This window comes from Lolium perenne, chromosome 6 (assembly GCF_019359855.2).
Source record: "Lolium perenne isolate Kyuss_39 chromosome 6, Kyuss_2.0, whole genome shotgun sequence".
NCBI classification, from domain to species: domain Eukaryota; kingdom Viridiplantae; phylum Streptophyta; class Magnoliopsida; order Poales; family Poaceae; genus Lolium; species Lolium perenne.
In genome coordinates, this window is record NC_067249.2 from 132,266,068 (window position 1) to 132,338,156 (window position 72,089).

Here is a 72,089-nt window from a genome sequence, read left to right on the forward strand (position 1 = left end):
CGGTACTGGAGTTATTATCGACGAAGGCTTAAGTAGGCGGAGGAGATAGGTCAGGGGGCGCCACGAGGGCCCCACACAACAGGCCGGCGCGGCCAAGGCCTGGGCCGCGCCGCCCTAGCGTGTGGGCGCCTCGTCGCACCACTTCGTTTCCTCCCCGGACTTCTGGAAGCTTCGTGGAAAAATAAGATCCTGGGCGTTGATTTCGTCCAATTCCGAGAATATTTCCTTACTAGGATTTCTGAAACCAAAAACAGCAGAAACAAAGAATCGCTCTTCGGCATCTCGTTAATAGGTTAGTGCCGGAAAATGCATAAATATGACATAAAGTATGCATAAAACATGTAGGTATCATCAATAAAGTGGCATGGAACATAAGAAATTATCGATACGTTGGAGACGTATCAAGTATTTTTAGATAACCTTTCTAACATTTGATCAATAAAAGGTAAAGGGTAATGATCTTTCTTAGTAACCTTATTAACTCTTCGATAATCAATGCACGTTCTATACCCTACAACTACTCTTTGAGGGATGAGCTCATCATTATCATTAGGTACAACAGTCATTCCTCCTTTCTTAGGAACACAATGCACAGGACTAACCCATCTACTATCAGCAATAGGATATATAATACCAGCTTCAAGAAGTTTTAATACCTCATTTCTTACCACATCCTTCATCTTAGGAATTAGACGACGCTGATGTTCAACAACAGGCTTTGCATCATCTTCCATATTAATGGCATGTTGGCAAATAGAGGGAGAAATCCCCTTCAGTCATCAAGAGTGTAGCCAATAGCTCCTCGGTGTTTCTTCAATATTTCCAATAACCTTTCTTCCTCAATCTCTGAAAGCTTAGAACTAATAATAACAGGATATATTTTCTTATCATCAATATGAGCATATTTAAGATTATCAGGCAATGGTTTTAAATCAAAAACAGGATCTTCCTTTGGTGGTGGTGTTGTACCTAGATCTTCTACCGGTAAATCAAGCTTAAGAATAGGTTGACGAAGGAAAATTTCATCAAGCTCATTTCTTTCTTCCCTAAATACTTCACTCTCACTATTCTCCAAATGTTGCTGCAAAGGATTATTAGAAGCAAGAGCAATAGATGCACACTGTTCAACTGTAAAATCATTATTAGGCGAATCAGCTTTATAAGGAGTTTCGGCAAATTTAGAGAAATTAAACTTATAAGACTCACCAGCAAATTTAGTCAAAATTTTCTCTTTCTTGCAATCTATAACAGCTCCACAAGTATTTAGAAAAGGTCTACCAAAAATGATAGGACAATACTTACTAGCAGCAGAACCAAGTACCAAAAAGTCAGCAGGATATTTAATCTTACCACATAGAACTTCCACATCTCGAACAATACCAATTGGAGAGATAGTTTCTCTATTAGCTAGCCGAATAACCACATCAATATCTTCAAGTTCGCAAGAACCAATTTCATGCATAATCTCCGTATAAAGCTCATAAGGAATAGCACTAATACTTGCACCAATATCGCATAAACCATAATAGCAATGATCACCAATTCTAACAGATAGCATAGGAACACTAGTTTTTCTAGACTTATTAGGATGTGAAACAATATTAGAAGCATCTTCACAGAAAATAATATGACCATCTTCCACATTTTCAGTCACAAGATCTTTAACTATTGCAACAACAGGTTCAACTTTTATTTGCTCTTCAGGTTCTATAGGTTTCTTTTCACTTTTATTAACAGCACTATTTATAACAGAGTACTCCTTCATTTTAGCAGGGAAAGGAGTTTTTTCAATATAAGCTTCAGGAATAACATGATCAACAGTTTCAATTACAACACATTTATTTATAGATGAATCAATTTTATCTTTATACGGTTCATGATACTTATCAAAGTTCTTCTTAGGCAATTCATAATGAGAGGCAAAAGCTTTATAAAGATTTGCAACGACTTGAGAATCAAGACCATAAGTAGCACTAATATTACGAAATTTATTAGTATCCATGAAAGCTTCAATGCATTTATAATCATAATCCATACCTGACTCTCTATCTTTGTCGTTCTCCCATCCTTCAGTATTCTCCTGGATTCGATCAAGAAGGTCCCTTTTAAACTCTTCTTTGTTGCGTGTAAATGATCCAAAACAAGAAGTATCCAGCAAGGTCTTGTCTTGAAAAGAAAGTCTTGCATAGAAATTATCAATGATAATATTACCAGGAAGCTCATGAATGGGGCATTTGAGCATTAAAGACTTCAATCTCCCCCACGCTTGGGCAATACTCTCTCCATCATGAGGCCAAAAATTATATATGCGGTTCCGGTCCTTGTGAATTTCACTTGAAGGATAGAATTTAGAATAAAATCGGGGCACAATATCATTCCATTCAAGAGAATCCCCATTATTCAGTAATTTATACCAATGCGCCGCTTTACCAGACAGCGATATAGAGAATAGTTTCTTCCTCACTTCATCCATAGCAATACCTGCACACTTGAATAAACCGCATAATTCATGTAAGAACAGTAAATGATCTCCAGGATGGACAGTTACATCCCCTGTATAATGGTTATCCACAACACGTTCAATAATTTTCATAGGTATTTTGTATGGAACTTCTTCTTCACCTGGCGCCTCATCCACTACCTTTGCAGTAGTAGTAGATTTTCCAAATAAAAATTCAAGAGAAGATCTCTCCATAATGAATTATAGCAGCATGCAGGAATAAAATCAGCACTAACAGTAAAAGTTTCCCTTACCAATAGCGCTTCACTCCCCGGCAACGGCGCCAGAAAATATTCTTGATGACCCACAAGTATAGGGGGTGTATCGTAGTATTTTCGATAAGTAAGAATGTCGATCCCAACGAGGAGCAGAAGGTGTTGACAAGCAGTTTCGATGAAGGATTCACTGTAAATGCTCACAGACAAGTATTCAGGGGGTTTTGATGTAGCAGATGAATAAAGTACGAGTAAGTAAAGTGCAAGAGTAACAATTGCAGCGAGTGGCCCAATCCTTTCTAGCACAAAGGACAAGCCGGTTTGTTTACTTATAATGACAAAACGTTCTTGAGGACACACGGGAATTTAGTCTAGTGCTTTTGCTTCATATAAGCTGATTAATCTTCATTGTTTTGATAAGTGTTGTGTGGGTGAACCTATGCTAATGCACCGCCCTTCCTAGGACTAATACATACTTGTGATTATACCCCTTGCAAGCATCTGCAACTACAAGAAAGTAATTAAGATAAATCTAACCACAGCCTTAAACTCTGAGATCCTGCTATCCCTCCTGCATCGATATACCAATGGGGGTTCAGGTTTCTGTCACTCCGGCAACCCCGCAATTGGCAAACGAGTACAAGATGTATTCCCCTAGGCCCATAAAGGTGAAGTATCATGTAGTCGACGTTCACATGACACCACTAGAAGAATAACACCACAACTTAAATATCATAACATTGAATATTACTCAACCATAATTCACTACTAACATTTAGACTTCACCCATGTCCTCAAGAACTAAACGAACTACTCACGGGACATCATATGGAACATGATCAGAGGTGATATGATGATGAATAACAATCTGAACATAAACCTTGGTTCAATGGTTTCACTCAATAGCATCAATAACAAGTAGAAATCCATACCGGGAGAGTTTCCCCTATCAAACAATCAAGATCCAACCCAAATTGTTACAGCGGTGACGATGTGCAGCGGTGGAGATGGCGGTGATGATGATGGAGATGATGATGATGGTGATGGAGATGATGTCCAGCTCGATGACGGTGACGATGGCGTCGATTTCCCCTTCCGGGAGGGAATTTCCCCGGCAGATTTCAGCCTGCCGGAGAGCTCTTTTCTCTCTGGTGTTTTCCGCCCCGCAGAGGCGGCTGTGACTCTTCGCGAATATCCTCCGGAGCTTAGGTTTTCAGGACGAAGAAGTATGCGAAGGAGAGGAGGCCAGAGGGGGCTGTGGGCCCCCTCCCCACAAGGCGGCGCGGCCAGGGTAGGGCCCGCGCCGGCCTATGAGGGGGGCCCATGGCGGCCCTCCTCGGCTCCTCCCTCTGGCTCTCGTCGTCTTCTGGAAAAATAGGATTTTTCATATAAATTCCGTCAATTGTTGATCTTCCGAAATATTGCATTCTGACGGCGCTTTTTCCAGCAGAATCCTGACTCCGGTGCGCGATCCTCCAATAATCATGAAACATGCAAAATAGATGAAATAACATAAGTATCACCTCTAAATATGAAATATATCAATGAATAACACCAAATTATGATATAAAATAGTGATGCAAAATGGACGTATCACTTTTCTAAAAAACTTGCATCTTAGGGGGAACAAGTTTCTCTCTCGACACCACTTAGGGTTAGGGTTTCGAGAGTGCGATAAACTTGAACCTATCTAAACTCAACTAGGGTTTTCGAGAAGAGAGGGGAACAATCTACCTCTCAACTTAAGTTGCATGATTGAATTCAAACAAGTTGAGTTTGAATTTTAAATTCAAACATTAATTATATATACCATAATTCAAATTTGAGATAATTAAATAGGTAATCAAGTATATAAAATAATAGCACACATATTTAAAACTCATTAAGGAAAACTTGAGCTTTATTGATAATCACATAAGATACATTGTCAATTTACAATATCCCAAATTGAATTATGAAGATTACAACACTTTACAGAAATTACAAGAAATGAAAAGGAAAATGAAAATTACAAAGATGTTCAAATAACTAAACTACTAGCTAGATTTCTTCATGAATTCTTGATCATCAAAGTAATGAAGATCATCTTAATCATCTTCTTTAGCCCTGCAAAAAGAAACAACAAAGGCAAACACATTGGTTATGCCAAGTGGCAAAGCCACTTGGCAGATTAGAGAAGAGATGGAATTTGATGGATAATACCACAACTCTGCCGAGCTGATCCATCCCAGCTCAAGTTCCAAGCCACACACACACATGCAACACACAAGGACTATTGCATGATCAACAACACACAAGGCCAGGGAGAGTCACCAAAGTGACCAGGTAGTGTTGTCGACCAAGGAAACAAGGTACTGGATAGTATAAAACCTTTTCACAGCCAGAAACCCTAGCAGCTCACCGCCAGGTCTCCAAAGGGTAAGCATAGCAAGAACAACAAGAACAGGAAGAACAACCAGAGCTGTTCAAACTCTCCTAAAAAACACCAGAATTAAATCAAGCACCACAAGCCAGCAGGAGGAGCATGGCAAGCTTCAAACATCAACCTGAAGCAAACCCTCTACCTCAACACACTTTCTAGGAGCTGGAGTGAGGTATACACAAATGATCCTGAGCAAACACCTATTTTGCTCATCAACAAGTATACACATGCATCACAGAAGCAAAGAAGGGTAGAACCCTGTTTGTATCATCATCTGGCTACTAAGCCATTTGGTGCAAGCAAACTGATGAATAGCTAGAAGGAAATCACCAATGGAACATTGGTGTGTCAGCATGGTGACACAACCAGAGAAATCCAACATGGATTTAATCCTATTTAGCCACCCAAAGTCACCAAACACCTAACAGCCTAGCTATACCATCAGAATATAGACATCTACATGTCTAATTTTATTTCAACATCAAAAGCTACTGGAGATCCAGTCAGATATCAACCAGATAGCATGAGAGAGCCACAACAAAGCCACAGATGGGGGAGCCACCCTTGAACAGCACACAAGGAGTTGTCAGGGCTACCTCAAACCCACAGAATCACACACCAGCCACTGCATCATAACCCAACAGGGTTCAGCATGAGCTAGGGTACCCAACCAGTGGTTGGCATCCCTCTAGCTCTACCAAATCCACTTATATGATCATTACTGCAAAGCAGTTCACATCATTTATCCACTAAAACAAATAAAGCAACACAGATAAATGATATACACAAGATAACCATGCACTAGAGCCTTGCATATGATCCCAAGGACCACTGCAAGCATCAGCAAATGCTTGAGCAAGCACATGCATACACCAGCACATGCCAGTGTGTCACACAGACACAAGGAAGAGCAACAGTGAGATACAAGCATAGAATAGCAGCCCTCACCAAGCTACTGATGATCATATGATCATCAGGAACTTGCCAGAGCATGTAAGAACATGCTAGAGCCAAGCCTAGCATCAATTCCTTGACCAGATAAGATAAATAGTCACTATTCATTACCAAATGCATCACAGATAATCAAATGGGTAATATACGTTTATATCCAGAAGCAAACCATCAAGAGGTGGAGCTGTATAGGCACAACTATGCTCAATAGAACATTTCCAGGATTCACAGCTCAATACACAACATTCCAGGGGCACTGGCTCTTGCAAATTGCAAGGATTACACACAGTCATCAAGCCAGGGGCCAAGATTATGAACACATAGGATATACTAGCAGCAGTAGCAATAACAGGAGCAAGCCAGTAAGCCATGAGCATCATTGGATGCTCATGTGTAATTACAAGAGTGCCACAGCAAGGATACAACATGAACAGAAGCAATTAGGAAGCACAGAACCTTGCACAGATAATCAAGTAGAGTAGCACATAGCAGCAACACACAGCAGCATACACACAACAATAGCAAGCATCACAGCAGCAACCAATAGAGCCATAGCAGCAACACGGCATGATCTCTCCATGAGAAGGAGCAGCCCAGCTCAAACTAGAAGAAGGAGGAGAAGAGCTGAGAGAGAAAGAGAGAGGCAGAGGAGCAATTATAGGCGTGGCGAACGAAGAACGCGGTCATGGCGGCCACGGTGGCACACGCCGGGGGCACGACGGCGCCAAGCCAAGCCAGGCCAGGCCACGGCATCGCCGCAGCGCCTAGCGCCACCATGACAACGCTCACGGCGGCGCCACAGCACCAGGAACACCGGCGCCCGGCGAATCGCCGTGGATCCGTGCGGTCGTGCGGGCTGATGAGTTGGGGACGAGCGGAGGAGGCGACGAGGGCCAGATCGACGTGGACCATTGGGTTCGCCGTCGAGAGGCGGTCCTTCTGCAACCAACCACGTCGCTGGAGCTAGCCGGAGACGGCCGGAATAATTCGGCGACGGCGGAGGCGACGCAAGTCACCAAAGCGTCGAGGAGAGAGTTAGGGTTAGTGGAGAGGAGCGTCTACGGCACGACTGGGTCGGTTGGACCGAGCCTAGTGGGCTGGTCCAACCTAACCAGCTCGGGCCACCTGACAGGTGGTACCCGAGGGTATTTTGGTCATTTCCAAAATAACCATATAACCAGTATTTTCCCAGAATTTTACAAAATAAATGTGATTCTAAAAAATACATAAAAATATGTAAACCACTCAGAATAAAATGCTCTTTCATAATAAAATATAAAATAGAATTTTTGAGACAAGTAAAATTGAACCATAATTAAAGGCAAAGAATAAATATTAAAAATAATCATTAAAAATAACACGCCATATTTTTAATAATAAAATAAGTCCATAAAATTCTTTTGGACTTTAAAAACACCTTGGCAACATTCCAAGGTAGTATTTTGCCTTAAATAGAGTATCCCTAAATTATTCTTAGTAATCACTTCCGACATGAAATAATAAAGCACTGGGAAGGGGAAGCAAACCCTAAAAGCTGAACCATGCATAATTGCTTCTTTAACCATTGCCCTTATCGGACAATGATGTTATTTTTCAGCAATAGAGGATCAGGGTCAATCCAAAGCATCCAACTGCATTACATCGCAGTTGCCAGGCAAGTTCATCGCTTACTCATGTCATTTGAGTATTTTTACCAAATTACTTGCAAAGTATACTTATCACTCCTGCATGAAAAGCAAAAGTACTACTTTCATAACTATGAATATGACTATGTGGTTGGCAATGGAACCATGGAATGTGTTGACATGGTGGAGGTTCCATTGCAATGGGTTTATATCCATCTAGGATTAAACAACAAATGTCATCCAGTGATTCTTGTGCCGTAATACCCGTGTTAACCATAAGATCTGGAGTGGAACGGAGTAGTCAATTGTGCTTCCACCTCTCGTTCATCAACGGATGCGCTTACCGTAGCAGTTGTATCTTGCGAGAACAACCGGAGGGTGGGGATCCCATTCTAATTCCCCACGGTAATGCGGTCTATGATGGGTTGCAACGAACGGCGAAGGACCATGGTTGCGACCTGGTAATAGTTGAGGTCGGATGGTATCCTATGGATACGCTGGCCGGCGAGAACCCAAGGTCGGAATTGCAGCAAAGGGTGGGTGTTTGAGGTAGCGGAGGAGTATGATTGGCTAGACCTTATACCGGGCCTCACACCAAAGGAAGTGTGGACGGGAAAGCTGCCCGGTTGGCACCAAGGTTAAGATCTCTTATGGGTAAAGCAACACACCTCTGCAGAGTGTAATGAATCGTGACCTGTCACTCCATGTTCTGGATTTGGAACTGCGAACGCTGCCGGAAAGGAACTCCATGAAGTTCTAGTAAACCGGTGAAGGCTGACGAACATAGTTCTTCTAAATAAAAGCAACCTCTTGAAGAAATGCTTATCAAAACCTGCATTGGTATTAGACTTTCTGGTCTGATATCGTAGCTAGTGCATTAAACACCTCTTTTTTATAATGAACTTGTTGAGTACGCTCGTACTCATACCACTCTTAAATCCCCTGATTAGATTGTCTGAATCGACTTGAGGAGGACACCGACAACCAAGAAGGAGCAGAAGACATCTGCTATGAAGAACCAGACCTCTCCGGAGGTGTAGAGGGTGTAGACTACCTTATAGTCTACGGAGCCGGGGACGGTTCCGAAGGAGAACAAGTCTAGGACCGTGGAGTAGTAGTAGTAACCGAGCAGTGCGAACGCGCTAGTATTTAGCTGCTCGTGTGGAATAAATGTATAACCTGCTAAGACTTCTATATTGTAAGTTAAGTCTGGTTCACCTGGAACCCAGGAGTATTCCTCTCTGGACCCAGGAGGAACTCCGTGATGATATGTACATATGGTTTGTAATAATAAATGAATGAGTTATGGACCAGCTATGTTATGTTGTACTACTCTGAGGGATGTAATATTTGCGGATTGGTACTTCGTGAACGTTATGTCAACGACTGGCATACTACAACATGCAGTGGTATGCAGGGTCACCACACGCCACAACCAGCTCTGTAATGGTTGTGGCCTTGGGCGCCGCCGATCTTTGTCGATCTCGTCGACACCGAAGACAAGGTGTAGCGGTCTATGGCGCGGACCCTATATATGGTTTATTTTTAAAGTATTTTTTGGTACTATGTAAATTATTTGTATTAATAAAAAATATTATGGAAAAAAATTCGTCGGGCTACTGGGGCAGACCCTTACCCAAACAAACAAATGTTCAAAAACGAACATTTTGGTGTCCGCGGCCGACCCAAGCAGAGAAAAACGGATAATTTTCGTGTTTGAAATGCACTGACCGCTCGAGATGCCCTAAGATCTCAAAGAACCACGCACAAGATCAACAACCATCGCGGATGAAGAAAGTGTAGATCATAAGGAACACATAACAAATCTAGCGAGATCCACCGGAGCCAAACCTCCACATGCCCTCTGGCAAAGCTAGACACATCATCGGGGATAAGAATATAGGAGGTTGACATGTGGGCCCTACATCCACCTCAGCTTCTACTCCATGTGTGCTGCCAACTCAGCGCTTACAAAGGAGCCCATGTGACAGATTTGTAATCAGAGACGTGTTAAACAATTGTTAGAGCGATTTGTAACGCCATGTCTGAGAATTGCTAGTTTTTTAAAACAATTATGAAAATCGGTACTAACCTGCTGACGAGGGATCACCTCGCAAATGCCTATGTATTGTAAACTTGGATTTTGGGAGAGAGCGACGATGGAGTTTCCGAGAGCGAGATTAGGCACACGACGTACCCAGCTTCGGGTCCCCTCGATGGAGGATCCCTACGTGCTGCTGGCAATCCAGTATATAATCACAGGTATGTTTACAGGGGGTCGCCTGCAGGTGTAGCTATGTTGTCTATATCTTCCTCCTTCTATCGGGTGCCATGGCTAGTTTATATATATGCAATCAACCTAGGGTTTTACAAGAGTCCTAGTCGACTACTTCTTCGAGTTGCCTTGTTGGGCCTTCTCCATATTGGGCCGAGCCGAACAAGGTATACTAATAATGGGTATCCGAAGGGTATACTCATGTCAGTAGCCCCCGAGTGTCTAGGGAAGTCGAAGACTTGCATAGAGACTCCAAGCATAATCATCTCCGAAGTCGAAGAAATACAAGGCGAGGCCATTGATCCGGAAATTCATCTTGTCAATGTCGTAGATCGTGTAGCGTAGATGATGTCGATGATTCTCGAAGTTATTTTTCTATCGGGTGCGTGGCCAGCGCTCCCGATGGGAGTAGCCCCCGAATCTATGGGCAAGTGCTTGCACTTGGGCATATAATCAAGTTGTACTACTCGATGAAGAACTTGACTATATTTTTGGGCGCATCCCCTCTTTTTATCGACTCCTGTTGGAGGACTTAATGAAATCCATGTGCTCCCGATGGGAGTAGGCTCTACTCGAGTCCCAGATTCGAGTTGAGTCTAAAAACCTTTATATATTTACAGAATCGAATGAAAATTCCGTGTTTTTTTCTCCTTTTCAAATTCTTTGAGACCAAAGAAACACTATATTTTCGTCGTCAAATATATTGTACAGGGATATTGGTAAATGCTGCTTGCTCATCTGACGGATCAGGTACCAGTTAATTGCTCTAGTGGCAAATCCGGATAAACCTACTTCAAACTCACATCCCCAGACACGAATTCGGAATACTGGCGTAATTCAGAATGTGCCGCTTTAGGACTTACCGAAACTGAATTCCAGCAAAATTATCGGATCCACATCACGTCCGATGGGTTTATTTCCTCACATCTGTTGATGTGGAAAAAGTGGGAGAGCGCATTCTGTGTGCGATACCATGCCACGCAGGACGGATCCTGGGGTCTTAACTTCGTAACTCTTTTACAAGTCACGTCATTCCGAGTTTTTACCGCGGCGGACGCGCTCTGAGAATATATTGTCAAGTGCCCTTTGTTCGGCTAATGGAATGCTCCATTTCTTCGGGTTGCTATATTTTGTCGAATAGGATCTTGATGCTCCTATATTGACTTGCTATATTGAATTTTATTTCTTCGGGTGCGCGATCAGCGCTCCCGATGGGAGTAGCCCCGAGGCTACAGCCGAGTGTTTGCACTTGGGTATAGGCTCAACTTTCTTTATTGACTTCCTTGAAGTATCTTTTCATCGAATATGCGACTGGAATAAATGACGAGTATATGGACTCAAAGATTTTTTCCATTCTCTTTTTTTGTCGGGTTCCTCCTTGAAGAGATTTTCGTCGAGTTCCTCCGTGAGTAAAATTTCTCTGGGTCCTCCTTGAGGATAAATTCTTCAGGTTTGATAAGGGAGAGACCCACTGGATCCTCCTTAGTTGATGCCCGATCTTTCACAACGAGAACCTGGGGTAGAGATTCCTCCCAACAACGCGATGAACGCAGTCTGGAGAAGAGGGAACGAATCCAGCAAGCAACGGATCGATGAACGATACACCTGAAACCAAGGGCTAGACAATCCTTGACGAACACAAGAACCTTCGCAGCGGATATAATAGATAACGGCAGCGCCGTACCCCCGGAGGGATGATACACGTGATCACACGCAATAGGGAAACCCTAAACTTTTAGACTAAACTTGTTCTGTCCTAAACCCTAGCCGTGCCATCTCCTTATATGAGAGGGAGAGGTGGCCGACCGGGCCCCTTATTGGGCCTAACCTAGTTCGACTTGGACAGGCCCAAGTCAAACAGACTCTATTATAACCCTAGATGGCCCACAACATGACCTGGCTACATTATTATCTCCTAATAACAAGATTATAATAAACTACTGGTACAACCTTAGACCCAAATATCATATCAATGGTTGTCCTAGAGTACCAGGCCCGGATATCCATATCATCTCTCCCCTTCTTCAAGAAGCGTTGTCCCCAACGCGTGAGGGTCTTCTGGAAAAAAAGTGACGTGATATGAACATGACACGTCCTCGCCGTCCTCAAGTCTTGCTTGCCTTCCACACCACATCCTCCCTCGCGGCCTTCTCGACTTGATATAGCACTTGGCGCCTCCTTTCTTCTCCACATGAGCTTGGCCTTTGGCGCCAATTCCTTCTTCTTGCGAGGTATTGATGGACCCTTGTGTCGCTGCACATGACCCTGCACAAGATGTGTAATTCCTGGGCCACATAGATGTCTCACACGTCCATCCTTGCCTCGATGCATCCGCGGTGTCGCGGAAAACTGGACAGTACTCCTAGCACGGTAGTGCCGCTGCCCACCATCTCCACTGACGCGCTCGCCTCCCACTCCTCCCACGCGCATCTGCGCCATATGTACTGACACACCATCAGCACAAACATCATCAGTCTGTATACTAGCATCAACACAAACTGGAACTGTAGCACATGCTGCAACATCCACATCAACAACAAGTGTAGCTTCATCCGGCTTGTCACCAACAAGAACTGGCTTGTCATCTACAGGCATGGCTGAAACATCACCAACATCAATGCTCGAAACATCATGCACCTTTTGTTGTACATTAGGCTTGTGCAACTTCTCCTTACGCACCACTAACTCCACATCGGACTTGATATGATCATCACCCATAGGCTTCAAAGTCCGCTGTTTGCCACCATGCATAAAAGAATATGTATTTGCTCGCCCAGCATGTGTCACATTACGATCATACTGCCAAGGACGCCCAAGTAGCAATCCACACACCTCCAATGGCAACACATCGCAATCGATCTCATCAACATAATCATCAACTGTAAATGGCACACGCACCTTATGAGTAATCTTCATCATACCACAACTATTCAACCACTCAAGACGTTTAGGTTCAGGAAGACGCCATGTAGACAACCCCAATGCTGCCACCATCGCCTTGCTAATGCCATTAGTATAGCTACCACCATCAACCATCAACTTACAAGCCTTGCCCTTGATCAAGCACTGAGTCTGAAACAAACTCCACCGCTGACCCTTGTCAACTGTCTTGCAAGCATCATCTTGTACCCTCTTGAGTTGCATATTCAGCCCGCTCAATGGTACATTCTCCTCAACAGTCACGGTAGCGCTCTTGGTATCAGAACCAGGTTTCCTCTCCTCTGAAGATTTCACCTCGACCGTAGTGACTATTGGTAGTTGAACAATCTCCTGAATAGGAATTATGCACTTGTCCACTTTCTCTATTGCATGTACAACTCTGGATGGCTGCTTACTCTCCTCCACACATGGTAACACGAAACCACTACGAAGAAAAGTTTTGTAGTCTTCCCAAGTTTCAGCAAATTCACCTCTGTCCACCGCATCCTCCCAGTAACGTTCCAATGCCTCGTCCACACGCCGTATAGCAAGATAAAAGGCATAAGAACTATTGAACTTCCTTTTGTATGTGCGGCATCGAGCAAAACCCAACTCCATGTTCCTCTCCCAATCTTCATACTCCTGAACTGTCGCAAGACGGTGTAGATACCAACGAAGACTGGATGGCGGACGCTGTTCTCCCTTCAAACAATCCAGATAGTCATTGAAAACTTTACTAAATTTCATCGGAAGAGTACACCTCATGCCCAGAACATCGCCTGGAAACGAAGTAGCATCATCAGTAGCAACAACAAATTTCGCCGGAGAAACACCAGAAACAGCAGCAGGCTTCCCGGCCCAGCGCCCGGCCGAACCGGCCTGGGAACCAGCCGATCTGGTCTGGGACCCGGTCAAACCGGCCTGGGGACTGGTCAGTCCGGCCAGGGACCCGGTCAGACCAGCCTGGTGGCCGGCCGCGCGTCTGTGCGGCTCAGTAACGGCGCCGGTTGGCGTCAGCAGCTGGTCCGGTCCAGGCCGGCTGGACCCGGTCTGCCGCCCGGTTGAACGGCTGGTTGACCGGCCCGGCCGGTCCTGGGTCCGGTCGGCCGGCCCAGGCACCGGGGCGCGTCGCGAATCTTCGTCTTCTTCCCGATTCCAGGCGCGATTTTTCGCGATTTTGACCTCCGAAACAGCCATGTATGACCTCCTTACTGCACCAAACAACACCAAACTTCCTCCAAACAACCTGCGCAGATCTAGAGCCAATCTTCTCCGATGTAAAACGATCAAAGAGATCGATCAACAAAACCTCGCCGTGATCAACCCAGAAAACTGATACCACATGATAAGGGAGAGACCCACTGGATCCTCCTTAGTTGATGCCCGATCTTTCACAACGAGAACCTGGGGTAGAGATTCCTCCCAACAACGCGATGAACGCAGCCTGGAGAAGAGGGAACGAATCCAGCAAGCAACGGATCGATGAACGATACGCCTCAAACGAAGGGCTAGACAATCCTTGATGAACACAAGAACATTCACAACAGATATAATAGATAACGGCATCGATGTACCCCCGGAGGGATGATACACGTGATCACACGCAATAGGGAAACCCTAAACTTTTAGACTAAACTTGTTCTGTCCTAAACCCTAGCCGTGCCATCTCCTTATATGAGAGGGAGAGGTGGTCGACCGACCCCCTTATTGGGCCTAACCTAGTTCGACTTGGACAGACCCAAGTCAAACAGACTCTATTAAAACCCTAGATGGCCCACAGCATGACCTGGCTACATTATTATCTCCTAATAACAAGATTATAATAAACTACTGGTACAACCTTAGACCCAAATATCATATCAATGGTTGTCCTAGAGTACCAGGCCCGGATATCCATATCAGGGTTCCTCCTTGAGGAAAATTTCTTCGGGTTCTTCCCTGAAGAAAATTTCTTCGGGTCCTCCTTGAGGAAAATTCTTCGGTTCCCTCCTTGAGGATAATTTCTTCGGGTTCATCCTTAAAGATAATTTCATCGGGTTCCTCCCTGAAGAAAATTTCTTCGGGTTCCTTGCAATTTTTTTTATCGAGTTCTTCGTTGATGTAGTTTTTCCTTGGCGCAGTTCTTCTTTTGTCAATCTGAGATGTAGAGTGAATTTGTACAGCGCAGCCCCCGAGTGTCGGGTGCATTGTGTAAATTTAAGGGAACACTTAGCTTATTGGTTATGACGGAGTCGACGCGCAATAAAGTCTTCGAGTGCAGAGAAGAAGTCGAGCCGAAGTAGAAACCACCAAATAGCGAAAGTAGATGCCGCCATATTGTTGACGAAGAAATAGCCGAACCCCCGAGCACTGCTGAGGTGACATCATTATTGTTGCTTAGACGCCGTGTTACAGTTGTTACTCAGGGCGAAGTCGTTGTTGAGCCCCCGAGTATTAGCCATGATGTCGGAAGAAATTGACGGAGTCGTGGCGTCGTATAAGGTGAAGCCATTTAGGATGAAGCCATTGACAATAATATAATATGAATCCAGCCATTAAATATGAAACATATGAGTCCGCCGATATCACAGAGGATGAATCCATTGACCCGAAAAAATAAGTCCAGTAATAGTTATAGATGATAAATCCGTTTAACCCGAAAATGCGTCGGGTAGTATTATATTAGAAGAAACCATGATAACCCGAAGAAAACCAATCCAGTAAGCCGAAGTAAATAAATCCACCGAGCCGAATAAGGTAAATCCACTAAGTCGAAGAAAATAAATTCATTAAGCCGAAGAAAATAATTCCACTGCGCCGGAGAAGATAATTCAACTGAGCCGGAAAAGATATATTTCGAAGAAGATAATTCCACTAAGGCGAAGAAGAGAAATTCACCAAGTAACCGAGTATATTTGTGGTAACGAAGTAATGGCACATCCCCGAGTACTTGTGTGTATTTTCGTGATAATGTAATACCATAGCCCCCGAGTATCGGGTGCGGCACAAATAAACAATAATCGACTATTGGAAGATGAATACTTAGCTTTTTTTTATCAGCTGCGATGAAGCCGATATCGAAGTAAGTCGTGCAGCGGATGCAGTCGATGTAGTCGCGCGGCGTCTGGCCGGAAGTAGTGGACGCGGTATACATAGTCGATGCAGAGCATGCAGTCGATGTAGCGAACACAGTCGATGTAGCGGGTCTAGCAATGCACCAGATCTGATGGCAATGTACTTCCTCCGAACTGATGTCTCGCCGATGCAGTATCATGCGGACTCGTTGTCGTCATTAAAGATGGTGTGTACGTTCGCAAGCTTGTAGCTTGATCGATCTCCTTTTTTTTTCTCAATCGATTGAAAACAAACGAAGCAGCACTTGACTAACTCCTTTGGTTGATTGGTTCTCACGTGGAGCTGCATATGAATTTCAGCCGATCTAGTTGTTTTCCTTCAATTTCCTTTTCTCTATGGGACTTGATCCATTGATGGGACTGCTTTGACTTTCGCTGGATAAACAACCCTGCCTACAGCCTGTCTGTGCGTGGAGCCAAGGCCAATAGAACCAGGGACGTCCCGAGGCAGACTCCTGGCACGTGGAGATTAGAATTCCTTCGCAGTTTATCGCTTCCTGGTTGCTGACGGGATCTGGCGAGCGTAGACGATGAAGTCGAAGATTTTTTCTAGATGCAATCTTGCTTCTTTTCTTCAATCTTCCTGATGATGAATTCGACGGATCTCACCCGGATGACAAAATCCAGTCGTCGCTATTCCTCACAGACGGTACCAATTGACGATAATATAATTGTGGTAGTTTTGCCTAATTTACTTCGAGTGGGAGGTCCGAGTCGGAGGACATATCTAGTGAATAGTGATACCACAACTTATTTGATACCATGATACCACTCTTCAAAATTTAAATTGTAAGTGTCAAAAGTCGAAAACAAAATTTTGAGTGTTGACAAGATGTTTGTTTATACCCAGTAACTTTCATAGCCAAATTCGAAATATCCTTAGAGAACAAAAAAGAGAAATCCAGCATAAATAGTGTCACGTAAAGACAATAACACAAAATGCCACTATTCACATAGCATTTTTTTTTCTCCTTATATATTTTATGTTTGGATCTGAAAATTCTAGAGAATGTAAACACACATCCTGTGACCATCCACAAATTTGTTTTAATTTTTTTTACACCTACAAAATTAAATTTTGTAAAGTGGTATTACCTCCATGCCAAGGCTTAAGGCTTATATTTTTTTTGAAAATTCAAACCAAGTAAAGGTTGACCAATTTTTAGAAGAATCTATCAACAAGTATAATATTTTGTATATCCATATAAAAATATATTTCTTTATCTATCTAATCATATTGATTTTGTATTTTACATATTAATGAATTTTGATAAAAACTTGATCAAATTTGATATAGTTTGATTTTCTAAAAAATATATAAGGTTTAATAAGCCTTAGGATGGAGGTGGTATCACGTACAGTTGATATTTTCGTGTCCGAGTCGTCGGACCCACGACTCGTTGTGCCAACCAGGTGTACCCCGACCCCCCATTCCGCCCCGAAATCCCCTTTCCTCTATCCGCGGGTCTCCTTCGATTCCTCCCCCGCTGCCGGTGTCTTCGCTGATCCCTGCCGGCCGACGACAGACGGAGTGGAGATCTGCGAGCGAGGACGAGACGACGGCTCGCACCTGGGCGGCGAGAAGAAGCAGCGGCTGAACGTGGACCAGGTGCCTCGAGCTGAAGAGCAAGCTGGAGCCCGCGCAAGGTACAGCTATCGCGCGCTGGGGCTGCAGCCCCGGCAGGTGGTCATCTGGTTCCAGAACAACCGCGGGAGGTGGAAGACAAAGCAGGACCACGACGTGCTGAAGCGCCAGTTCCGCACCATCAAGGCCGAGCGACGACCTCCTCTACCACAACAAGAAGCTCCAAGCCGAGGTACATTACTAGTAGTAGTACAATGCAAAGTAACTTGGGATTATTTTAGTCCTGCATCTGATCGATCGTCACCGGCGGCCGGCCAAACTACGCCGGCCTCATGCCTAGCTAGATCTGCGGGGGATGGCAGTTGGTGTGCTAGTAAATTGCTCAGATTTCATACAGGCGAAGTAGTTTGTGCCTAGGATCTAGTTACAGGCTCAATTGGAGAACTACTTTTTCTAATGGAACCCACCTGATGGATGAATGGGTGTTAATAGCAAGACTCGGCACCGGTGTCTGTACATGGTTCAGAGGTATTAAAAAGAAGTTGCAGCTGATATCTTACGGGGCAAGGTTCATATTAGAGGCTGGAGCAAGTGTAACTAGTAGTCTTTTCCTAGTAGATGATCCATCACTATTAGTTGTTTATTGACATAGTCGGCAACTGGGCATTCCTGGCAATTGCTTCACTTCACTGTTAAAAAAAAAGAGATCGAGGTGTCGCCCATAGCAGAGATAAAGCATGTAGTGAGAACAAAAAAGTTGGATTACGATTATTGTATCATCTAGGATCTCATACACACACATACATCTTGGTTTAAACATAGTCGATAGTAGTAGAGAATGCATATTTGAAGCCACTCTGTTTGAACAGAAGTATGCCATTTCTATGTTTTTCTAGTTCAGTATGTATCTGTTTTTGGTTGGGGAAAAACAGAGTGGAAGTAACTTGTATCTCTGCAAATCCGGGTGATGCCCTTGATCCTTTTGATGTTAACTAGTGTATCATCTGTGAACCCTCTATTTCTATCATGGCGATAGTAGTTTCTATTGATTTTGGTGGCGGTGGATTTGTGTGGAGGAAGTCAGATGAGACTGCTTGTGTTTTTTGCTGCTGGCCTCAGGGGCATGTTCCTGTTGCTTTTGCTGCTGGTCCCAGGCAGTGCTCGGCCCGCGCCGCGCATGCTTTTGGACGCCATGCCATTTTCAGTAAAATTCGGATTCGGTTATGTTTCCAAAAATAGGCATGTTTGCTGGTCTGAAGTCTGAACTGACCACACGGTAAGCCTATAAAGTGGCTGACCACTTTGTAGTCGCGTCCTTAGAGCAATGTTTGAATCTCTTTTTTAGGAATTAGCTGTAGCAAGCTATGTTTCTGCCAAAGATGGATGAACTGAATCTAACATGGAAAGTACACATAAGAAAACACTAAAGCAAAACACGCGAGAGCTTGGGGGGCAGGTGTTTAGAGGAGCAAAGAGGGAAGAACAAGAGCAAGACACACTGTCTGATAGTCTTAGCACATTTGTTTCACCATAAAAGTTATTCGTTCTGATCAATTACATCTCTTATGGAACATGTTGTATAGAGTAGGATGGCATTTTTTGTTGCATAAAGTGGCATGGTACATGTTTTTTGTTTCCCAAAGTCTGATGGTACTGCTTGTGTCGCAGTAAAGCTAAAGCATGTATTAAGGCATATCTAACTTAGAGAGTTTTGTCGTTGTGGCCCTCTTCCTCTATTATGCCTTGTAATCTTCACTTCATTTACGTATAGTGAGATTCAAATGTAGCTCTATTGCTTTCCATCAATGAAAGAAGATTTTTCATGATTTCTGTTTATTTTATCTTATTTGTTATATTCTCCTGAAAACGTGAATAATCTGCATCTTGTTACAATCTTGTTTGTCTTTGTGACGCCTCTTTTCGTATATTTGAGGATTTTCCTCATTGGCTTCAAGCTTCATGATAGTTATCTTACATGGTCTTCCCAGAAGACAAATCAAGTGTTGTTCCATTTATTTTCTTTAGTTTACATTTTGGATATGTAGAGTCATAAGTCAATAGTCTTGTGTTGTTTTCGTGGTTACTTACTAATTACTATAATAGGTCTCTTTATGCGAGTGCTTCTTTCAATCTTTCTTTCGCTTACACAGGTTTGAGCTGCAGCATCTGAAGTGTTCTGTCCTTTCCATATTAGTTTTAGCACAAAATAAAGAGAAGTGCCTCTCCCGAACGAAATCGTGATTCTGCACCAGTTTCTTCTTATAGACTCCCATTGTGACTGTGGAACTAAAGCAATTCAAGGTTTGTTCCTTCATTATGTTATCTGCAAATCAAACGTAGCATTGTTTGGAATCAACCAATTCTCAGTTGCTTTCATCTTCTCTCTTAGTGCAAGGGTTGGTTCTTGGTAGTGCAAGCAAAAGCATCCTGAGGTTAAGTTTCTATTGAGCAAGGAACACTGAAAACTTTTATGCAGGTTCATTATATGCAATTTCTCTTCATTTCCTTTTGTCTTACCTATCTTATTATTGTTTGGATTGCAGGATTTGTCCTTGGGTTATTTTAGTTCGTAAGGAAACATCCCACCAAATATGGTGGCCTCTCTAGACAACGTGAGAGGCTTGACTTTAGCTATGTCATCCAGTGCATTCATCGGTTCAAGCTTTGTAATCAAGAAAATTGGGCTGAAGAAGGCTGGGGATTCTGGGGTAAGAGCAGGTTGTACCTCTGCTGACAACTGCTTATCCAAAGTAACCCTTAGTTGCATAGCAAGTGAATTTTTAAATGCTTTTCAGCTCTTGAGCTTTATGGAATAATAATGATCTGTTGAATATATGTACGTATGTATATTGCCATTTATACACTATGACAACTTGATAATTTTGATTTCTTACGCTGATGCACTGTAGGTTCTGGAGGTCATTCATACTTGTATGAGCCATTATGGTGGCTGGGAATGACCACTAGTAAGTATGGACTGTGATAGCGCAATTGAGATATTTAACATCGTCAATAATTCAAGTTAGCTATACTGTGAACTGTAGCCCACTAGTATTTATGTGTTCTTGTGTAGAGCTTTTCGAGCAACTGGCAAGCGCTGCCTTTTCATTCAGAAAGATAGATAGTTACAAACACATGTGCATGTTTCTTGGGTGAAACGTGGGAATGATCACTAGTAAGTATGGACCGTGATAGCGCAATTGAGATATTTAACAACAACAACAACAACAACAACCAAGCCTTTCAGTCCCAAATAAGTTGGGGTAGGCTAGAGTTGAAACCCATAAGATCTCGAATCCAAGTCATGGTTCCGGAACGTGGATAGCTAACTTTCAGTTGAGATATTTAACATTGTCAATAATTCAAGTTAGCTATACTGTGAACTGTAGCCCACTAGTATTTTTGCGTGTTCTTGTGTAGAGTTTTTTCGAGCAACTGGCAAGCGTAAGCTTACTAAGCGTGGACGTGTGGGGAGACATGCAAAAAGCTAGGATTCTCTGAGTTGCTTGTTTAGATTTTGTAGCGTACATGCTTTTTAGCTGGTTGTTTATAACTAAGTTGGTCAGACAACTTCCGTAAATCAAAGTTTGAATACTCACTAGGTTCGAATGAATAAGGTTTATATTTTTTTTTCTGAAAAGACAAGCCAACTAAAGTTTGACCAAACTTTTAGAAAAATCTATCAACAAATGTGATATCTTATGATGTATCTAACAGTATTGCTTTTGTATATTGCATGTTAATGACTTTTTTGTAAAAACTTGGTCAAACTTTACATGGTTTGACTTTTAAAGATAATATAAGACTTATTCATTGGAACGAGGTAGTACTGGTTATTTTTTTGTAATTGTTTGTTTAACTTAATTATAAATATTTGGAAGAATGAGCTTTCTGCATGCTGGTTTAATCAAAGTATCATGATTTTATCGTAGAAATAGGGTAAGTAGAATCAAAGTTGTATAACCCCACTCCGATAAAGGAGCCCTTGGACGACTCCATATTATTAGGGTTATACACCTTTTTTTTATGAAACTGTTATACAGCTTCAGTTCAAGTAATGGTAGATTCAGGAGTAGCTATTTCTCACATGAAGTTACTAGTAAAACTTGCCCAACCATCATGACTTCTATACTGCTCTGATGGAGAACACAGTAGGCAAGTTATGTTGGTTTGGCTGGCAGGAATAACAACTTTTTACAAAGCCTCTCCTCCTTACTATAAAAAGGTTTTATCTGTTTGGTTTCAACTTATCAGTTTGTCTGTACAATTTTCATCCTTTCGTGAATCATTGATTGAAACGACTGTTAATCCATGTCTTGCTAGTTTAGATGACTAGGTCACTGTGGGTATTTAACTATTTATTATTCTCTTTTTGCCTTCATTAGTTCCATTTTCAAGTTTAATAGTGTAGAAATACAGCCTCACCGGTACAAGTGAAATTGCATGTGCTACAACATTCATAACGATGAAATGGAAGCTGAAACACTGCTGATGTTCATCTTGCTTTACCTTGCAGTGATTCTGGGGGAGATAGCAAACTTTGCAGCATACGCATTTGCCCCTGCCATACTTGTTACTCCTCTAGGAGCTCTGAGCATTATATTTAGGTAGCAGCTATACTATTTGCTTAAATATACCTATTTAGCATACTATATGTTCATGTTTAATCTTTTGCTTATGCAGTGCAGTGCTTGCACACTTCATCCTGAAAGAGAGATTGCATATGTTTGGTATTGTTGGTTGCATCTTGTGTGTTGTTGGTTCTGTTGGTATTGTTTTGCATGCCCCCAAGGAGAGGGAGATTGATTCAATGGAGGAAATATGGCATCTTGCAACTCGGCCAGGTAGCTACTTGAGGACCTGCCCCTGTACATAGGGAGACCCAGCCAGGAAATATGGCATCTTGCAACTCAGCCAGGAAATATGGCATCATGGTTACTTTTATTTTTTTTCCTGAAAGAAAACTGTAAGGGAGACTCCTTCGAATAATTAGGATCTTAAATTCGTGTCCGGGAGGACTTCAACCCAGGGCCCCAACCATTCATTTTGTCTTCGCTATTTCATGACCTAACCATCGGTTCGGATCCCATGGAAAGTTGCCAAACTACAGAAGTATATAAAATTGGTCAACTGTTGTTCAAACGTATGAATATCTAAGTTTTTTCTGAAGTTTTCAATTTTCCTCCACTATTCCAGTTAAGTTCCTATTGTTAGTCTTGTTAGCTCACAGGTAGTGTGTAGGAGGTAGTCTATTTGTGATGCTGCCAAAAGCTACTGCAGATGGTATTGCATAGTGTTTATAGGATACAGGCTAGGTACACCATGTAGATTTCTAAAGCCTTCTATAGCTTTCTACTGCTATCCTTCTACAGCCTTCTATTACTAGAGCTAACCAGAGTTTGCTATTGCCTAAGACTTACATATGCATATAACTACTAGAATACGCTAGAACATACTAGCACCTACAGTATTACTAGAACCTGCTAGTCCTACTAGAAGGTACTAGCTTAACTCCAAAGCAAGGATTACTCTAACACCTATTTGTTTTGTGTGTGGAGCTTCTGAAGGAATGCTGATCACAACGATTCAATATATAAAAAGATAACTTAAAGTTTATAAACTTTTCTCCGACGCAACAGTACCTTTACGTTATTTTTGCCGTATTCCCTTTGATTTGGTTATAACTTGAAGTTCATAAACTTCTCTTCAACGTAACAATACCTTTACCTATTTTTGCCCTATTCCCTTTGATTTGGTTATATCTTTGGGCAATATCTGCAGGTTTCATCGTTTATTCATGTGTGACTGTGGTTGGCGTTCTTTTTTTGATTTTCTGGGCTGTCAAACGCGCTGGTCACAGGAAGATGCTTGTCTATATTGCAATCTGCTCACTAATGGGATCCCTCACGGTACATTAGTAGTGTAGTATCTTTGGATTAACTAATTCAATGTGTCAAGTTAGTGATTGTTTATTGACATGATTTTTTGTCCGGACAGGTTATCAGTGTAAAAGCAGTTGCCATTGCCTTGAAGCTGTCATTTAGTGAATCAAACCAATTCATCTACGTGCAGACATGGTTCTTCATATTTGTTGTCATTATTTGTTGCGTGGTGCAGTTGAACTATCTAAACAAGGTAACCAGTAATTATGTCTAAGGCCTTTATTTTGTATAATTTGCATTTTTGAGAAATTGGCTATACCCTCTACATAACTTCAATATTCAATCCAATGGTATAATCCTGGGTTAGTGCTATCTGATATATGAACTTGATGGTTGTGAGAGTGTGTAAGAGACCGATCTAGATCTAGATCTTAGCACGAGGGAGGAGGGAGTTGGTATGGAAACTTTGGGAGGAAGATACACCACCCACCAGGTTCGTCCGGTTCAATGTCTGGTCAATTGAGAACTTAGGGCATCCACAACGTGTAGCCATAAGTAGTTCCAAATTTGGATTTTGGAACCAGTTCCCTACATTGTGAGGGTGGTTCTAAATAGAGAAAAATAGGGAACCGGAGCAACTTCTTGCTCTGATGCCAAATTCCACCATCCCAATAAAATAGTATATTTCTCTCTCTACTTGTATGCATGAGAGGCAGCTAGGCAACATGCTGACCGGAAGACACCCTTTTTATATGTTTTTTTAGTTAGAGATGGGACCCACGATACAGTTATTTAGCAATGGTCACGTTGTGGAGCCGTAGCCAAATTTCGCTGCGATGCCAAACAAAGTGTTCTGTCAGATTTGGCCATTTGCACATTGTGGATGCCCTTACAAAGCTAGGATGGTGGCCACACCTCACACCCCACCAACCACTCAGGTTGGGCCCCTTGTCTTCCATCAGATGGCGCTTGGCTTTGGAGGCAATGGTGATGATCCCTGAGCGACTCTTGGCTCCCTGGCTCCTGAGTAATGTTGGCACCTGAGTGGAGCTTGCTCCCAAGCGGCGGCGGCACCTGTGAAAGAAAGTTATGTGGGAATTCACATAGTTTCTTCAGTATAGATGTTTGGCCGGAGATACTTGGTCTATTCTACATCAATTTTGTTTATTCCTGATCAAAACTTATCCCACTTCATGGCAACTCTTATGAGAAAAACTGCAACTGGCTGATCACAAAATCAATCTAAAACTTCTGACAAGGTCTAGCCTCAAATGAATAAGCACATAATCACCTTGAAGCATCTGACATGATCTAAGCCTTGATTTCGCAAGCATATGTCTGACGTGTTTAGCTGATAATCTGACCAGAGCAGGGTTCAGTTTAGCATATCTCAGTGACCATGTTTTTGTTCTTAAATGGAAGACTTGCCGATGATTGGTTTATTTTAGTTTTCCAAATGTAAGTACACTTGTAAGACATCTGGTAATAAATCTATCCTTCTCTAGATCCTGCCTAATTATTTATCCAACGATAATTAGCACAAATTTTATTGTTCTGAAGGAAATAAAACAGGTAAAATTATGAATTATTCATCCAAATGTTGAGTTTTTTTTACCGATAACTACACGACCTTAAGGTCCTTAAAGGCTACAGAGATGAATCTGAGATATGTTCTAATAGTCTATTTTCACCTCTTGTTTAACTGATGTAGGCTCTGGACTCTTTCAATACGGCTGTGGTCTCTCCGGTATACTATGTGATGTTCACCAGTCTTACTATTCTTGCTAACATGATTATGTACAAGGTGATATGCCTATCTGTTAATTCCGAAATATGTTTACATAATATTGATCATAGTTTACTTATCTCCCAGAGAAGAATTGCAGTGCATAGTAACGATGAATCGACATAGTATCAATTATTAGATGAAACCATCTATAAGAAGTGATACATTACAAAAGTTTGCCTGCCAAGGATATAGGAAGCCTGGTCTACCTTTTTTTAATCTCTTTTTGTCTTGTATGAATTCTGCAAAACAAGTTTAAAATGTGTTCCATGTTGCAGAAGAAATTATATCTGCAATATACTCCGTATAAGATTTAAGGTAGAAGTCTTGGTGCATATGAGGTAATTTGGGTAGAATAAGGTCCAAAGATCTAGGATAGGGCACTGTCACTCGTGTACCTGCTGCAAGGCCTAATCCTGTCATGGTAGCAAGGCTCTGAGTTCTGAGGCTTATATCTGTTTTCAGTGCTTAATTCCAAATGTTGCACGATAGTTAATTGTGCATATCGCACAACTGTGTCTTTGATTAGTAACTAGGCTTATCTCACTATCCTTGAACTACTAACCAAAAGTATATTTTCTAGCTAGATATTGTTCTCTATCTGTTTTGTTTATTGTAATCAAGTCGCTGTCTTGCACATGTACACCGACCATAGTGTGCTATCCCATGTCCAACAGCACTCAAATAGTGAAAAAGTTTTACATGTTCTTATAGGAGTTATCTTATAAACTAAAGTGATTGCTTCTTTCCTTGAAGAGTTGTGTGACATAAGCAATATCTGGACATTATAAAATTGAACATCTGTCTAGTATGCACAATAGTTTTCATCTGACGTCTGGTCGTGGTTATTCCCATTCCAGGACTGGGTCTCGCAGAATGCAACTCAGATAGCAACTCAACTTTGTGGGTTCGTGACCATTGTTGCTGGAACTTTTCTACTGCACAAGACTAACACGAGCAACACAGATAGCAACGTGAGGAGTACACCAACACCTCCACCACCACCACCTGGTCAGCTTTGTCTGGAGGAATGATGCCTACTCCCAAGTCATTAACTAACTTTAGCTCCACATTTAACATGTACCAAAAACATTGGCTTGCAAAGACAAAAAAACATATTGAATCTGATTGAACATTATATTCGTCTGGGCCTTTACTCCTAAAGATACAGCAGGAGTGTTTTGGGAGCTCTTCATGGGATTTTGACACATATCAGGTCATTCCTCTTGCGGGAACAGAAAAAAAAAATCGTTCCAAACTGGCTGTGTTGTTTACAAGCGGATTGTTTTGGTGCTTCTTTGGAAGGCAGGATTTTCATGGGACTTTGCATGATTTAAGAACACTTTCTAGTTAGCAGCATATAGTGGTGTTAAAGGTTTCCCTTCTCAATGTGCAGAGGAACTGTATGAATATAGAGCGTGCACAACACAATAGTACTTCAAATTTATGAAGATGGATAAGTAACCTTGTCTCACAATTTTCTGTTCCAAATTTGTTGAGCACAAATGTCTAGTACTCCTTCCGTTCCATATTAGTTGTCGCAGATTCGGATGTATTTGATTGCAAAATCTATTTGGATACATCAAAATCAGCGACAACCAATATGGACCGGAGAGATTAGTTAAGTTGGTAATTCTATCACATCTGTTGAAATAGTTCTTTGTGGTCTTTGTCAACAAATCTTGCTATACAGAGAGAACAAAATCTTGCTCCCATTTTTCTTTGACTTGTTCAGTGTGCTTAATTTGTGTATATCCTCATTGGCTCTTGCATCCATTTTTCTCTTTCTAATCAGTACTCCCTTCGGTCTGAAAAGATCGACGCGGAGGGAAGGCAAAACTACACATACATACGCACAGTCCTGCGTTGATTAAATGTGGCCGGAGGTAGTATTTGCTGCTCGTGAATGGACCTGTATGATAATCACCATGTACTTTTGCATCTATTTATACCTAATTGTGCGTTGTTACAGGTGGATTTCAGATACCTAGACATGCGTCTATTTTTTACTTTAAGATATGTGCAACCACTTTAAAACATGCAAAATACACTATCTGCTTATTATTTGATCCTTCTGCCTGTTTCATGTGCTCATTGTGAAATATGGACATTTTTTTTTCTTTTTAGAGGAAATCAATTCCTGCTCATTGCAAGACATGTGAAATCCTCCACACACAAAATCCTCAAATGTGAGGAATCTTCTTGAAGCCATCCTTACAACATCTCACCCATCTTAGCACCAAACACGATCCCCCTCTAGGCGACATCTGTGTTCTAAATCGACAATTTTTGTCGAGCGATGCCAAGGCAATGCAAAAACAGGCACACGCGAGCGTGCGACAACTACGATCGAGTAGGTGGAAAACGCGACAGTCCCTGCCATGTTTCCTGCCATGCGTACCCTCACCTTACCCCTCTGATTGGAATCCTCACCAAAAAATCTTATCTTCCCTCCTTCGACACCTCTAGTGGCGGTAGGTGGCTGAGACGCGGATCTACGTTCCGTGGTGACTTGTCCAAATCTGGCAACGGACTTGGGCAACGGCAAGCGGTTTGGACGCAGATCTGCGTGCCCCAGCGATTTCTCCTACTCCGGCAACAGTCTTGGGCGGCGACAAGCGGCTAAGACGCGGATCACCCTCACTCCATCGGCCCGGCTTGTACTCCCTCCTCAGCTACGACAGAGGTAAACTATTGGAAATATAAGCAAAATTTTCCGCATAAATTAACCAAGAAAAACAGTAGATAAAACATGGCTAGAATTAAAGGAAACAAACTAGGCATGCCATCTAACAGAGACTATGAGAAAGACAATTCTAGACAAGATACTAGAACTAGAAAAAGCATCATGATATCAACTAGGACAATCAGCAGAACATACGGAACAGTGGAACAAGACCTGTTTGCATTGCCGGTGTGGTCACCAATGTCGTCGTAGAGGATGCCGATGTACGGGGAGAAGTCCTCGTCGGGGAAGAACTCATCCGAGTTCGTGATGAATATGAAGCAAGTAGTCGCGCAGGGTGCTCCTAAAAACCTTATTGGCGATCTCCCGTACAAGATCAAAAGAGGCGGGGTTTCGGATGCCTACTGTCCCAACTCGCGGTGCATGCCGCAAGACGGGATGGGGAAGATCTTGATCGGTGCAAAGCTTTTGGAACCAGGAGGATGTGGTGTGTGCGTTTTCGTGTGTGTATTTCTTGAGAGGGGCAACCTCTATTTTATAGGCACACATGAGGAGGTGAACATGCTGCGTTGGAAGAGGAAACAAAAGGACAGAAGACCTACAACAAAAATGTTTCAGCTTTTGCAACTGTTCGAATTCCATTCATGAGTGGCAAAAAGGAGAGAAGTCTCGGCTCGAGGCATTCCCGCAAACCGCAGCGCGCACGTGATGCATGTAAAATGCATACATGAACTTTTTCCTTTATCATATTGAATTCCCACATATTTGCAACATATATGATGATAATGCCATGTTTTACATTGATTTATGGGGATTTACCAATGATCCCTTTTATTTGGTTTATAACTCAGCAGAACAGGAAAACCCTATTTTATGTATTATTCACTTTCACAGACCTATACAAAGTCAAATTGACCTGGGATTTTTGGAGCATCATTTTTTTCATCGGGAGAAGCACCCTGGGACATGGAAGCACACCTGGATGGGCCTAAGGCCAAAAATAGCCTAGGTGGCGCGCTCAAACATCTAGGGCGCACCACCTGACCTCTTTCGGCCATCGATCGTCCAAATCATGTGATCTTTTCGCCCACCGACGTATTTTGACCTAAAAATCATGATATATATGGCCTCTAAGAGTTCTCGGGAGGAGAGCGCCGCGGAGAGACAGAAACACGAAAACGGAGGCTGCAACAGAGAAGATTGGAGGGGAAACTGATAAGGGCTAAGCCCAAGGATGTGCCCGATCTTCACGGATTTGGGTGGAATTCGTGGGGGAGGTGGAGGAACGCGATGAACACGAAGAACGCGGAGGGGAATCGTGGGGATACAACACACACACACGCACACAATCGGTTTTCCCTCGTTGGCCCGAACCACCAACTCGATAGAGGTTGCAGGAAAAGACCTTCCGGTAGAAGTCCCGCAAAGAGATCGACGAATCGAATCCCGAGAGATCTAGAAGGGCGAAAAGACCGGAAGGTTGATAGAAGTGCAAGCAAAAGACCAAATAGGTAGAAGTGCAAGCAAAAGATCAACAAACGGTAGAAGTCACCAAAGAGATCTTCACGAGTCGATAAGGAGCCCGGGTGGGTACAAGATCCAAGATATAGGTAGGGTTCCCACAAGGGTGAGCAAAGCTCAGGTTTAATTTCACATCAAGTCTAATCTCAGATTTGAGCCAACTAGGGTATTTATAGTAGGTGGGGCGAAGGGGTAAGTTACAAGCTGAATCTGCCAGTTTTGGTGCTGAAACGCGCGTAGGCGGAAGTTCCGGCCTCAAGGGGCGGAAGTTCCGGTCGGGCGGAAGTTCCGGTCGTCTTGGGCGGAAGTTCCGGCTGGATTCTCTTCAGACAGCATCTTGGCGGCATCTGGGCAGAAGTTCCGGTCCTGGGGGCCGGAAGTTCCGGCCAACTTCCGGCCTAGTTCCGGAAATGGCCAATTTCCTTGCGGCACTATCCAGTGTTGTTTTGGCGCAATTTCGGAACTAGGGCGGAACTTGGGCGGAAGTTCCGGTGGCCAGAAGTTCCGGTCCCTCGGGGCGGAAGTTCCGGCTGGATCCTTTTTCCTGGGCGCTGGAAGGCATCTGGCCGGAAGTTCCGGTCCTTGGGGGCGGAAGTTCCGGCCTGTGCGCTGTAGCTCCATTTTCATCATTTCCAGCTCCCTCTTCCTTGGCGTGTTCTCCGTGGCTTGTGTCTTGGTCGATGTACCTGATTGAACATAGGGTATTTGCATGAAGTAGCACGCCATCCAAAGGGGTATCAAATGCCTACGTGGAAAGGAGCGAATTCACCTCTTGGTGTAGAGCTTGGGCTCGAGCTCGTGTCATTGGACCGCGAGGAGGGCTTGTCGGTCTTGAGGAGGCGGTGTCCGAAGGCCACCCCGTATCATCTCCCCCCCTTGGGAAAGAGTCGTCCTCGACTCTATGTTCTCCTCATCGCCATGATAGGGTGAGAGGTCGGACACATTGAATGTGTTGCTCACCAAGTACTTGGATGTTGGTATGTCGATGACGTAGGCGTTGTCGGTTATGCGCTTGAGGACCTTGAAGGGACCATCGCCTCGGGGCTTGAGCTTGGAGTTTCTTTCTTGAGGGAAACAGTCCTTGCGAAGATGTATCCACACTAGGTCTCCTTCATTGAAGATCCGTGCCTTCTTCTTCATGTTGAGTCTAGTTGCTTGACGAAGAACTTGTTGCTCGATTGTTTCCCTTGTATCTTCATGTAGCTTCTTCATGTATTGTGCCCGCTTGTCGATGTTCATGTTGACTTGCTCATGTAGCGGGAGAGGAAGGAGGTCAATCGCCGTAGGTGGTTCAAACCCGTAGACAACCATGAATGGGCTTCTCATTGTTGTAGAGTGCTTGGCGCGGTTGTAGGCAAACTCCGCATGCGGGATGCAATCTTCCCATGACTTCAAATTCTTCTTGACAAGGACTCGGAGTAGTGTGGAGAGGCTTCGGTTCACCACTTCGGTTTGCCCATCGGTTTGTGGGTACGAGGATGACGAGAACAAAAGCTTGACGTTGAACTTGGCCATTAGTGTCTTCCAAAGGTAACTCATGAACTTGACATCTCGGTCCGAAACAATGCTTCTTGGTACACCGTGGAGTCTCACAATTTCCCTAAAAACAAGGAGGCAATATGTGAAGCATCATCCGTTTGGGAGCATGGTATGAAATGAGCCATTTTAGAGAATCGATCAACCACTACAAAAATTGAATCATGACCATATTTGGTTCTAGGCAATCCTAGTACGAAATCCATACTTATATCGGACCAAGGAGCATAAGGAATAGGCAATGGTGTATAAAGACCATAGGGGTTGGAAGTGGACTTAGCTTGTAAGCATGTTGTACACCGTCGGCAAAGGCGTTCCACGTCGCGGTACATTCTTGACCAATAATAGTGAGTGGAAAGCATGGCATATGTCTTCTATCGTCCAAAGTGTCCCATAAGACCACCACCATGCGATTCTTGTAAGAGCAAAAGGCGAAGCGAAGACATGGGAATACAAAGTTTGTTGCCCTTGAACAAGAATCCTTGGTGCAAATAGAAATCATCGATGCCCTTATCACTAGAACACTTTGCAAAGATTGGGCCAAAGAAAGTATCGGAGGCATATAAGTCTTTGATTTCATCAAGACCCAAAACATTGACATCCAAACGAGTGAGTAAGAGGGTGAGCTTGCGGGAAAGAGCATCCGCAACTACATTGTCCTTGCCCTTCTTGTATTTGATTACATATGGAAAGGACTCAATGAACTCAACCCACTTTGCATGTATTTTATTCAAATTGTGTTGACTTTTCAAATACTTCAAATACTCATGGTCGGAGTGGATAACAAACTCTTTTGGCCAAAGATAGTGTTGCCAAACTTCAAGAACACGAACCAAAGAATAAAGTTCCTTGTCATATATAGGATAGTTGAGGCGTGCGCCATCCAACTTCTCGCTATAGTATGCCACGGGTTTTCCATCTTGCATAAGAACTCCACCAATACCTAGTCCACTCGCATCACATTCAATCTCAAAAGTTTTGGAAAAGTTCGGAAGAACAAGAAGTGGAGCCTCGGTAAGCCTCTTTTTCATCTCATCAAAAGCTTTTTGTTGTGCCTTGCCCCAAACAAACGGAACACTCTTTTTAGTGAGCTCATTTAAAGGGCAAGCAATAGTGCTAAAATCTTTCACAAAGCGTCTATAGAAACCGGAAAGTCCATGAAAACTTCGAACTTGACCAACATTGGTAGGAGTGGGCCAATTGTGGATGGCCTCAACCTTGGAAGAATCAACTTCAATACCATTAGCGGAAACCACAAATCCAAGGAAAACCAACTTGTTTTGTGCAAAGGTGCACTTTGGAAGATTTGCAAAGAGCTTTTCACGGCGCAAGATGCATAAGACTTCTCTCACATGTTGCACATGGTCCTCGAGATTTTTGCTATAAATGAGAATATCATCGAAATAGACAACCACACTCTTGCCAATGAGAGGTCGCAAGATGTGATTCATGAGACGCATGAAAGTGGATTGCGGTGACCCAGCATACCACTGCATGTTGTAGTATACAAGTCGTTGATATGATCTTTGCGAAGGGACTTCTTCACAATTTGCCATATCCCTCAGAGTGGTACAACAGAAACATTGCAGGTCATAACACTCCATACTTTATTACAAACATTGTCTTAACAAGTTGGTATTCTCACAGGTCCTATGAGAACACCCTAAGATACTACTTAAGTACGATTACAACTCATAACAATATAAAGAGCTCAACAACTTATTTAGGTAAGTTCTACGTTGCTCGGCTCTATGATGCTAAGGTATGTCACTACTCCTCCACCTCCGTGTCATCTGGTCCGTAGACTATCCCATAGTCTACGCCTTCCACTCCGCCGGTAAGATCAGGTTCTTCGTAGACCAGCTCGTAGCTTCCTTCTGGTGCTCCATCGTTGATAGCCTCCACTTCCGGATCACAGTCTAGCAAGGGTGTCGAAAGAAAGTGAGTACATGTAATATCCCAGGTAATGGGGTTACAAAAATAGAGGAAACAGATGTGTGCATTGCATTCATGCATAGAAAATCTGGGGAATTTTCGCGCTTTAAAGTAAAACAGTCCACGATGCTTGAAGTTTCACTTGACCTTGGTGGAATTGAAGTAGCTCATCAAGTCAAGCGCTATAAACCTCAATGTGACTTTGTTAAAATCTTGTTTTGGGTAGAGGTGATTTGATCTAAGGGGTTAGATCAAATGGAATTGATATTCAACCCAACAACACTTTACTCAATGATCAATTGCTTGATCATACATAAGATTACAACATGGTAATCCTTGCCATAACATATGAACATCCATTTAATTGGAAATCAAGTAACAATAAATGGAGAAACCATTCTTTACTTATCTTTTCCATGTCTTAAAACTAATCCATGATCCTACCATGATAATCTCATGGTATTCATTCCACTTCAACATTGGAGTTATAACAAGAAGATCCACTCCAGAAATAGATATTCTTCTCCATTCTAAGTTATTACACATCAAACTTAGAGAGGTGAGAATTCTATAGTATTTATTAGAGAAGCAATAACAAACCTTGAGCTAAACCTTGGATATACAAACAAGTATTTAAATCATCATCTTTAGGAGAAACCCTAGGATGTTATTGAAGACATTTCCTAGAGAGAGAACCCATTTATGTTAACCATAGATTTTGGTGACCACATCATTATCTTTGGAGAATAACCTTAGGTTAGCATTGAAGTTCTTTCCAAATGAGAGAGTCCATTCATATCAATCCTAGCTATACCTAATTAAGAATAAAGGACAACCTGTGAACTAAAAGTATTAGGAGATTAACCATTACATCTTGGAGTGGTGAGACAACCTAGTATCACATGGAATAATAACATATCCATGAATTTAATTCAACCAAGATAGCCAAGTGGAGTTTAGACTAGATACCTATTGAGATATGGTAAGTACACCATAAACTCTAGGATAAACCATTCCTTAGTAAGAAAGCCCCAAGCTATGGTGTTACACTTAAGTAGTTAAGGAAACAATTGAATATGAGGGAGATAACTATCCATACACTTGATGATTATATCATCATTGATTAAGTAGAACCTTAACATAATATCTCAGACATTCTCCTGGGATATAAACTTTAGAGGCAACCATAGTAGTCCCATTCAAGAAGGTAAACTAGAAGTATTATACTCTAGATGATCAAGACAATGCTTGATCATGGAAGTGAGAAACCTATTTAATGAGAGATCCTTAGGAAGCCAAACCTTGATCATTATTAAATAAGTGATGATCATAAACCCTAAGAACTTGGGGTATGGAGAATAAACCCTAACAGGATAAGTAGATCTCATTCACCACATGAAATCATAGGGAGGTAACTAGTAAGTAACCTTAGGCTTTTATTCCAACTTGTGATTCAATTGGTGATCATAAGTAGAATTCTACTATATCTACATTCCACATATTCTTCATTTAAGAAACATAAGAAAACCTTAGAGTAAAACTTTATACTTTATATGGTGAGAAACCATATATCCATATGACCAAAGTTAACTATAAAAAGAACTATAACCAATGTAGTTACTTTAATGATAAATTGAGGATAATATTAGAAGTTAATTGGTAGAAGATAAAACCAATTCTCAAATCTTTAGTAATTAGGGAAGCACATAAAATAGGAAGCAAGTAACCATATTATCATGGTTAGGGGAGATTAAACCCTAACACATGCAATATGTTGTCATCTCATCTTTACAACCTAGAATTAAATCCCAACTTTAGTTTATGTATCACTATGGTGATCATAATATAAACCTAGACCATAATTGTGAATCAAACCCATGGTCATTAGGTGAACATCATTACAACCCTAGCATTGCACTCTCATGCTCAATTACTAAACACAAGGGATATCTAATGATAAGTTCTATAGTTAAAACCCACACATGGTGATCAACTATTTATCTTTGTAACCAAGATCAACCATGATGGAACAGTGCCTACCTTAGATACTTTCAAATTTAATAATAGTGTTAACTTTACAAGGGGGTTGTAATAGAAATCATAAAACCCCAATAGTTGATGCTCACATAAAATCATATGTGAACAACCAACTCCTCAAACAAGATAACAAGTCCTAATGGTAAACTCTAAAATACTTTGAGCTAGACTTACCAACTCTAATACTTCAAATAGATTGATCCACAAGAAAAACATAAAAATATAATGAGAATATAAAATCATGATCAATAAAAGTTTGCAATGTAGCTCACATGTATAAAATGTTTATCCCAAAAACAAAGCAGGAAAGGATTCATCCTTTAATAGTCCTACTGAAATTCAAAATTTGATACCTGCATGGTATCATATGATTTAAATTTGAAATTTAAAAGAAGAATTATAAAACAGAATTGAAAACAGAAAATAGAAAAAAGCAAAAAGAGGAAAAAATAGAGAGAAGCTCACCTGGCCACCGCAGCCCAGCACCAGAGCCCAGGAGCAGCCCAACACTTGGCCCAGACCATCACCAAACCGTAGCCCACGATACCCCTTCGCTAAATAAAACAACGGGAGGGGGTCGTCCTCATCCCCTCCGAGCACTGGAGGCCACCTCGACGCCGTGTTCTTCTTCTCTCCCTCGCTGGCATCCTCTCCTTACTCCAATTCGTGACGAGGCACCCTCCTGGCATCGTATAAAGCCCCACGACGAACCCTCGCCCCAGTTCTTTTCCCTCTGCTCCATAATTTCTCCCCAGACGGAAACCCTAACCACCGGTCGATTCTCACCGGCGACAAATGGAGCATTCCCAGGCCCCGCCGAGTACGCCATCGTCACCGCCATGGTCGACAAGCTCACCGTGCGCAAGGAATCGAGCCGTGGTGTCCCAGGGCGTCGCCGTTGAGCCGTCTTCCCCAACGCCGGGAACAACGAATTCCGGCGATGCCGACCATTTCTCGCCTCGCCGTCAAGCCCGGCGTGTTCCTGGTGAGCCCCTCAACCTCCTGGCAAGCTCGCCTTGCTCAATAGCCTCCTGTAGCATGCTCAACATCGCAGTTCCGTAACCGCCGCCGCGGTACCTCGCCGTCGAGCATGCTCCGGTGGTCATTAGCGGGCGGCGCGACCACCATTCGATGTCTTTTAGCTCACTGGATCGAATAGAAATAGTTTCGTGTCCGCGCGAGCCCGGGAACGGCGGCGCCGTCGCCGACATCCCGCCGGCAGAGAGCCTCCACGCCACCTCGTCGATTTTGACCTCGGTCAAAGCCAACGTGGCATGTGACCTGGTCAGGACCCCACCAGTCATAGACTGTGGGTGTGTTCTGCCCGGGTACATCTAATAGATTTCGTTTTAAATTTAAATCTCAAAATTCCAGAAACTTTGAAGTAATTTAGAAAATTCATATTAACTCAGAAAAATGAAAATGAGATATAAAAATGTTCCTAAAAATAAAATCTATCCAATAAAAACATAAAATGAAATTTTTATTTTTAATAAAAAATTCAATTATTTTATACTTGTTATTTAAACCTTTAATTCTAATTCTAAATTCAATTAAAATTCAATAATTAGTAAAAAATTCCAAAAGTAAATAAAAACCAGTAAATAAATAAAGAAAACATTTTAATTTTCTTTATTTATTATTTGTTAAATCTCTAATAGAGAGATTTAAACCCTAATTAATAATTACCTAATTATTAATTGTTTAAAAATAATAAAATGCCAAATTCAATATTATTTTTATTCCCAAGTTATTAATAACTTCAACTTTAAATTGAAGTTATTAATCATAGAACTACATGATATTTAGAAAACCCTAATTTCATATTGAATGAAGATTACAACATCATAATTTCATGTGAAACCCAAAACCCTAATTCAATTAGAAACCCTAGCTCCATTATTACATGTGAACCCTAATTTACTTCTAACCTAAAACCAAGATTCGAACAGGTGATCATGGTACTTTATTTCAAATCATAGAGCCATCATTAGCAACTAAAAGACATACCTTGATCACATAAAATGTAGTAACCATCATTACTAAATTAGTACCCCATGTGTTCATCTTCATCAAACCTAGATAATCAAAGTAGGGTCAACCAAGTGTAAACCCTAGATCCTATTACCAAAGCTATCATCCTTATTCATTCATATTTAGCATCACACCCTTGTGATGAACCCTAATAGCAACTATACCTACAATTTTACATTACAGAACCCTGTTCCACTAAACCCTACTAATGTTGGATACTTATACACCATCCTACTTAGGAGCCAATTATTCATTACTTAACAAAACCAATAGTAAAACCCAAACTACCTCAACCCTAATTGCTATACTTCTTATTACTTAAGAAGTATGTTCTTCAAAAGTTATTCTTTTGAAGAAAATAAGGAATCATCACCAACCCTGCTTATAAGAACCTATCAACCCTAGCTAGCAATCACCAGCCAGATGAATCAACCTTGATAGCAACCATGTATAAATACTTTCTTAGGATGCCTAGGCTTAACCCAGCCTTACCAGCCTTAGGTATTGATGAATCCAACAATGTTGTGATCCATCTACCACTTACTCCAGAAACCAATTAAAACCATAGACAACCATAGAACTCCACAGCCTTATTATCATACTTGTTCTTCATTAAAGAACATGTTCTTCAAAAGTTATTCTTTTGAAGTATATGATAAGCAATCATTAACCATGCCATATAGTACTAAAACGGACCACTGTTCTTTACTTGTTAACATTATGCCAATAATCATTCTCCTTGTGCTCAATTGATTATTATGCCTTATTATCTACCTGTTTATAATACCAAGTAATCACACCTGAATAAGAACCTTGTATGTGCATCACTCTAAAAGTACAACACACCCTAAACCAATCATTACCACTCACTAATCCTAAATCATCGGGGTTAGGACACGCTTAGAACGATTGCATCTCATACTTATGCATTATTGCATCCTTGCCAATCTTTTAAACATTGTCCTTACCGGACGATGATGCTATTTCAGAATTTGGAGTTATTGCGTATCGAAGACCGTGTCTGCATAATCTTGCAGTCAAGAAAGGCAAGTTCATCGCTTGCTCATGTCATTTGAGTATTTTTACCAAATTATTTGCAAAGTACTATATTTATCACTATTGCATGAAAAACAAAAACACTATTTTCATAACTATGAATATGACTATGTGGTGGGCAATGGAACCATGGATTGTGTTGATATGGTGGAGGTTCCATTGCAAGGGTTTATATCCATCTAGGATTAAACAACAAATGTCGCCAGTGATTCTTGTGCCGTAATACCCGTGTTAACCATAAGATCTGGAGTGGGACGGAATAGTCAAAAGTGTTTCCACCTCTCGTTCATCAACGGATGCGCTTACCGTAGCAGTTGTGTCTGGCGGAACAACCGGAGGGTGGGGAGCCCATTCTAATTCCCCACGGTAAAGCATTGCTTGCCGTAGCAGTTGTGTCTTGCGGAACAACCGGAGGGTGGGGATCCCATTCTAATTCCCCACGGTAATGCGGTCTATGATGGGTTGCAGCCACCGGCGTAGGAGTGTATGGTAGAGCCCAGCACTGTTGTCGTGGTCGGGGTCTACCCTGAAATTACGGGAATAATGGGACCGACGTGGACCCAGGGTCGGCGCATGCAACAAAGGGTGGGTGTTCGAGGTAGCGGAGGAACATGATTGGCTAGACCTTATACCGGGCCTCACACCAAAGGAAGTGTGGACGAGCCTGCAACTCGGTTGGCACCAAGGTTAAGATCTCTTATGGGTAAAGCAACACACCTCTGCAGAGTGTAAAGAACCGTGACCTGTCACTCCCTGTTCCGGGATATGGAACTGCGAACGCGGCCGGAAAGGAGCTCCATGAAGTTCTAGTAAACCGGTGAAGGCTGACGGACATAGTTCTTCTGAATAAAAGCAACCTTTGAAGAAATGATTATGAAAACCTGCATTGGTATTAGACTTTCTGGTCTAATGCTGTAGCTAGTGCATTGAACACCTCTTTCCTATAATGAACTTGTTGAGTACGCTCGTACTCATCCCACTCTTAAATCCCCTGCTTAGATATGGAGGCATCGATGGAGGATCTACAGTGCAACTCGAATGCCGAGGAGACAACAACTACTTCAAGGGACAGGACCCTGTCAGAGGAGTCAGATACCACACCCAACAAGGAGAAAACCTAGTTTAGCCATAGGAGTGAACCAGCTTCCTAAACCTAGCTCCTAATTAGCTAGAATCTATTCTTAGCCTCTGTAGCTAGTTAAATACTCTACAAATAGAGTTAGTGATAAGATTAGACTACGAGTCGTTCTTCTGGAGTTATTTGTATTTTTACCTCATTGTAAACTAGGAGGCTATGCTGATCTTATGTAACAGAGTCGGTGTTGTAATTCTATAGACATACCTTGGACCCGCATATGTTTCTGTTGTACCACTCTGAGCGATATAATACAAGTGGAACGGTGTTTCATTGGTGTTATATCAGACTTGCATACTACACCATGCAGTGGTATGCCGGGTCACCACAGTACAGAGGTACTCAGCAAGTTCTAAAAGAATAAAAAGGTGTTTGATGCACTAGCTACGACCATTGATCAGGAAATCGCAGGTCAATGCATGTTTTTGAAATCATTTCTTCAAAAGGTTGCTTTTATTATGAAAACTATGCCCGTCAGTCTTCACAGGTTGACTAGAACTTCATGGAGTTCCTTTCTGCCGCTGTTCAGTTCCCTTCCCGGAACAAGGAGTGACAGCCACAATTTGATACACTCTGCAGAGGTGCGTTACTTTTCCCACAAGAGATCTCACCCTTTTTGCCATCCGTAGGGACTTGCCCCCGTTCACACTTCCTTTGGTGTGAGGCTAGGTATAAAGATCCAAGCCCACACCGCCTTCTCCGCGACTGCAAACCCACCCTTTTGTCCACCCGGACACCTCCAGTAGACTTCCCCCGATAATACGGCTTTACTCATGGTGTACTTTGGACAATCCTTCATAGATCGTAGAGCCATCATCACTAATGGATGGGGATTTAAAAGGCTATCCCAACCTACGGCAGTGCCTCCAAGACTTCGCCGGCTCTACCAATCCGTTGGCGTGCGAAGGGAAAAGATACGATCGGGCTTCCCCGCAGCCATTATAGATCTCATGGTCAACGCGATTTGTACGGCGCTAGAATCACTGGACGGCATTGGTAATTTAATCCTAGGGTGATATAACCCATTGCAATGGAACCTCCACCATATCAACACATACCATGGTTCCATTGCCAGCCATATAGTCATATTCATAGTTGTAAAGTAACATTTCATTTGCGATGCAGGAATGATAAGTATATAGATTTGCATTAAAGTAGTATAAAATACTCAAGTTGACATGAGCAAGGGTGAACTTGCCTGTGGACTGCGAGATAGTGCGCTTCAATGCGCTTGATGGAACCTGGACCTCGGGTTCAGAAGAAGCATCATTGTCCGGTAAGGACAATGTTATAAAATCCAAATAATGCAATCATGGATGTATTATTTTATGTTGAATCCCTTTACCCCGTTGAGTTATTACAATTTAGGGTTGTATTTAAGATTTATGTCTTTGACAGTAATTTACAATTGATTTAAAAGTATAAACCATTTTACTTTACACAAAGTACAACAATTCAAAGTAAAACTATTTACTTGGCGATTTCTTTAATCATTCCAAAAATAGTTGAAAATTATAGAGTTACCTCTATAGTTTCTGGAAATAAAAGGAATATAGTATTTTTCTGGGATAAATACCCTTTTTAAAAGAAATGACTTGGAATAGTAGAATCTCATTTTGAAATGTTTGAAAATAAGTATTTGAACTTATTTGAGATTTTTCCTTGAATTTTAAATACAAGGAAATAATAATTTTAAATTCCAAGTTATTATTTAAATTCTGAAAATTCATAATTTTGAATTTGTTGCATAAATTCCATTTCATATTTTATTCTTGTTAAGATTTATTTTTCATTCATAAATCCAATTTTTATTGGATTTTTAGAGTTGTCTTTGATTTATTAAAATTTGGTAAAGTTTTGATCTTTTATTAAATGTAAAAAGACCAAAATACCCCCTGGACCCATATTGGGCCTAGCCCAATAACTTAAACCCAGGGACGGCCCAATAAGGCTGGTCCCCTTTTGGGTTCGGTGGCGCCGAAGCGGCCCACCTCACTCTCCTCACTCGGCCCTCTCACTCGCTCGCCTAACCCTAACCTCTGGCGACTCCCGTGGCGATGGCGTCGCCGCCATGGCCGCCGCCTCGCTCCGGCCATCGCCGAGCTCCTCCGCCGTAGCCACCTACCGATCCTGAACCGCCGCGAGCAGATCTATCAATCTGTCCACGCAGTTTTCCCCTTCTCATCCTCTCCTGGCGAATCGCCTCCGATCTGGATCTCGTGGAGAATCGCCTCGATGAACTCCGGCGAGATCTCGTCCTCCCGACGATGGGTACGTGCCTGGGGTTGACCTGGCGCGGGTGCTGCTTGCAGTACTCGTGCCGTCGCCTCAGGTGCTGCTACGGTGGTGCTGGTTCGTGTCTGGTTCGTGTCTGGTTCGCCGGCGTAACGTCGGCGCCTACCCTGGATTTGCAGCTGTTAGGGCCGCGCGAGCACTGCCTCGCCATGCCCTAGCCTCTGCTTCCAGGCGCAAGTAAGTGTTGCATCTCCTCTTCTCTTCTGGGCGCCTCCCCTCGTTACTGTTCTTCTTCCTCCTCATGCTCTGCTGCTCTCTGGTGATCCTGTGATCACACAGAGCCATGCTATTCCTATGTAATTTGCCTGCGCTTCTGTTAATTGCAAGCTCATGGCACAATTACCATTTACTGGTACTGGCACATGCTGCTTTGCTTGCTGTTCATGCTGTGCTTGCTTCTCTGCTGCTCCTAGCATGCTCTACACTTGCCATGCTCTACTGTGCTTGCTCAACAGCTATCTATGTCATGTTATGACTTGCTTGTGCTTACTGGTCTATCATGCTTGCTTATCTAGGTGTACTTGTGTTGCATCTGTGACACTTGTGTGTGTGCCAGTGGTGCCTGTGATATGCTTCAGTGCTACCTCTGCAAGCCAATGATCCATTGGATCATTCCTTGCTTGTTGGCTAACTTCCCTGTGTAGCTTGGCTTGCTATAATTGACCCATTTGATCAATTGATTGTCAGTGATTGCTTACTGGCTAATACTATGGCTATATGAGTTAATTTTCTAGTGATGCTGATGCTCAAGCATCACTGTGCTGTTGCTTACTTGTGCTGTTTCTTATCTTAGCTATCTAGACTTGTTCTAGTGGCTATAGATTAACTGTGTTGCGTAACAGTGTGCCACTGTTAGTGCTTGGCATGGATCTGTGATAAATTCATGCTTGTATCAATTAGATTATGATGAACTGCTTATGCAGTGATGATTAAGTTACTTGCTTGCAAATGATTTGACTGTTCATGATTATCTAGCAAGCAAATAGAATCTGAATCCATTTCTGGATAATGATGTGATATATTTGGCTTTCTCTTATTTGGTGCTAAGTGTGATGTGACCAGGGCCGAGCCGGCAAAATTCGGGGCCCTGTGCGAAACTCAAAATAGGGCCCCTATCTTATAAAAAAATTAAACTATTTAACAAATATAATGTATATGTCTTAATATCTTATATGAAAATTGGATATATATTCAGAATAATATCTATTCAACTTCAGGTTGCATAATGTTTATTTGAAAACTCATCATTCTTTTAGGGTTCTTTAGAGTAAAATCTTTAATGATATCCTCGTAATCAGCCTTGTCCAACACATCACTCTCAAGTGATGTTGTCGTTAAATCATTGGGTCTTCAATGATGTCATCTTAATCAATATCATCTTCCTCTACCTCAGTATTATTTTCTATCTCTGCCTAGCCATCTACACCATCATTTCAAGGAATAAAATCCAGTGCGAAGTGTAGCACGACCAAGTGACTAATTGTTGGAAGACACTTTGTTTCTTTTTATAATAAACTTCTCCATGGCCTATTTTTGCGATTGAGTTAGAGCACCAGAATCGCGCCCCATTTCTCTTGCGCTTTTTGGCACCGGAATCGCGCCCCATTGGTTCTAAAACACTACATACAAGAATTAAAATAATAAATTAAAAGATCATCCATATATCACAACGTTGTTGATCGGCGATCATTATAGAATGCGGAAAATGAGAAAATTTGAATTACCTCGTCTAGTCGTCGGACATATGTACGGCTTAGGCTGTTCGTCAGTGTCGTCGCGGCGTCGCTGGGGTCAAGGAGACGTCGCTCGCTCGTCGCTGGCTTCATAGATGAATCACTGCCTAGATGGATCGATCAAAACAGGTGAGGGCTGAGGAGGCGAACAGGCGAACCTCCGTGTCACTCCGTGAGGCGAGGTCGCGAGGACGGTTCGATTCCTGGTATTCATGAAGAGTATGTGGCTGCGCGACTGTGCGTCCAGGCTCCAGCTAGCGTTCCAACTTTCAATACGGCAAGGCCCAGGTAAGTTTCATTCTTATTCATATTTTTTCTATATATAAATATGTATAGGCGTATAGAGAAATCTGGGGCCCCTAAAATCTTGGGGCCCTGTGCAGCTCGCACCTATGGCACATGTGGCCGCCCGGGCCTGGATGTGACCTCAGTAGCCTTGCTACTGACTGGTTGCTCACATAGTTGGTTGGATCTTGTTGGCTACTCATCTTTGCTTGCATATTTGGGGATCATAATAAATATGAATGCCAATATGCTTGCCTGTGAAGAAATCTAGGGTTTCTGATGGTTGTATACTTAGGGTTTACTGTGTAGTCTTAGCTGCTAATCTTTGCCATCTACTGGTGCTATCTATGCATCAATTCTGGCTAGTGTGTGCATCTGTGCATATGTGCTAGTTTCTGTGTATAAGATCTGTACCTAGATGCCTTTTATTTTAGTGGCTTTTGACTGGCAGTAATCCTTGGTGAAAACCAAGTGATGATCTACCCATATGAGCATCTGCTCATCCCATGTTTATTTCATGCATATGATGGATCAGATCCATTGGATCTTTTCCAGGTATTTGGTATACCTTGTTCCAGCTCCTAGAAAGAAATGTTTTGTTGATGCAGACTTGGGTTTGTGTCACAGCCCTTCACCTCCAGGTCTTGGATGATCTTCTCAGGTCACCATGATTTCTGGTGGTTGAGTGGGTGTGCGTGTTGGTTCTGTTCTTGCTCAAGAACTGGATGAACTGAGCTTGTTCTTGCTTCCCCTTACCTGGTGAATCCTTATCTGGTCGACTGGTGTCTATTTCTAGGGTGTGTGTTCCTTTTATATGAACCCTGCTTCTATCCTTGCATTGACACACAAGCCTGGCTTGCTTGGTGACTAATCTGATGCATGGCCTTGCTGTTGCTGCCCAGCACACTTGAGCTGTGTGCCCTCATATGCTGAAACTTGAGCCCCTGGTGGTGCTCAGGTTTGGTCTGCTGCTGCCCTTATCTTGTGTTGTCCATGGTTTTGGACAAGCACAAGTGTGCATGACACTTGGTTCTGTCCAAACTGAATTATTTAACTAACACTAACATTCTGGCTAGTGTTGGTGTTTTACTTTGCAGGTTTTTGAAGATGGACATGGTCAGAAGATATTCTCCAAGTCATTTAGTCTAGGTTTCAGTTTAGGAGCAATATTGTAATCTTTATTTTAATTTCTGTTTATTATTCATCAATTCTTGTACCAAGAATATTGTAAAGACAATGTAATCTGTGTTGTGATATCAATAAAGCCCAAGTTTTTGTTTATGAGCTTTTGATTTATGTTATATTTATATTCTGGAATGAACATCGTATTTATGATTCACTTTGAAATTCAAAGTTGTTTGAATTCATAAATTGTGTTTAAATTATGAATTCCATTTTATATTGTTCAATGCTTATTGTTAAATGTATTAACACTTGTCAAATGAAATCAATTCCCCAAATCAACAAGATACAAAAGAGATCATGTCGAAATTTCCCTAACTCAAGTTGCCTAACCCTAAGTGCAAAATGAGAGAGAACCTCGATCCCTCTTAGGTTTAGTTGCAATAAAGCGCGAAAATTTCCCCCGTTTTACGATGAAATGCACATCCCATTTCTAAATCTACCCTTCGTTGTTCCTATGTTCTGGGTTATTACAGCCTCTCCCCCTTAACAGAAACTTCGTCCCGAAGTTAAGATTGGTACCTGAACATCTCGGGGTAAGACTTCCTTAATTCTTCTTCCGTCTCCCAAGTTGCTTCTCGCTCAGGATGATGTTGCCATTGCACTTTACAGTATTTGATTGCCCTGTTTCTTAACTTCTTCCACTGTACTTCTAAGATCTTTTCCGGTCTTTCCACATAAGTTAGGTCAGATTGCAATTCTATTTCTTCATATGTGATGGGATCATCCGGTGCCTTCAAACACTTTCTGAGTTGTGATACATGAAATACATTATGAACTTGACTTAGTTGTGCTGGTAACTCCAACTCAAAAGCTGTTCCTCGATTCTGACTGATTATCTTAAATGGTCCGATATATCGAGGACTTAACTTTCCTTTCACTCTGAACCTCTTAAGTCCTTTCATTGGGCTAACCTTCAGATAAACCATGTCTCCCACTTTCGGTTCCCAATCTCTTCTTTTTAAGTCGGCGTAACTCTTCTGACGACTCTGAGCTATTTTGAGTCTATCCCGAATCACCTCGATGACTTCTTGTCTCTCCTTGATGTAGTCCGGTGTAAACTCCTTGTTTTCTCCGGTTTCAAACCAACAAATTGGTGATCTACACTTCCTTCCGTACAATGCTTCGTACGGTGCCATCTGGATGCTACTCTGATAACTATTGTTATATGAGAACTCTGCTAAAGGTAAATGATCCTCCCATGAGCCTCCAAAGTTCAGAGCACAAGCTCTAAGCATGTCCTCAAGTATCTGATTGGTTCTTTCGGTTTGTCCTCCGGTTTGTGGATGGTATGCGGTACTGAAATCCAACTTGGATCCCAAAGATTCTTGTAGTTGTTTCCAGAATGCTGATGTAAAAATTGAACCTCTATCTGAGACTATCTTCTTTGGTACTCCATGCTTACTCACAATTTCCTTCACATATATATCCACAAGCTTTTCTGCAGTATCCTTTGTGTTTACGGCTATGAAATGAGCACTCTTGGTAAGTCTATCCACTATTACCCATATCATATCCTTCTTCTTACTAGTCATTGGTAAACCTGTAACAAAATCCATTCCTATTTCATCCCATTTCCATTCTGGTATCTCTAGTGGTTTGAGTAATCCCGCAGGACTCTGATGCTCTGCCTTCACTCGTTGACATGTATGACATTCCGAGACATATTGTGCTATTTCTCTTTTCATGTTGTTCCACCAGAACATCTCCTTCAAATCCATATACATCTTAGTACTTCCCGGATGTATGGAATAAGGGGTTTCATGTGCTTCTTTTAATATGATTGACTTCACTTCTGGATCATCTGGTACACAGATCCTTTTCTGGAAGTATAATGAATCAAAATCCCCTAGATGGAATTCCGATGGTCGTCCTTCGCCAATCCTCTTGATTTCCTCTTGGATGAACAAATCATCCGCTTGCTTTCGGATAATCTCATATTTCAAGTCTGAGTACATCTCATCCATAATCCTCATGGTTGCTATACTTCCTTTAACGTCACCTTGAATAAACAAAATCTGAGCATCTTCTAACTCTTTCCGAAGTTCCTTTGGAATCTCCCATTCTGTAGGTTGATTCTCCGTACTCTTCCTACTTAGGGCATCTGCTACTACATTAGCCTTGCCTGGTGTATAGTTGATCTTAAGATCGTAATCCTTAATCAACTCTAACCATCTCTTCTGTCTCATGTTTAATTCTTTCTGAGTGAAGAAGTATTTCAAACTTTTGTGGTCGGTGTATAACTCACACTTGGATCCATATAGAAATTGTCTCCAACTCTTCAAAGCATACACAACTGCCGCTAACTCGAGATCATGTACTGGGTAGTTGTGTTCATGTGGTTTCAACTGTCTTGATCCATAAGCTATTACCTTCCGATCTTGCATAAGAACACATCCAAGTCCATTCTTGGAAGCATCACAATACACCGTGTAATCCTTTCCAGGTTCAGGAACTGCTAACACCGGTGCTGTGGTTAACTTATCTTTGAGTGTTTGGAAGCTGGCTTCACACTCATCCGTCCACACAAATGGAGTATTTTTCTTGAGTAACTTGGTCATTGGTCCTGCAATCTTCGAAAATCCCTCTATGAATCTCCAATAATAGCCTGCCATACCAAGAAATCCTCGTATCTCCTTAGCATTTTTAGGTGATTTCCATTCCAATACGGACTGAACCTTGCTTGGATTCACCGCTATGCCTTCTTTGGTTATAACATGTCCAAGAAATTCAACACTATCTAACCAAAATTTGCACTTGCTAAACTTCGCATATAGCTGATGTTCCCTCAAAGTTTGCAGAACTATCTTCAAATGCTTGGCATGTTCTTCTTTATCTTTGGAATAGATTAGAATATCATCTATGAACACTATCACAAACTTGTCCAAGTACTTCATGAATATCTTGTTCATCAAATTCATGAAAATTGCTGGTGCATTTGTTAGTCCAAATGGTACAACCAAGTATTCATGGTGTCCATACCTTGATACAAACGCTGTTTTTGGTACATCCTCCTTCTTGATCTTGATTTGATGGTATCCTGACCTTAAATCTATCTTTGAGAAGACTCCTGCTCCTTGAACTTGATCAAAAAGGTCTTGAATTCTAGGTAAAGGATACTTGTTCTTGATAGTTACATTGTTCAAATTTCTGTAATCTCCACACATTCTCTTTCCTCCATCTCTTTTATCCACAAAAATAACTGGTGTACCCCATGGTGACACACTTTCTTGAATAAATCCCTTCTGTTTCAGTTCATCTATCTGAGCTTTCAGTTCCACTAGCTCCTTTGGCCCCATCTTATATGGTGGTTGTGCTATTGGTGGTGTGCCTGGAATCAGATCGATTGTGAATTCTATCTCTCTATCGGGTGGCATTCCCGGTAGTTCCTTAGGAAATACATCCTTAAACTCATTCACTACAGGAATATCTTCAATTCTCACTTCCTTCAGGCTATTTAGTTCCAATCCGATCTCCAACTCACTGTACTTGTCTCCCTGGAACACTATTCGACCTCCGATGGAGTTGCGAAGTGATACTGTTTTGTCTCCACAGTTAATCACCGCTCCATTTTCTGTCAACCAATCCATCCCTAAGATGACTGATATGTCCTTCATGGGTATGATGAATAGGTCCGCGAAATACACACAGTCACATATGGTTAGGACTTGTGCTTCTTTCACGTGGGTTACTAAGATCGTTCCCCCCGCGGATAGAAGAGTTATAGGGGTTTCTAACTTAGAACATCTAAGCCTGAATTTTTCCACAAACTCCAATGCAAGAAATGATGTGGTTGCTCCAGTATCAAATAATACTTTGCCAGGATGAGTAAGAATGCTTAGCGTACCTAAGACTGTTTGATCCGACTCTTCCGCTTGTTCCAAAGATGTGCAATTCAGCTTTCCATAAGGCTTTCCCCTCTTATTGTTGTTGTTGTTGTTGTTGCGGTTGTTGTTGTTGTTGTTTCCACCTCATCCTCCAGAGCTCTGTCCGCTCCAAGATGACTTGTTTGGACACTCCGGCTTGATATGTCCTTCCTTCCCACAACCATAGCAGATGATTCTGGGTTTCTGACAATCCTTCTGTAAATGACCCTTTAGGCCACAATTGTTGCAGATGATTTGGTTGATTGGGTTCTGACTCTGACCTCCCCGGTTGTATTGGTTACCAGTAGTAGGTCTGTATCGGGGTTTGAAACTCCGATCAGGTGTTGGTTTACTGATTGGGTACTTCCTTGGCTCTATACGAGCCCTCTTCCTCCTGTCCTCTTGGACTTGCCGGTAATCATCCTCGAAAGTGATTGCCGAGTCAATCAGTTCCTGGAATTCAGCAGTCCTTGCCAACCTTAGTTGCATCTTCATGAATGGATTCATGCCTTTCATGAACCGCTTCTTCCGCTTCTCCTCTGTATCTACATCCTCAGGTGCATACCTGGATAACCTATTGAAATCCCGAACATACTGCATGATTGGTGCAGTATTCTGTCTCAGTTCTTCAAATTCCCTCTTCTTCAGCTCCACCACGCTGTCCGGAACATGAGCATCCCGAAACTTCTTCTTGAACTCCTCCCAGGTGAATACCTTATCTGGAGGGTGTACTGCTACAAGGTTCTCCCACCATGACGTTGCTGGTCCTGACAACAGATAAGTGGTATATCTAATCTTCTCCTCATCGTTGCAACCAACGGTCTTCAACTTCCGTTCCGTATCCATAAGCCAATCTTCAGCGTCCATTGGTTCTGGAGCTGATGTAAATGGTAGTGGTCTTGCATTTTGGAAGTCCGATAGTGTTACTCCCTTGCCTTCATTACCCCTATCATTAATGACATGGGTAAAGAAATCCTGCATGTTCTTGCTCTGGCTTTCCTGGTAACGCCTCCTATCTTCCTCCATTGACCTCATATACTGTTGGAAGTCTGGGTGCAACATTGGGTGTGGTGGTGGTGGTGCGTTCTCTGCTCTAGCTGCTGCATCTGCCTCCTCTTTCTCTCTGGCTTCCCGCTCTCTGCGAGCCTCTTCGGTTTCTACTAACGCCATTTCCCCCTAGTCCTGTAACAAAGAGCGATTACTCATAATTACACCATGCAAATGCTTTCTGAGCTCAACTCCATGCCCAGAACTAGTCACACAATGAAATCAAGAAGCAAATACAAAACAAACATTTATTATGTATATACTTTGTATAATACATAACACACTCACAAACTTATATTACATGTGGTACATATAAACCACTTATTTGGCTCAAAGCCCAAGCCAACGGAAATTTAAAATACGTTCTATTACAATACCACCTAAATTACTTTATTCTTCCTCGGAGCTCTACTCCTCATCATCATAGCTCGCCTCCGCGTACATCCCTGGGGTCCATCCGGTACAACGGTCTGTCCTCCGAAGACCGTCCGGAATGAAGGTTCTTCCCGTAGGTATGTAGTCTGAATCGGACGAAGTGCCGAGACAGAGATCTGTCATGCCAAAGTAACTAGATAAAGACTCATACATATCCCCAGTGGAATACAGCTCCTCTTCTCCAGTCATCCATGGAGGATTCCTATTCACTTGACCCCTCATCTTCTTCTTCTTCTTTTTCTTTGTTCCAGAACTCTCACCTACGACGTACTGGGATGTTTTGGGTAATCCCATCTCCAAATCTAAAGAAATGGAGTTGGTGTCTTTCTCTTTCTGCTCAAAGCTTTGGTTAATATTCTGGTTAACCGCATCACTCTCATCTCCTGTATCACATGGAATTGGCTCCTCCTTATCACCGAAAGGTTCCCCGAAACGCCAACCCGTCGAGTTCTCGATCGGTGACTCCGAGCAGTTTATGTTCCATGAATGGTCTCCCCCATATCCAGTATCATACAATGTTGACACGTGTGGATAGTGCGGGACAAAGTTAGGTGTAAGTGGATCTCTTGTAAGTGGATTTCTCTTGGACCACTGGTCACTCAAATCTACACAGCTATCTAGGCTAAAGAAAGGTGTAGTATGCTGTGGTTGTGCCCTCAAATCACGCATCCGAGTTTGGACTTTATCAGGGTCCGTGAACTCAGCTAGCATGTGGTCAATCTCACCTCTCATCTTCATGTGTAAAAGGTACATCGTGGTCAATAAAGACTTACAGCTATCCATGTGATGTGCTGCAGCTTCAGGACTTCTGTGTGCTAACACCAAATGATTCAGAGTGGGATCCTCATCCTCCTCGGCATGAGGTATATGGGAAAACTCTGAACATAGCAGTTCTACTGACTTGTGCTGCCTTATCTCAAGGATTGCCTTGAATAGGCCCATATGGTAGGCTGTGGTGATAGTTTTGGCTTCTCCGTATGGCATTATACGACTCATCAGCAGTTTTTCCGGTAGTTGGACCGATACTCTGCACTTGGCTAGGATTTCCCCATCATAGTAGGTATACTTGATAACAGGTATCCGTGGATCACAATGAAGTTCCTTCAGCATCCCACACAGGAGAGCTGTTATTGGTCCATCATAATCACCGAGCCAACCCTCAACCTTCCTCAAAGTCCTCTTAGGAAAAGTGTTCGCCATTATGGCTGTGTACAAAAGCAGAATATTAGTAGTGATAATGCATCATAATAGCTATAATAAAGAATTATCGCATTAAAATATATGGTTTTACTATTCTCAAGTGAATAGTCACCATATTTCTAGAGAATCCTTTACTATTTCTACTAGACTCCTACAGGTTTCTTCCCTATACTAGGTTTTTCCAACCTAAGGTCGCAACATTTGCTCGATACCAAATGCATGTGACCCAAAGATACCACCGCATGTTGTAGTATACAAGTCGTTGATATGATCTTTGCGAAGGGACTTCTTCACAATTTGCCATATCCCTCAGAGTGGTACAACAGAAACATTGCAGGTCATAACACTCCATACTTTATTACAAACATTGTCTTAACAAGTTGGTATTCTCACAGGTCCTATGAGAACACCCTAAGATACTACTTAAGTATGATTACAACTCATAACAATATAAAGAGCTCAACAACTTATTTAGGTAAGTTCTACGTTGCTCGGCTCTATGATGCTAAGGTATGTCACTACTCCTCCACCTCCGTGTCATCTGGTCCGTAGACTATCCCATAGTCTACGCCTTCCACTCCGCCGGTAAGATCAGGTTCTTCGTAGACCAGCTCGTAGCTTCCTTCTGGTGCTCCATCGTTGATAGCCTCCACTTCCGGATCACAGTCTAGCAAGGGTGTCGAAAGAAAGTGAGTACAGAGGTACTCAGCAAGTTCTAAAAGAATAAAAAGGTGTTTGATGCACTAGCTACGACCATTGATCAGGAAATCGCAGGTCAATGCATGTTTTTGAAATCATTTCTTCAAAAGGTTGCTTTTATTATGAAAACTATGCCCGTCAGTCTTAACAGGTTGACTAGAACTTCATGGAGTTCCTTTCCTGCCGCGTTCGCAGTTCCCTTCCCGGAACAAGGAGTGACAGCCACAATTTGATACACTCTGCAGAGGTGCGTTACTTTTCCCACAAGAGATCTCACCCTTTTTGCCATCCGCAGGGACTTGCCCCCGTTCACACTTCCTTTGGTGTGAGGCCAGGTATAAAGATCCAAGCCCACACCGCCTTCTCCGCGACTGCAAACCCACCCTTTTTTCCACCCGCACACCTCCAGTAGACTTCCCCCGATAATATGGCTTTACTCATGGTGTACTTTGGACAATCCTTCATAGATCGTAGAGCCATCATCACTAATGGATGGGGATTTAAAAGGCTTTCCCAACCTACGGCAGTGCCTCCAGCACCCCGCCGGCTCTACCAATCCGTTGGCGTGCAGAAGGGAAAAGAGACGATCGGCTTCCCAGGCCATTATAGATCTCATGGTCAACGCGATTTGTACGGCGCTAGAATCACTGGACGGCATTGGTAATTTAATCCTAGGGTGATATAACCCATTGCAATGGAACCTCCACCATATCAACACATACCATGGTTCCATTGCCAGCCACATAGTCATATTCATAGTTGTAAAGTAACATTTCATTTGCGATGCAGGAATGATAAGTATATAGATTTGCATTAAAGTAGTATAAAATACTCAAGTTGACATGAGCAAGGGTGAACTTGCCTGTGGACTGCGAGATAGTGCAGTTCAATGCAGTTGATGGAACCTGGACCTCGGGTTCTGTAAGAAGCATCATTGTCCGGTAAGGACAATGTTATAAAATCCAAATAATGCAATCATGGATGTATTATTTTATGTTGAATCCCTTTACCCCGTTGAGTTATTACAATTTAGGGTTGTATTTAAGATTTATGTCTTTGACAGTAATTTACAATTGATTTAAAAGTATAAACCATTTTACTATACACAAAGTACAACAATTCAAAGTAAAACTATTTACTTGGTGATTTCTTTAATCATTCCAAAAATAGTTGAAAATTATAGAGTTACCTCTATAGTTTCTGGAAATAAAAGGAATATAGTATTTTTCTGGGATAAATACCCTTTTTAAAAGAAATGACTTGGAATAGTAGAATCTCATTTTGAAATGTTTGAAAATAAGTATTTGAACTTATTTGAGATTTTTCCTTGAATTTTAAATACAAGGAAATAATAATTTTAAATTCCAAGTTATTATTTAAATTCTGAAAATTCATAATTTTGAATTTGTTGCATAAATTCCATTTCATATTTTATTCTTGTTAAGATTTATTTTTCATTCATAAATCCAATTTTTATTGGATTTTTAGAGTTGTCTTTGATTTATTAAAATTTGGTAAAGTTTTGATCTTTTATTAAATGTAAAAAGACCAAAATACCCCCTGGACCCATATTGGGCCCAGCCCAATAACTTAAACCCAGGGACGGCCCAATAAGGCTGGTCCCCTTTTGGGTTCGGTGGCGCCGAAGCGGCCCACCTCACTCTCCTCACTCGGCCCTCTCACTCGCTCGCCTAACCCTAACCTCTGGCGACTCCCGTGGCGATGGCGTCGCCGCCATGGCCGCCGCCTCGCTCCGGCCATCGCCGAGCTCCTCCGCCGTAGCCACCTACCGATCCTGAACCGCCGCGGGCAGATCTATCAATCTGTCCGCGCAGTTTTCCCCTTCTCATCCTCTCCTGGCGAATCGCCTCCGATCTGGATCTCGTGGAGAATCGCCTCGATGAACTCCGGCGAGATCTCGTCCTCCCGACGATGGGTACGTGCCTGGGGTTGACCTGGCGCGGGTGCTGCTTGTAGTACTCGTGCCGTCGCCTCAGGTGCTGCTACGGTGGTGCTGGTTCGTGTCTGGTTCGTGTCTGGTTCGCCGGCGCAACGTCGGCGCCTACCCTGGATTTGCAGCTGTTAGGGCCGCGCGAGCACTGCCTCGCCATGCCCTAGCCTCTGCTTCCAGGCGCAAGTAAGTGTTGCATCTCCTCTTCTCTTCTGGGCGCCTCCCCTCGTTACTGTTCTTCTTCCTCCTCATGCTCTGCTGCTCTCTGGTGATCCTGTGATCACACAGAGCCATGCTATTCCTATGTAATTTGCCTGCGCTTCTGTTAATTGCAAGCTCATGGCACAATTACCATTTACTGGTACTGGCACATGCTGCTTTGCTTGCTGTTCATGCTGTGCTTGCTTCTCTGCTGCTCCTAGCATGCTCTACACTTGCCATGCTCTACTGTGCTTGCTCAACAGCTATCTATGTCATGTTATGACTTGCTTGTGCTTACTGGTCTATCATGCTTGCTTGTCTAGGTGTACTTGTGTTGCATCTGTGACACTTGTGTGTGTGCCAGTGGTGCCTGTGATATGCTTCAGTGCTACCTCTGCAAGCCAATGATCCATTGGATCATTCCTTGCTTGTTGGCTAACTTCCCTGTGTAGCTTGGCTTGCTATAATTGACCCATTTGATCAATTGATTGTCAGTGATTGCTTACTGGCTAATACTATGGCTATATGAGTTAATTTTCTGGTGATGCTGATGCTCAAGCATCACTGTGCTGTTGCTTACTTGTGCTGTTTCTTATCTTAGCTATCTAGACTTGTTCTAGTGGCTATAGATTAACTGTGTTGCGTAACAGTGTGCCACTGTTAGTGCTTGGCATGGATCTGTGATAAATTCATGCTTGTATCAATTAGATTATGATGAACTGCTTATGCAGTGATGATTAAGTTACTTGCTTGCAAATGATTTGACTGTTCATGATTATCTAGCAAGCAAATAGAATCTGAATCCATTTCTGGATAATGATGTGATATATTTGGCTTTCTCTTATTTGGTGCTAAGTGTGATGTGACCTCAGTAGCCTTGCTACTGACTGGTTGCTCACATAGTTGGTTGGATCTTGTTGGCTACTCATCTTTGCTTGCCTATTTGGGGATCATAATAAATATGAATGCCAATATGCTTGCCTGTGAAGAAATCTAGGGTTTCTGATGGTTGTATACTTAGGGTTTACTGTGTAGTCTTAGCTGCTAATCTTTGCCATCTACTGGTGCTATCTATGCATCAATTCTGGCTAGTGTGTGCATCTGTGCATATGTGCTAGTTTCTGTGTATAAGATCTGTACCTAGATGCCTTTTATTTTAGTGGCTTTTGACTGGCAGTAATCCTTGGTGAAAACCAAGTGATGATCTACCCATATGAGCATCTGCTCATCCCATGTTTATTTCATGCATATGATGGATCAGATCCATTGGATCTTTTCCAGGTATTTGGTATACCTTGTTCCAGCTCCTAGAAAGAAATGTTTTGTTGATGCAGACTTGGGTTTGTGTCACAGCCCTTCACCTCCAGGTCTTGGATGATCTTCTCAGGTCACCATGATTTCTGGTGGTTGAGTGGGTGTGCGTGTTGGTTCTGTTCTTGCTCAAGAACTGGATGAACTGAGCTTGTTCTTGCTTCCCCTTACCTGGTGAATCCTTATCTGGTCGACTGGTGTCTATTTCTAGGGTTTGTGTTCCTTTTATATGAACCCTGCTTCTATCCTTGCATTGACACACAAGCCTGGCTTGCTTGGTGACTAATCTGATGCATGGCCTTGCTGTTGCTGCCCAGCACACTTGAGCTGTGTGCCCTCATATGCTGAAACTTGAGCCCCTGGTGGTGCTCAGGTTTGGTCTGCTGCTGCCCTTATCTTGTGCTGTCCATGGTTTTGGACAAGCACAAGTGTGCATGACACTTGGTTCTGTCCAAACTGAATTATTTAACTAACACTAACATTCTGGCTAGTGTTGGTGTTTTACTTTGCAGGTTTTTGAAGATGGACATGGTCAGAAGATATTCTCCAAGTCATTTAGTCTAGGTTTCAGTTTAGGAGCAATATTGTAATCTTTATTTTAATTTCTGTTTATTATTCATCAATTCTTGTACCAAGAATATTGTAAAGACAATGTAATCTGTGTTGTGATATCAATAAAGCCCAAGTTTTTGTTTATGAGCTTTTGATTTATGTTATATTTATATTCTGGAATGAACATTGTATTTATGATTCACTTTGAAATTCAAAGTTGTTTGAATTCATAAATTGTGTTTAAATTATGAATTCCATTTTATATTGTTCAATGCTTATTGTTAAATATATTAACACTTGTCAAATGAAATCAATTCCCCAAATCAACAAGATACAAAAGAGATCATGTCGAAATTTCCCAAACTCAAGTTGCCTAACCCTAAGTGCAAAATGAGAGAGAACCTCGATCCCTCTTAGGTTTAGTTGCAATAAAGCGCGAAAATTTCCCCCGTTTTATGATGAAATGCACATCCCATTTCTAAATCTACCCTTTGTTGTTCCTATGTTCTGGGTTATTACATGGATGGAGCATTTGAGAGACCAAATGGCATGACAAGCCATTCATAGAGACCATGTTTGGTCTTGAATGCCATCTTCCATTCATCACCAATTGCCATGCGGATTTGGTGGTAGCCACTACGCAAATCAATCTTAGAGAAAATCGTGGCACCACACAATTCATCAAGCATGTCATCTAAACGCGGAATGGGATGGCGGTATTGAACGGTAATGGCATTGATGGGGCGACAATCCATACACATTCGTTGCGACTCATCCGGTTTAGGAACGAGAATCACGGGAACCGCACAAGGGCTTAAGCTTTCACGTACATACCCTTTTTCGAGGAGGTCTTGTATATGGCGTTGAATCTCCTTTATGTCTTCGGGGTTGGTGCGGTAGGCGGCGCGGTTTGGTAGAGGGGCGCCGGGTATGAGGTCGATGCGGTGCTCGATCCCTCGAAGCGGTGGTAGTCCATGAGGTAGTTCGTCGGGGAAGACATCTTGGAACTCCTTCAAAAGAGACAACAAAGACGAAGGAAGTGTTGTTAAGTTGTTAGTCTCCAAGGATAGCCCCTTGCAAATGAGCACATAGTGCAATTTGGTGGATGGGTTGTGGTGCAATTCTCTCATCTCACTCTTGGTAGCTATGAGGACACTCTTCATCTCACTCACATATGGCTTGTGGCGCTCACTTTCTTTTTGGTGGGTCACTCTCTCACCACTCATCTCACTAGTGATAGTAGCTTCCTTAGCCCTCGCTAAAGCCTTTGCATTGTCCGCAATTACTTGGCTGGGAGTCATTGGGCGTAGGATGAATGTCTTGTCGCCGACCTTGAAGCTATATGCATTTGTGTAGCCATCATGGCTTGCTATTTTGTCATATTGCCAAGGGTGACCAAGTAGCATGTGTCACACCGTCATGGACATGACATCACAATCAACGGTGTCTTCATAGGCGCCAATCTTGAAGGATATGGTGACGGTGTGTTGTATCTTGATGTTTCCATTGTCACTTAGCCATCACTACAAGAAAAGTTCTGATAGACAACGTCCCAAAATCGTCCGCTAAGGGGTATTTTTCGTCGCCTATGGGCCTAACCCGACGATATGGGTTCTGTTGTCGAAACTGCGTCAGGCAAAGTCCTACCACATTTTTTTCGGTCCGTCGCGCTTGGGCGCCCTTCCGCCACGGAAAATCGGACCGTTGCAGAAGTGTTTCCGGAAGCCCGTTGACTGCTGACGTCATGCAAACTGCCACGTGGCAGACGCCGTTAACTGTCAGTTAACGGTGTTAACCGGCTGAAACCCCGTGGTAGATGGTAGGCCCACACGAGGCCTGCCACATCTTAAGCGGGCCGGTCCATTAAGTTTGCGGGCTGGGCCAGCTGACTTAGTTTGACCGGTCAACTATATAGCTGGGCTGGACCATTAGTTACGTGGGCCGGGCCTAACCTCTAAGGTTGACTGGTCAAAACATTAATGGGCCGGCCCACTAAGCATGTGGGCCGGGCCGAATGCACTCGTTTGACCGGTCAACAGGCAAAAAGGCCGGCCCACAAGACATGTGGGACCCACTTTCCTGTTATCGGGCCGGCCCATTTTACAAGCAGGGTCCACATTAAAGCAAGTGGGCCAGCCCAAGAAGTTATTGGGCCGGCCCAATTAGCCTGTGGGTCCCACTTTCCTGCTATTGGGCCGGCCCATTTAGTACGTGGGGTCCACAATAGATCAAATGGGCTGGCCCAACAAAAAAGTGGGCCGGGCCAAAAACACGGGTGGGTCCCACTTTCCTGTTAAAGGGCCGGCCCATTTAGTATGTGGGGTCCACCATATAGCAAATGGGCCGGCCCAGCAAGATAGTGGGTCGGGCCAAAAACACGGGTGGGTCCCACTTTCCTGTTAAAGGGCCGGCCCATTTAGTATGTGGGGTCCACCACATAGCCAGTGGGCCGGCCCAGCAAGATAGTAGGCCGGGCCAAAAACACAGGTGGGTCCCACTTTCCTGTTAAAGGGCCGGCCCATTTAGTATGTGGGGTCCACCACATAGCCAGTGGGCTAGCCCAACAAGAAAGTGGGCCAGGCCAAAAACATAGGTGGGTCCCACTTGCCTGTTAAAGGGCCGGCCCATTTAGTATGTGGGGTCCACCATATAGCAAGTGGGCCGACCCAACAAGATAGTGGGCCGGCCCAATAAGCAGGTGGGCCCACTATCGTGTTAACGGGGCGGCCCAATAAGTAAGTGAGCCGGCCCAAAATGAAAGTGGGTCCCACACTACTGTAAATAGGCCGGCCCAATCTGTTGTAGGGCCCTGGTTGTTTGACTAGTCAAATTGCATTAAATTTCACACAATTACATACACAAATAAAATAACTAGGAAAATTACAAGGCAATTAATGTGCCCAAATAAAAAAATTACATAGAATCATTGAAGACTTCTATTAGCATCATCAATAACACGTTGACATTTGGCAATCGCCTTGATTGAATCTTGTGTACTCTTGGCCAACATATCAGCTACAGATCTTAAAGCAGCAATACCATGTCTTTTATAAAGTACAACCTTGAGATATTTACTGTTTGATGAAAAGAATGGTCTAGGTTGACGGCTATGAGAGGATGCATCAGAAGAAAGATCAGAACTTTTTGTGGGCCTCTCTTCTGATGAAGATTGCTTCATCACAACTGCATTCTGATAATAATGCAAAAAGAGTTAAACGATGAACTATGCAAACATGTATTAAGCATTGTCGATATGAGATAGTCACAAGTACTAAGCACAGACTTACATTATATCGTTGCATAGGCTCACCCCTAACCTTTTTGCGCTCTATCTTCTACTAAGGACTTCTTCATTACAACTGCATTCTAGTAATATTGCAAACATAGTTACAACAGTGAACTATTCAAACATTTATTATGCAATGTAGATATAAGATAATAACAAGTTGCATAAATAAGACAATGTATGGAACTTGTACTAAGCAGACTTACATCATAATGTTGCACAGGGCCGCTTTGGCGAGTATCTTCTAATGATGATTGCTTCACTAAAACTGCATTCTAGTAATATTGCAAACATAGTTACAACAATTAACTATTCAAAAATGTATTACGCAATGTAGAGATCAGATAACAGCATGTAGCAGAAATAAGCACAAGATAAGATAAGATGCATGTACTAAGCACATACTGGCTCGCTGCAGGTCCTTCTCTTGCGTGCACTAGTCGTGGTCGACATGCCTGTCATTTTAGGTTCAGCCATCAAGTGAAATGGTAATCCTCCTGCTCCATTGTCCTTAATCTGTGTTTAGATATCACATTTAAGACCAAGTCAGCTGGTTTCAAATAACAAAAAACTTGAGCTGCCAAATGAATAAGCCAATATTTACCAGATATCAGATTAAAACCAACTAGATGTTGCTTTGCATGAGATACGAATTTCAGACATTCAGATTTAGAGTAGGGTAATGCCAAGGTTTTCCACATAAAGTAAACTGGCATTAAGAATGACCAAATGTCAGGTTCAAATCACCTTCGCAGTTGCTCCAAGACAAGCATATCAAATAGGCAGAAACATAGTAAAGCATGGATGGCATTGCTATGGCAGGGTTCCAAGTGTTAATCTCTTGCATAAGGAACAATGCATATAGGTTATAGATAATAACGGAAGTAAACTGCCAGAGTTACCAACCAAGAACTCAGATTCCAACCTTCCCTAGCGTCCCCGCTATTAATGTTGGATATTCTAATAAGTGGTTCGCATGATCAATCCCTAGGAAAAATAACATTGACAAGTTAGTCTACGATAATACAAAGACAAGACATGCACGCAGCAATAACTATACAAGCTGCGCGACAGGAGCATTCATGGAAAAAATAGCTATAAGCTAAAGACGAGGTATAAGAGCAAGCAGATTGGAAATGCACATAGCATGATTATAAAAGCAGTGTGAGAATAGCAGGCACGGGAAAACAACTAGCGGCTAGCGGTGAGCTAATGACGTGGTATAAGAACAACCAGATTGGAAATGCCCATAGCATGACTATAAAAGGAATAGCATGCAGTAAAAAAATAGTTGGCAGCAAATGAATGGGTATAAGGCTATAAATATGTGGATGCACAGAGGTGTCAGTAGAATGAACAGGATGGTAGCGACCGGATAATGCTTTTGTACTGTACAATATTTAAACGAACTTCATGCGAAGTAACACATCAAGAAAGTTAATGGCATATGAGATCTGCAAATAACTACACAAAACATGGCTAAAGAAACACCGCGATCTAACGGGCCAGCGTACTAACCAAGCTGCGGCGGGGTGGACGGGGGCGGCAACTTGCATTCCAGCGGCGGTGAACGCGGGAGACGATGAGTCGACCCTGTTTTAGTAGAAGTACGCGTTAGTGAAGCAGATCTGGTTGGTTGGCAAGGGATTCGGTGAAGTTGATACAGCCGCTGCGCCGAGGTAGTCGGTGGAATAGATCGGCTTTTGTGGAGGGGGGCCGCGGTGAAGTAGACCCGGTTCCGTTGGAGAGGATCCGGTGCATCGACAGGAAAGGCGTTGATTGCTACGTTGTGGATGAGGTCGGCGGTGAAGCAGATCTGTCGGTGGCGAGGTCGGCGGTGAAGCAGATCCGTCGGTGGCGAGGTCGGCGGTGAAGCAGATCCGTCGGTGCTGAGGTCGGCGGTGAAGCAGATCCTTCGGTGGCGAGGGCGGCGGGGGGGCGGATCAGGTGGGTGGACAGCCAACACGATCAAGGCTACGCTATGGAGGAGTATGCCGGCGGCGAAGCAGATCTGTATTGTAGAGAGTCAGAGCTTTGGCGTGTGAGAGTATTTTTGAGCTAATGGGGCGAATGGTTAGTGGGTGGGTGTGGGCCTGTGGGGAGGGTTCGGGATCTAGGCAAGATATTTCATTGTTACCGAAAGAGCCCTCCATGGTCGGTGGGTTGTAGCTTCCGGACCAGGGTTAAAAGGGTAAAACTGGTCACCGGATTTTTGAATGGATGCGGCGGGATGATTTGGCGCGCGGCCGAAATTTTTAGTTTCAAGCTACGAGCAGAACGACAAAAATAATGTTCTTCCCCAGGGAGCTCTCATTTCTTCCTCTTCTCTTTCTCTCTCGAGTCTCTCCCACTCCCCCGGCTCCTCTCCCCCTTCTCTCCGGCGGCCTCGCCGGCCGGAGACGAGGCCGACTTCTCTCTGTATATCGTACACCCTCCGAACTAAATTAATTGATTCAACTATCCTTAGACGTGTATGTATCTAGAGTAAAAACATGTGTGGATACACCCATATTTAGATAAGCAAAGTTGAGTCAGCTAATTTGGATCCGAGGGAGTTAGTGTTGTTGTAAGCTTAGATCCAGTGTTTCCCATGAGCAGAATGACGCAATGGAGTTGGGGATCTCGTCATCGGCTTCAGATCTGGACTATGGTGAATCTGGCGGATCAGATCTGGCGGATCTTGCCGGCCAAACCCCGATCTGGTGCCATCAAGGTGATGGCGCTAACGGTGAGGCTTGCTTTGGTCAGTGCTTCAGATCTGGCCAATGGGGAAGTCAAGCTGCTAACGTTCACAAGCTCGGGGCATACGACGGCGTCATCCGTCTTGCCCGTGAACATCTTGGCCTTTCAGCGGCCCTTCTCAGAGCCAATAATATGCCGTTGCTGAGGCCCTTCTTCTCCTTCATCCTGGCGACTACCGGTGACACCGTCCCAAGTGGTGCGTCCCCGGCGACGGAGTTGCTGGAAAGGATGCGGAGCAGAGATCTGATGTGCAGTCCAGAAGGACTCGATTGATTTTCTTCTATATGTTTTGGGGTCCTTTTTGTAAAGTTGCAGGTCCTATTAGTTGTTGTCTAGTTCTTTTGGACCTCTATGTAATTTTTTGGACTAGTTTCCATTTGCACCGATAAACTTAAATTTTGACAAGTTCACGGGGAAAAAATTCCTTTGCACATATGGACTATCATGTATGAACATTCTTGAGATTTAAACTATATGTAATGGCCAGCACTTGCGCAAGGGGCTCGTCTAGTGCGCACTAGTTTCCATTAGCACCGATAAGTTTGAGTCTTGACAAGTTCTTGGAAGAAAAATTGATTCACATATAGCCTATCATGTATGAACATTATTGGGATTCAAACTATACATAGATGGCCAACACGTGTGCAAGGGGGTCCCTCTAATGTGCACTAGTTTCCATTAGCACTGATAAATTTGAATCTTTACAAGTTCTCGGAAAAAATTTGCTTCACACATATGCCCTATCATCACTACAAGGAAAAGGCCTACCGCCGGCGAACCTAAAAGGCCCATTGCCGGCGCACCAAGAGCCCGCCGGTGCGAACGGGCCGGTGATAACTGGCCATTGCCGGCGCACCAGGCTGTTCGCCGGCGATAGTATGGATACTGCCGGCGTGCCATCGATGATTCACCGGCAAAGGACACGTTCCACCGGCGCGCCAGCAATGCGCCTGCGATGAGTGCGTCGAGCAATGGCGCATGCCTCATGCGCCGGCAGTAGGTCATTTAGGTGCGCCGGCAATAAATTCGAAAATTCTTTTTTCAGCTTTTTTCCAGCATATTAGAATACATATTTGACAGCAGTATATATTTACAACACAGTTCATATTTATACAGCAGAACATGCAATATGAGAAGCACATAGAGAGCCAAGTCTCATTTCGGTATCAATACACAAATACGCTAGTCTCGTTTCGGAATGGTGATTCATACAACATGTGCATATGCAACACCAAAGGACTAAGTTTCACAAAGTTAGAAGTCTCGGTAGTCGTCACAAGTGTCGTCATACACCTCACAATGTAGCTCCTAACCTAAACTACAATCACATAGAACATGAACAACATGGTCACGATGACCATCATCACGAAGGCCATGGTCTTCATCCGGTTCCTCCTCATGTCCCTCATCTCTCCCGCTAGATAACGGGCGTATCTTCCTTCCGCCTCCACCCTAGTGGGGTATCCCTTGTAGCTGTTGCCGCTGAAGCGGTGCACCTGTCTCCGACAGTCCTCCCAGTCGTCGTAGACTCCAGGAACCCTCCCCTTGTACACGACATATGTCGTCGGCATCTCCATGCACAAGACAAGTAAAACGTTAGTACCAATGCAATGAACAAGTGCCAACTCAAATAAGAGACAAGTAGTATGAACTAAATAGCATGTGCCTCATACTTTGTTGGTCGAAATAAATAATAACATACAGGGATGGGGTCAGCGAGGCTAGGTAGGATGCACAATAGATTGATATTTGTGGCCATCACACCAAGCCTCACTGGCCCCACCCCGGAGTGTACAAGTGACCAAACATTTTAATCATTGGCCAATGCAATTAAGAAGTGCGAACTCAAATAAAAGACAAGTACGTAGTACGAATTAAATAGCGTGCCTCATACTTTGTCGGTCGAAACACATATTAACATCCAGGGATGGAGTCAGTGAGGCTAGGTAGGATGCACAATAGATTGATACTTGTGGCCATCGCACCAAGGCTCACTGGCTCCACCCCCGAGTGTACGAGTGACCGAACATTCTAATCATCGGCGAACTCCAAATACGAGGCAAGTAGGGGTCGAGTAAATGCAAATAATTATTAAGGTATCTACGCCATAATCTTGAAATATATAGCAAAGTAAATGAAACTATAGACACATGTTCACATGCACATCCATACAACTAAATAAAAGCAACAAGTCGATTCTATGGGAATATGTAGCAATTATTACAGTACGGAAGATCAAAGACATATCGTTCAAGCTTTAGCAGTAGTGTTCCCGTCGTAGGATCAGGTTGTACGCCTAGGGGGGAATGGACGGCAGCCCTCAAGCGTGTTGAACGGCCTCTCATCACGCGACATCTCCAAGCGGAGTTCTATCTCGTCATTAGGTGGTAGACCGTAGCCGTAGAAGAACTCGCCAGACCTAGTGTTGACATCCTGCACGATTACCGTGCAAATGAACTGCTGGATGCAACCCCAGTTCTTCCTAATCTCTCTATCATGGGCATCCGCCATGTTTGCAAACCTGTTTCTGAGACTCTCTGGCAGCAACATGTCATCTACGTACTTTATGTACTCCTGCATCTGAAGGATGGCGTACCACGCGTCCATCCCATTGTCTTCCTTCGACTGCCTGAGGCAGGGGAAGTTGGTTGTGTGGGTTAAGACCAAGCCTCCTCGGGATTTCCTCTCTACTTTGAGGGGGCCTGCCTTGTTGACGAAGCCGGTGAGAGCATCATTGAGAAGGGCCCTGATGTGGGAGTAGTCTTTCTTCTTGTCCCTACCCGAGTCGAGATAGACTGCATGCGAGTGTTGCGGGTGCACGACGATGAGAGTGCAGAACTTGTCTCTGCGGAAAACACACGGATTAACCTTTGGAAATGCAAATGGAGATATACGATAGAATGGTGATGGGGACTAGCGAGTGATTACTTACTCGGGGAAGTAAGGGATGAGAATGGCGCCCTTCTTAATGTTCGCCAGCATGAAATCCTCGACCTGCTTGGTGGCAATCGCCCGATCCCCAGGGTTGCAGATGATGCTCTCCCGCATATAGAAGGGGTCCATTATCGCGATGGTCGGCGTCCCCTCCTTAACGATCTGGGAAGACAAGCTAAGAGCAACTAGGCAAACCACACTAAAGTGGAGCATTTGCATGCGAAAGATGCTGAAGATGTCATTGAACCGGATGAAGCACAAGTCCGCGGGGTACTTCTCGACGAAGTTCATTCCAGTTGGCACCTTCGCCACGAAGAGAGGGTAACTAGGATCTTTTGATTTGAGAAGCTGCTTCTCCAAATACTGGACTTGGTTATGCAAGCTCGCCATATCCCCGGTGAGTAACCTGAGGACATGCTCCGGCAGCATCGGTTCACCCAAGTGATGCAGAGGTTGCCAATTGTTTGGCAACTTGCCAAGGAGTGCCACCTTGTCCTTGTCTTTGGCCGCCGCCTTGTCTTTGGCGTCCTTCTTAGCTGGCCTCTTCCTCTTCTTGGGTTGTAGTGCTGGACCATCCATCGCCGTACTGGCCGTAGCACGGAGTGTGTTTGGGCTCAGCATCTTTTTGACGGCGGCGGCGGCGACCTCATCAGGATTTTCCTCCTCATCCGTTTCTTGAGAATCGAACAGCTTCTTGGAGCACCCATATTTCGAGGCCAGCGCATCCTCATGGACAACTTGTGAAGACGTAGGAATATCCCATTGGAAGTCGTCACGTTCGTATTCCTCGGCCTCTGGCGCCGCTGGCTGTTGTGGTGGGGCGCTGACCACCGGCGCAGCTGGCCGTTGTGGTGCGGCGCTGACCTCTGGCGCAGCTGGCCGTTGTGGTGGGGCGATGACCACCGGCGTCGCTGGCTGTCGTGGAGGGACGCTGACCTGTGGCGCCGCAGGGTGCTTGTCTTTGCTTGTCGTCGACCCCGAGTAGGTGTTGATCCTAATTAGGGTCTTCGGCCATAGCAGTACCCAACCCTTCAGTGAGGCCAGATTCAACGGGCTATCGTCATCGGCACCATGCGGTTGATTAGGAGGAAACAAATCCTCATAGCCCGGTAACGCCCGATCCACTTCAACCCGGTAAACGTCATCCTCCATATCTCGTGTGTGCCACTTCTTATCCAGGGGCCGAAGGATGGACCCCCTCGCGACGTCTTTGAGTTTGCCGTTTACTCTCATCAGGAAGGTGCATGGCGTTGAGAGCGCCTGCGAGAACATGTGTATGGCGTTAGAGAGAGGGCAAGGATGACGAAACTAATATATTAACTTGATGTACACATGGGTTAATTACCGTGAGGGCATTGAGCTCGGCTAATGTCGACGGGCCGGCACATGCGGCGGCGGGCGTGCAAGTGACGGAGGGGCTGCTACCCGGCATGGACGGTGAATCCCTAGCACCAGCGACATTGCCGGCGGCCGGAGGAGTCTCCATTATAACATTGTCATTGCCGGCGGACGGCGGCGCCATCGAGTTGCTGCCGTCGAAGCTAACCACTTGCATTTTCGGGGGGGGGGGGGGGCTTGTTTGCCACCCTCATACCACGTGTGTAGAGCGTTGAAATCTGCTTGGACTGAAGCGGCGACTTCAGCTTTGACTTCAGGTACGAGCGTAGCTTTGAGTTGCGGTACCAGTTGTGGTACCAAACCAGCTTGGACTTGGGCTAGGATTGACTCCCTCATTTCCTCCGCCTCCCGCTGCTTCCTCTCACTGCGCGCATTTTTATCAGCCGCAGACGACAAGCCATAGTGACCATGCTTGTAGCCTGTACCGGCGCCAGCCACACGGCCTCTATGCGGCCTTCTCGTCGGTGAATGCTCATTAACGATGTTTAGCGCCCGTACGAGAGGCTTGTCCCAGGCTACCCTGCCCGTCGACGCCTGGGAGGAGGAGCCTTCGTCACATTGAGAAAGTCTTTGTCTTTCTTCTTCCTGCGGAAGAAACGCGAACCATTTAGAAATGTTGCTACTATTATATGAACGATACTTGATCTAATTAAACCGGTAAATTGCTTACCAGTTTTTTCTCCAACGCCAGGACCTTCTTGTCGTTCGTGAACCAAATTATGTCGGTTACGACCTTCGGGTCCGTGACAAGTTCCCCGGTTAGTTTCTTCTTATGGTACCGAGACCTGATGAATCTTCTTTCAAGCGGGTCCTTGTACTTGAGCCAGGGGTTCTCAATGCCGGCATTTACATACGCCTCGTCCTCCTTCGCCCAATAGGGCTCCTTTCCCTCGTACCCACGGCTCCCAAGGTTGTGGTTGCCGATGTTAAGCTCCCGCATTTCCTTCCCCCACAACTTGCGATTCTTGGTTGCTTGTAGCTCTTCATTGGCCACAAAAGCATCAAAGTCCGCCTGGGTGACATGCGGAAAGGCGGAGTGGACCTCTTCGAAACCTTTGCCCTCAGCAATCAGCTTCCGCACCATGTACTTATAGCTGCTGAGGTGTTTGGTGAACTTCAGGAGGGCTTGTGAGTTCACAATGTTGTTGGTTTGATGACTGGAGGCGTAGTCGCCTAGGAACTTGTATCGTGCGTGCAACCTTGCAATGAGCTGGGCTCGCAAAGGCGCTTTGCTTTCAGCTCGGAGGTCCGTCTCGTTGAGATTGACGACCTCTCGGAGGATACATGCCAGTTGGTTGCCGTACCCCTTGGCAACATCCTTAGGCTCCACCGGCAAACCACTGGCGGGGTCCACCTCTTTGACTGTGTCTCTGCCGGTGCCGACCGTGTTTTGGCGCCTTGCCTTCCGCGGCCTCTTGGAACCACTTGTCCCGGTGCCACTACTCCCGGCGGCGCCGCTAGGATCGTCGCCGCTTGTCTTGCCGCCACCCCCGGCGGCGCCGGTTGCCTCGTCGCCGCTTGGCGCGTAGGTACTACCCCCGGCGGCGTCGCTTGCCTCGTTGCCGCTTGGCTCCTCGCCACTACCCCCAGCATCATCCTCCATCTCATGGTCCTCGTCACCGCCAACACCAGCGGCCTCGGCATCCTCCTCCGTCCTAAAGAAGTGCCTATTGTAATGCTCCTCTAACTGTTCTTCAGACGCCATGGTGGCTTGCACTAATAGAAGATGAAAAAGAGTTAGAATTCACGGAAAAATTCGGCATGACCTTTGCTAAAAATTGGTCATGCCGAGTGCTAGAATTGCCGGAACGGAAATGAATCGACATTCCGGCACTCAATAGCAACTCAATCCCTGTAACAGAAATGCAATTCACATATAGGAATTTTCTCCAGTTACATAACTCAAAATGTAGCAGCAACAATAGTAGCAGAAACATCTTAACTCTCAAGTTACATAACTCAAAATGTAGCAGCAACAATAGTAGCAGCAGGCAGCAACAATAGTAGCAGAAACAATAGTAGCAGCAGCATTGCATGTACTACAACCAGTATAGTGAGCATTTTACATCCCTGGCATCCCTGGCAGCATTACTGCTTAATTACAACAGAAATACAGCCTTGGCTCTCCAGCTTATTCCCTGGAAGTCACTCTGTGCTAATCTTCCCAAAGCATGACCATTTTTTCTCAAGAACAAAGATGCAGTAGCAAAGTAAAAGCATCTGAACTAAATGAACTAAATTTCAAACCAGAGAACAAAATCATTTTCTTTTCTTTTTTAAACCAGAGAATAAATGCGCTTTGCAAACAAGGGGCACCACAATTATATACCCCCACAGAGAAACCAAATACATTACTGCTAGCATTTGAAATCTAGTCAACAACTATCTCTGGTTCATGGGTGAAAAGTTGAGCTCTGCCAACAAGATTATCCAGAATAGCAGTAGCACTTCCATTTCATTAGGCATTTAATTAAATTAAAACCCCAATTAAATGAACCAGTAGCATCTCCATTTCATTTCCACTATAAATTGAAGCAAACCAGAAGCAAACCAGAGAAACTTGCAACCAGATACATTTGCATCTGGTTCTACTTAATTCATAAATTCAGTAGCATGCATTTCATTTTCTTTTTTCAACAGCACTTGTTCTTTTTATGAACTAAACCTACTGCTAGCACTTGTTCTTTTTAAATTAAGTAAACCTACCGCTAGTGAACACCAAAATTTAGTACAGTACTACGTGTCCAGGGTCTAACCAATAACTGGAACCAAACAACAGCATAGTCATGGATTTAAGCAACAGCATAGTCATGGACTAGAGTAGCACTTACAGTAGCACTTAGCATTTGATAGCACTTACAGTAGCATAAAGTAGCATAAAAGTAGCTAGCTACTTCACTTGCATTTCATCTAAACCAACTAAACCAACATATATAAAGTTCATTTTCAACTTGATTGCTATATCATTTAAACCTACTGCATCATTTTATTTCTAGTTGAAAAATTACAGAGAGCATTTCATATATATAGCATGAACCATTTTTTACAATAGCATGGACTGCAATAGCATTTTCTCTGGTTTTTACAATAGCATGGACCATTAAGCATTATTAAACCAGAGAATAAATGCAGTAGAATTTCAAACAATGTAATGCAATGCAACCAGGGAACATTCTTTCTTTTTTCTCTTTCTTTTTTAAACAGAGAACTATATGAATGCAATGCAATGCAACCAGGGAGCATTCTTTCTTTTTAGGGAAGCATCTAATGTAGTAGCATTTCAAACAATGCAACCAGAGAATAAATGCAGTAGAATTTCAAACCATGCAAAGAGCATAGCAAGAGCATTTTCATTTCATTTTCCTTTATATAGCAAATAAAGAACATAGCAATTTATGGCAGCATTTTTGCATTTCATTCTTGTTATGAGCCATGAGCATGAGCAAGCATTTTTGCATTTCATTCTTTTTATATATCAACCAAAAGAGCATTTTCAAGGCAAGACTACAACTTTATTTCAATTTTTGATATGAACCCTAAACCAGGGCATCAAATTCCTATGAACCCAGGGCATCAAATTGAATTTGCTATGAACCAGGGCATCAAATTCAGAGAGTAGCGAGGGGATCGAAGAGGGAGGGGAAGAGGGAAGGGGAGAGGGAAGCTTACCGTGGCAGGTGGTGGGCGCTGGTGGAGGGGACGGTGGAGGACGGTGGCGCCGACGTCCCCGGCCTGCTACGCGCGCTCCTCTCGGCGACAGTTGTCCGCGAGCGATGCCTCCTCCTCTCGGCGACGGTGTGATCGCTCCTCCTCTCGGAGGTGACGCCCTGCTCCTCCTTGCAGCGGCGTTCTCCTCCTCTCGGCGGCACGGGGGCGGGTGCGTGGCGGCGGCGCGTTAGCTAGCTAGGGTTCGTGAATGGGGAAGGAGGAGAAAGACAAGCCGCGCTTGCGTTAAGTCCCACGTATAGCCGGACACCCCTTATTGTCGCGCACCACCTGTTTGGTTCGCCGGGGACAATTATAACCCCGGCGAACCAAACAGGTAGTGCGCCGGCAATAAGGGGTGTCCGGCTATACCTGGGACTTGTCCCCCAGCCCTGGCTAGCTGCTTCCTTTTCTGTTTTTATTTTCTTTTTCTTCATTTCTTCATTTCTTTATTTCTTTTCACTTTCTTTTATGTTTCTTTTCTTTTCCCACAAATCCTATACCATTTTTTCCTTCTCTTTTCAAGATAATAACAAAGCAATATGAGTTAATTATGCATTACAAAAAAAAGAGTTATACATACACAAAATATTGACCAACACAATATTAATTAGTCATACATAAAATATTGGCCATGACCATATGAGTAGTTATGAATTACACAAAATATGAGTTATAGATTGCAAATAAAGTTTTACATCATCGATTGAGAAGAGTGTTTCGCTTTCTTCTTGCTTTTCTTGCTCGTCGTTGAATAATTTAGCCCCGTGTCGTGACTTCTTCTTTTGAAGGGTCGACCTGACCTCGGTAGCGTGGTCCTGCTTCTTCTTGTGGTGTATGTTGTCTCTTCGTCCTCGGATTCTTCCATCATTGGGTCTCCGACTTGTCCTTCGAAGTCTTCCTCGTTGGCGACTCCATCCATTCCGACGATGGTCCTCTTGCCTCTCCTCACGATAACACGGCTAGGCCTGGATGGGTCGGTTATGAAGAAGCATTGGTGCACGTGTTCTGCCAGTAACCATGGCTCATTCTGCGCGGTGGCGTTCGTGGACTTTGATTTGTTGGCTTCGGGTAGAAACATGGTGGTGAAATACCGGTCTTCTTTTCTGACGCTCTTAGCCCATCTGATACGGAACATCGGCACTTTCTCCCCAGCGTAGCTAAGCTCCCGTATTTCCTCGATTCTTCCGTAGTATCTAGTCTTTACGTCACCCGTCCAGGAATCCATCGTTACCCCGAGTTCTGTAAACACTGTTCTTGTCTTTTTCTTCCGTGTAGAATGTGTACCCGTTGATATCGTACGCTTGGTAAGTCATGATGTTGGGCGCTGGGGCCATGTGACAAGGCCAATACTAGTTTATCCTTGTCGAATCCATTGGTGGGGGATTAGCATCAATGTGGTCTTTGAACCAGCGCGCGAAAGAGGAGTTGTGCTCTTTGTATATTTCGCTTCCATCATCATCGGCTTGCCACGTTTCTCTATCATGGTTTGGTGCTCTTTCAACCAAGGATCGATCAAGTCAATGTGTTGTAGCGCTACTAAGTTGGCCCTGTCAAAGTCGGAAGTCCGACTGCACATGTGCACGTGCAGTTCCTTCCTTCCATTTTTGTGGCCTACTCCCTCGAACTCGCGGAGGTGCTTGTTTTGAGGCAAACCAACAGTGGTCCTCGATGTCTAGATAATTCGTGCGTAAAGAGATGCACTCTTCGGTGAGCCAGCCCTGTACGATGCTTCCATCCGGATGTGACCTGTTACTTAACGTATCCTTTAATGACCCCATTCATTCTTTCAAACGGCATCATGTTGTGTAAGAATGCCGGCCCTAGATCGACGATATCATCCATGATATGGACCAACAGATGGACCATCACGTCAAAGAATGCGCGGGAAGTACATCTCAAGCTCACATAGGATCACCACGATCTCTTCCTGGAGCCTTGCGAGTTTCTTCACGCTTATCGACTTCCGAGTTATGACGTCGAAGAAGTTACAGAGCCCAGTCAGCGTTGCACGGACATGGTCATCCATTATACCTCGGATTGCAACCAGAAGA

The 72,089-nt window shown here is 43.5% G+C and overlaps 1 protein-coding gene across 6 annotated transcripts; it reads left to right on the forward strand.

Moving 5' to 3' along the window:
- The first annotated feature begins 19,770 nt into the window (after positions 1-19,770).
- LOC127334511 (probable magnesium transporter NIPA2) lies at positions 19,771-26,764 on the forward strand. Of its 6 annotated transcripts, none has more exons than XM_051360980.2 (10): positions 19,771-19,906; positions 19,995-20,053; positions 20,149-20,323; positions 20,515-20,571; positions 22,122-22,212; positions 22,289-22,449; positions 23,387-23,514; positions 23,603-23,740; positions 25,199-25,291; positions 26,134-26,764. In XM_051360980.2, the coding sequence occupies exons 3-10, from the start codon at positions 20,197-20,199 to the stop codon at positions 26,305-26,307; spliced, it is 969 nt and encodes a 322-aa protein (XP_051216940.1). In that variant the 5' UTR covers positions 19,771-19,906; positions 19,995-20,053; positions 20,149-20,196; the 3' UTR covers positions 26,308-26,764. The 6 variants fall into 6 exon arrangements, with proteins under 6 accessions (XP_051216940.1, XP_051216939.1, XP_051216942.1 ...); XM_051360979.2 differs by having other exon boundaries at positions 19,995-20,037; XM_051360982.2 differs by lacking the exon at positions 20,515-20,571 and having other exon boundaries at positions 19,995-20,037.
- Positions 26,765-72,089: the final 45,325 nt, after the last annotated feature.

Bases quoted from the DNA above. Each gene is read 5' to 3' on its own strand.
- LOC127334511 (XM_051360980.2), top strand. From the start codon at position 20,197: ATGGTGGCCTCTCTAGACAACGTGAGAGGCTTGACTTTAGCTATGTCA. The intron at 22,213-22,288 runs GTAGCAGCTATA...TTGCTTATGCAG, and splicing joins GCTCTGAGCATTATATTTAG to TGCAGTGCTTGCACACTTCA. The intron at 25,292-26,133 runs GTGATATGCCTA...TTCCCATTCCAG, and splicing joins CTAACATGATTATGTACAAG to GACTGGGTCTCGCAGAATGC.